Genomic DNA, 60,948 nt, shown 5'->3' with positions numbered 1-60,948 from the left:
TGATCAGTATAGCCCCCAACCCCATTCAATTTGCTTCCAACGCCACTGAATCCACAAGCCTGAAGTGGTCCAACTTCTTATTTTATTCTCGTCTGAACGTTTGGCAAATTAACTTTCACTTATGTGTGCAAATTTGCTCTAGTGTAAATTTGCACAAATAAGCAAAATTTTGTCGTATGAAAGGAGTATTACATCTTTGCTCTAAAAAATAGGTTTTCCGTCATAAATCAACTACACATCGTTCAATGACCATGGGTACATAGGCGATACGCACTGCGCGTGATGCGGGATCTAGTTTGCTCATCACTCATGATTCTGTATCCGGATAGTGAATTTAGGCATGCTACAATATTGTGTATACTTAAATAATGCCAAAAATGATATTGAAGTTATTGCAATACATGTATTATGCTAGTTTTCAGCCCAACTGAAGTGTTAAGAATTCGCAATATCGTACCAAATATATATTCTATTCTATTATCAGTCCTCCCTAGATCTATATATAATTATTTACACCGAGTTTTGTTAGCTCTAGCAAAATTAACGAGCTTTTTTTTTTTCGAACACGGTATATGTAATTCGTTTATAACATTTTTCAAAGGTCTTTTTTTGTATCCCAAATGTCAAGCGCGGATCTAAGGGCGGGTGCGGACCCCCATCTGAAAAAATTAAACTTGTTCAATTCCCACAGTAAAAAGTAAAATTACCGAAAATATGCCTAGAAAACCCCCTGGCACACAATTATTTCTCAGACACCCCCACCGGAAAAACCTTCTTGATCTTGATTTTCTTGATTGTCTACCAGTTAGTTTTTATCTTGAATGCAATAAATAAACTGCATCTTTTAAAAGATAAAATTAAAATTTTCCATACCTTTTTGTATTGATAATCACCGACATGTAAAGTGACATAAAGGGAAAAATATCATGGCTAAATTCCTTAATGGACTATTTGTCACAATACGTGCATGTACCACGAAGGCAAATGACAAATTCTATCTGTGTACATACACAGATTGGTCTACGCGATCTCTACATATCACGTTAACCATAAAATATATACATATAATTTTATTAAAGATATTGACTTGGCTCAAATTAAAACTAAGATGCATTTTTGTATTGCTCATATGTATAGCTACTGCTCAGCGACATTTTTATTGAAATCGGCTCTCAGACTGTTCATAATTGGTCTCTCTCTCTCTCTCTCAATTAAAAGATCTTTATATTTTGGTTGTTTTCTGGTAAGATCAGAATAAACAAACAGAAATCTCATATGAATTGCCAGAGAACATTTAATACTGATGCTGGATGTAAACTTCTGTTACAAAACAAAACAAAATCATAAAATCATTTATAATGATAGAAGCATAAAAAAATTAACAACCATTAAAATATGCATGCCACGATTATTAATATTCACTTCATTATCACTTATAGAATTCAACCAAATATCAACCAGATTGTGGAGTTAGAGAACATCTAAGTGTGTCTCTTTAGATTGCTTAACAAAATAATTATGCATTCAATTGCTGCTTCTTTAACAAAAAGGTATTCATTTGAATATTATATCTCCTTATATTGGATAATTGTCAATAATTTTTGTCTATTTTATTGTCTGGTTTTATATGTTCTTCTTAATTCATACTTCCAAATACTGCAAATTATTTACAAATCTGTATCTAATCAAATGTGTCCAGTTTCTTTCTCTAGTATTTCCTTTCAAACCATTTTCTAGTGGATTCAATTTCACTTCTTTCTTTCTTATTTTCACTTTTTCTATATCCTTATTGTCCATAATTTACAATTTTTCCATCTTTTTTACACTTATCTAATAATAATGATCTAATAATATGATCTAATATTGGTAAACTCGCTAAGTCTGTTTTTCTCTCTGTGGCTCACTGCCGCTTATTTTCGCGCTGCTTTTTCTTCTTGTCCAGTTTTTTTATTGTTCGCTCTAGCCCCTTCTGTTCCTGTTCTATCTGGGTTGCAATGTCTTTTAGAGCTCTATGGTGCTGTTCCTACAATTGAAAAAAGCAAGAATTATAAAATATTTTGAAAAATAATAAATTACTTCATATACTAAAAATGTGAAATCTACTTTTATTTATACATGTATAAATAATCTTGGTTATATATTTATCTAATTATCAAATTCTTATCAAATTTTCATATTCCACGAATTTGTTGTCCTGCTGGTACACCATGAATGGATAAGAAAAACGGTACATTTTGTGTACTGCCAGTACATGTACATATCACATGTATGATGTATCTATCAGAAAAATGAAGGTTACTGTAAAATCATTTGATTTGTGAAGGCAATATTTGTGAATATCCATTTTTAAAAATATTCTTGGGGGAATAGATTTCATAAATCTGCTTGGATATGTTATGAATAACAAGAGGCCCATGGGGCCACATCGCTCACCTGAGCAACAATGGGCGTTCAAAAGATATTGTGCCATATGGTCCCTTGGTAGAAAAACAAAAAATAAATATTTTAAAGTATTCGAATTTTACACTTTTTTTGTATACATGTAATCTTTGACATTGTACCTTCATGAAATACTATTTTTTACCAGAATAAGAAAATTCTACGCAAGATATAAAACTAAACATTTGGTAGAGGTATACTGTTAAGTTGTTAACTTCCAAATCCCTATATTTTCGTTCTGCCCCCCCCCCCCCCCCCCCACTTTGTAAAGCGATCAAAATATATGAGTGCATATAGTTACATTTTTTTCATCAACTACTCAGTACTTACTAGTTATTGTTTTAAAAAAAAATAATAGTTATTGTTTTTTATTTTAAAAACCATACATGTATAGATGTGAAGAAGAAAATTGTACCTCAATGTGCTCAATTTCTCAAATTAAAAACATTCAACAATTTTATTTGTCTTCTCCATTACAATTAAATGACTGTTATTTACTTCGCGTACAAACCAGGATAATTTTCCGCTGTGATATTCTTAGGAATAGCGATAATTACTTTATCCCCGCAACAGAAATGTGTCAGAAATATGGAAACTGTTTTAAAGATGTCGTTTTTATTTACTCGTGTCTGAAAAACTATCAAAATTGATGTAGATTTCACATTATTTATTGTATAAAGAGAGGGAGAGTAGATATATACAGAATACTGTGGAATCATTAAATTTCGTGGGGGCCAATTTTCGTGGATGACTTAAATTTTACAGATTCGTGGGGACGTAATTTCGTGTTTTCATATATATCTACAAAAGGGAATATGACTTTATTACCCTAATTCATCAATTCGTGAAGGATGTTATTTCGTGGATGAGAGGTACCCAAGAATTCCACGAAAAATGAGCCACCACGAAATCTAATGATTTCACAGTATCATTATTTTATTTTGTTTGTACAAGTATTTAACATACTCTAATTCATAGAGATTTTCTAATGTTCAACCAAAATTTCAGCGTCAATTGTAGAATTATAAGCAAGATACAGAGCTCACAGTTCGCCTAGGTTTGATTCATATTTTGTTCACATGAGTTTATTACATTCAGCTTATGATTTTTAACTTGGTATTTCCTATTCAGCATTTAAAATGGAAAAAAAGAATGGCCTAAGATTTTATATTCTTTTATTCACTCAATACCAGTTCACTGGTATTTGAGGTTCAAAATCAGTTTATACAAATGTACACAAACACAGTGAAGGATCACATGTACAGTAGGAGTAATAATGACGAAAAAATGTTAAGTTTACAATACAATAAGATGTTAAAGTTGGTTTCTGAACGAACAGACTTTGAAAATTTTCTCAATAAATATTGACAAATTTTTTACTTTTTTAATCTTTAGTTTTTAAGATCTGTGTACAAACATAGAATTGTGAGCAAATCTCTGTATCTTGCTTATAATTTGAAGCTTAACACTCAAATATGGTTAGTTATTAGAAATTGAAAACAATTAAACACAAGAAACATTCACTATAACAAATAAAGAACACAATTTATTTTTTCGAAATGAATCATATAGATACATGTATATACCTACATATTTCCGTCAGCAATGTCAAACTTTATTTAAATTGAATAAACTCGAGAAAATGCCGAGCATCGCAACAAAACCTATTGCATTAATCTACCATTACGCAAAAGATAATGCCGATCGAATTACCGGTAGAATGAATTGTATTTCATTATTTTTTAATACATCAGATTTTGCTTAATTTGCGCAGGTAAACAGTTAACTGTTTGATTTACCAAAGTCTCTGTTTGATTTGATACGTAAAAATCACGAAATAATACAGACGATTGTTCCCAGGTTACAAGCAGAAATAATGAAAACGAAACGAAAATCGGAACAAGCTAACACCAACGTCATGTGTGAAAACTGTCAACGCATTGAAATATTTAGCCTCAATTTACTTCACAAAATCGGCAACGATATATTTTGCATGTTTCAAAAATTTCCCTTCATACGCGAACTGTTGCACAACAAGCAAATTCATCATAGTCAGATCGACCCTTTTTCTTATAATGTCATGGCTGCTTTAAACAAAGAACCTCGTTTTAGATGTATGGAATACGAGTCTAGGTAAAATGGGTATGCAAACCCGGGCCGTGGCAAAATAAAAGCCAAGGCAGATCGACAATCGTCAATTCCAAATACGCATTATTTTGCAGCAATATTTACAGCGAATACAAATATACTAGTCCATCAAATATCCTGATATTTTAATGAGATTGGCAGATTAATATCTGCCAATCTTTGTTTTGCCCAGACCAAGTCTTGCCTACCCATTTTACCGGATGCCGGATTACCGGATGCCGAGCCCGAAGCTATTAAACTGATTGAAACACCCATTTCCTTTATTGTTATTTTCGTAATAACTCAAATTTGACACAGAATTAGCACTTAATTTTTGCAATTTATATTTTCCTTCCCATAAGGATAATTTATGCTAAACTACGTTGAATTGGAATCAGTAGTTCTTGAGAAGAAGATTTTTAAAAATGCACCCCCCTTTTTCTACAGTTTCAAGGTTTTCTCCGCTTTGAATACAGATCAGACTTTTATTTTTGCAATTTATATTCGCCCTCACATAAGGATGCTTTGTGCCAAATTTGGTTGAAATTGGATAAGCGGTTTTAGAGAAGAAGTTCAAAATGTAAAAAGTTTACAGACGGACAGACAGACAGACGGACAGACGGACAGACGGACGACGGACAAAATGTGATCAGAATAGCTCACTTGAGCTTTCAGCTCAGGTGAGCTAAAAACTGTGTTTTATTATTTGTGCTGGGCATATTAACTGTAGGAGGCACCCATACAATCCACGGAAATTGTTCCCCTTCCCTCCCCATAACCTGAATTCTAATCATACTTACCAAGTCCTCCCTGGCCTGTGTTTGTTCTCGTTCTCGGGCCTCCACTCTCTCTCTAGCTTTAGTCTGCTGCTCCTGTTAATACATGTAAGTGGTAAAATATAAACAACCCTTTACTAAGTACAATTTTTTAGAAAAGAAAAATTCAATAATTCTAAACAAATCTAACAAGGCAGTAACTGAAAAATCAGTATTTCATTGTTTGACATGAATTATGATAAAAAGTCCTAGGAAATCACTACAACAATATTATGTTTGGCAGCTTTCAATCTTGATCTCATTAACTGGTGTTCAGGTGCAGTCTTCTATGCAAAAGCAATTCAAAACATCTCTTTGGTATGTTAAAATAAGTTTCATTGGTAACAACTCTTTGTTTTCTAATATTGATACTAAAGTTGAGACAAGCAATCAAGTTTGTTATTGACTTCCATCATTGCTATTTTAGATCTACATAAACTGATAATCATCAATAGTCCCATGATTTTTAATTAATCTAATAAAATATGCTTTTCATTAGGTTTTTCATTGACATGACTGCATACTGGGATTGTACAAATTATTCACAACTCAAATTCACAAGAATACCTGTCTTCGAAGACATTCTTCATGTGAATAATAGCGTGGACATTTGACCCACTTCCTGGTATGACCAATCTCTCCGCAGTTTCCACACTTGGACTTGGACAGAGCCTCTGACTGAGTCCCCATAACAGGCTTCTCGTCTTCCACCTGGTCCACTGAACTGGATGATGGATACTGGCTGGTTGATGGGTAATGGCTTGATGATGGATACTGGCTAGAGGAAGAGCCAGCGGTGGACGATTTGCTGGGCCAAGGAGATGAGTTCGAAGACGATGGAGCCCAAAACTTTTTATTTCCATCTTCATTACTTTCAGTCTTTACTTCTGTGAGGAATGGAATATTGGTGATAAAAAGAAAGTTTGAATACCCTTGGAATATAAAATGTACATTTACCGCAACTATGCATTATTTCTCTTAAATTCATGTGGATCAATAATTATTTTGATAAAATTTTATAGACCAGTTTCAGTTTTGCCAACATACTCAAGTCAGTGATACTACATAGAAAGTTAATTTCATTGATTAAAGTCTTCTTAGTTAAGCAGTCTGGCCCCGCCATCACCAACTTTCCTCAAGTCAAAACTTTGGTGACAGCAGGGCCAGAGCTCTCCCAACATACAATATACAATATACAATCATTTCATCTTACCAGACATCTGGGGTGATCTGCCAAACGCAGAAGTGTTGCTTTTTAAACTGGCTCCACATTTGTCTCTCAAGAATTTTTCACTCTGTTCTCTCCTTATTTGTTGAAGCTTTAATTGGAGAAACAAAGATTCAATAAACCTTGTACATATATTGTACATGTCAGAATTTGTTAACGTTGTAAATAAATAATTTTTTTGCATAAAACATTTAAAGTTTTGACTAACAATGTTAAGAGACAACTGAGAGATATACGAGAAAAAAAACCATATTCATTTAGTCTTCAATAGATAAGAATGTATTAAATTACACTGTGTATGCCTAGGGACATGTCATACCTTAAAAGGACCAACCATCCTTTCAAATATTAAGAATATACTGATTGTGTTCTATGTCCACACCAACCTGTTCTCATTTGAAAATTTACATCATAGCATATACAGAAAATGAGTAAAACCTGTGATGAGGATTTTTCCCTGGAAAGCTTATCTTCTTTGAATAAATCTTTCCGCCATGACTCATGCCTTGGATTTTTTGCACTTGGAGGGCTATCATTTATGAGAAGACCTTTCCTTTTTGTTGCAGATGAAACTTTTATTCCTGCAAAATATTGCCTCTTTGAAACTTGATATAGTCCATAATTGTAAAAATAATCTACTAGTTTAATTGGCCAAATATAAAAATAAATGTATTGGTTCTCAGACACTGCCACAATACGTAATATTCCTCTGCATCAAATTTAATGCAATACAGGTACATGTATTAAAAAGGGGAATGTTTCAATGAATCAGTGCTACTGGCTATGTTTCCATACTGTAAATTGTTCCAGACTATCAATGCATCATAGCTAAGACAAAGTAAATTCTCACAGACTGACATACCTGTACTACAGGTTATTTTATCTACCGAGGTATACCTTGGGTACTACATGTACCTATTACCAGATACTTTCATCCATAAATTAAAGCTTTAAGTTGTGCTTATCTAAGCCTGACACAATGATACATACTTTTAGATTACATGACCTACTGTGGTTTTATAAATTTCATGGATTTGTTATTCATGAAATTAGATTAAATGTTCATTGAAGTGCAACAATTAATAACATATTGTATTGACAGAATCATTGGCCAATAATTTACCAGTATGTAGTCTTAAAACTCTCATATTTACTAAATCCACAAAAATTGATGCCCAAGAATATTCATGAAACAACAGTATGTTCTGAACCTTTTGATGTGTAGTTGTCCTCGGATTCCAGAAGTTGGCGCGCTAGGTCTTCATCCATCTGAATCTGTCGACTCCTCTCTTCCCTATTCTCCTCCACAAAATCCTCTACACAAAACTCATCTCCAAGTCCTTTCTGATTCTGGATTGCTGTCAGTTTGCCACTGCTGCTTGGATTATTCAACTCCTTGTTCAGTTGTTTAGCAATTTCTTCATCTTGCAATAACAGGTGTTTATTTCCTTTCGGTCCAGGACTGTTTATTTCTTCATGCAAACTTTGAGCAATTACAGCGTCTAAGTCATCAAATTTCTCTGTGTATTCACATGTAGTCTCTAATGGTTTTTTAGGGCTGACAACTTCTTGTTTGATAGATCTTGTCTCAATTTTGGAAAGAGCACTATTTTTAGAAAGTTCATATTCTTCATCAAGTTTTCTCTGTAAACGTCTTGCATATTCTTCATCATCAATCAATTTCTTTTTGTGGATACCTTCACTTGACTCACTTGTTTTATCAATGTGTTCAATTTTTATATTAATGTTTATGCTTGATGTGGATCCCTGACTTAAACTTATTCCTTTAACAATATTTGATGTAGAGTTATCCCCCATTTTGCTAGGTGTTACCACCTTCACTGTTATTTGATCAGTTTTCCTGGGAGAATTTTGCATCCAGCTGTACTGAGGCAATTCTTCCTGGCTATCTTCTAACGTTTGGCTGTCCATGACAATTTCATTTGTTATGGAACTAGCTATTTTTTCTTGTTTAATTTTAACAGGCTTATATACCAGATCCTCTCTAGGTTGTGATGAACACAAAGTGGTAGATTTTGTACTTACTGACGGGGTTTTATCTGATAAAACAGTATCTGGACTACTGGGAGACAAAGGTGGAAGAACTAGATTGTCACAGTACTCATCTTCATAGTCATCAGAGCAAGCATTGCTGTATGGGCCGAGATTGGTATTCTCTTTGTCTAACTGATCTTTGATGTCATCCTTTAAACTTTTCTTCTTGAGAAATGACTGTGTAAGTTTGGGAGTTTTTGATGCAGACTTCTGACTGCTGGTTGGAGAGGGTGGGATAATATCGGAATCTTCATTTCCAACATTCACAGATTCAACAGCCTCTGTATTTATGCCTGTATTTGCAACACTGACTTTATCATTCCTATTTGCAGGACTGATCTGGAAAGGTTCAGGTTCAAGTGTTGAGTCATAGGACTGTAAAGAAGTGGAAATGATATCTGCCTCCAAAACAGTTTCAGGTACAACCATACAAGCTCCGTCCTTTATACCAGTCTTTTGTACAACATTAACTTCACTCTGAGAGTCTGGTACCAAACAATCCGCAGTTTCAAACTCAGTTTCCTTCAATTCACCAGGATCACTTTGTATGACAGCTTGACCCATATCCTCTTCTTGTGAATCATTTAAAACGATACAGTCTGATGGTTTGTTCCCCAAATTCTTTCCATCTTTTTGAAGATTTATTTCATTAGTAGATCTTTTTGATTCCAAATGATCATCAAGAAGATCTTGCGAGTCCTTTATCTCAATCACATCCTCTGCCCTAGTTAGTACACCTACAACTTTCTCACTCGGTATGGCACTGTTATCATATGATTGTAAGCTTAGTTGTAAAGCTAATTCCAGTTCTTTGTCACTTTCATCAATGTCTCTTGAGACAGGACTTCCTAGAGATTTTTTAATGGACGGATTATTCACACTTTCATTTGACTGTTTAGCAGATGACTTTCTCTTTATCAAATGCTGATCTTCTTGTAGACTTAATTCAAGGGCACGCTTTAGATCTTCATCATCACTGTTTCCTAGAGTCTGTTTGCTTTCACTTATATTTACATTGGTTTCTCTGTCTTTGCTCTTGGGAATTTCAGATGCCTCTTTATCCAAACTTGATAAAGGTGGCTTTTTCATTTTCAATTGTTTAAAATGATCACAATCAGTATTTTTATTAGGATTATTTTCTTTTACTGTGGCTGTTTTCTTGCTCAACTCCAAAACATACTGAAATTCCTCCTGACTGTCCATATTTAAGTTTGGCTCAAGGGGAATCAAAGTGTTCTCTGTGCCTACAGAATCAGAAGCACTAACATCTACAGAATTATCCGCTTCTCCATTAAACACCGGCACATCCTCAGGCTCCTTGCTTTTTGATGGATCCTGAAGACTTAGCTTTATGGCAAGCTCCAGCTCTTCCTCCTCTTTGGATTTTGTTGCTGTTGAGGACTTTTTTCCTGGTGAGAGAAAGATCCATGTCTATATTTCTTACAAATCAAAGTACATGTATTAAAAATTTTAATTTGTGTCTGATCTACCATCATGATGTATTACTTCCCAAATATAAAGAAAAAAAAAATCATTTTTTACAAATGTAGATTCAAACATTAATTCCACTTTGAAAGTCATAGACATAAAAAATTTCACTAAATGGACATGTAAATGTGTAAAAACTGCCTACAGATAACATGTGATATTTTCATACCTGACATGTGTCTCCCTCTGACCCCTCGTTTAGAACCTGAGGGTGGTGATCTGCTGCTTGTTGACTGTGGTGTAGTTGGTGGTGATTTCTCTGGGGAAAGTAATGCTCTGTTTTCTTGTTCAGCCACCTCTCGACTACTCAAAGCAAGAGCCTATAGAAATGTGTAAAAAAAAAAAATCAGTGTTTCTATTAATTAACATGGAAATAACTTTTTCAGCTTACTACAAAACTGCACTGAAAATTTTTTTTGCAAACAAATGGTATGTTCATGTACAATTAATAAAATAATCTATCTCCCTATTTCAGATTTTTCTTTTTTAAGGAGAATAAATTATCTCGGCTGTTTTGTATTTTTTACACCTCCAAATAAGGAAGAGTTTGATGCACCTAACAGCAAGTAGAAATGACAAGAAATGAAACTAATTATTTTACTGAAGGCACTGGATTTTTAATGTACCAAAGTCCATATGATTATTTTGTAAATTTAGTACATTTGAAGATGATACTGGCTAATTGAACATCTTATTAAAAAATATCATTTGGGCATAGATGTATGAACAAGTATATACAGGTATGATAATCATAATTTATTTATATAAACACCAATGCACTGCATATCCTAGATGAAAATTCAAAAAGACGCTCCCCAAAACAGCAGATTTGTAAATATAGCTACATGTTTCATGTAACATTCTGGCTCATGTAACAATCATTCTTCCTTAAAAAAAACATACCTGCTGTATCATAAAGTTTTCAGTCTGGGAATCTGAAGCGAACACAAGGTCGGATTTAACTGGATCACTCCTGCGTTCTGATGTAGAGGGATTCCTTGTAGTATGTTCAGGAGCTGCAGCTGGAGAACAAGGGGAACATCAAACAGAACTATTTTAACATCAAACTCACAAGTACATGTATTTATCATTATTTTGGAAGATTGTAATGCAATTCATTTTATTAAGAAACAAACTTGTGCAGTCAGTACGTATACAAGTAGTGATGTAGAATGCAAGCATTCAAAGCTTTTATAATTTTGCGCTAATCATGATGTAAAATATGTAAACTGACCACCCCCTAGTATATATCCTTTGGTTTTCTCGATGTTTTCCAATCCCCTGGTCCTTGGGTTAGGAGGGTTCTGTCCCTGCCTCCTCCTGTTTTCTGCCTGACCCCCAGACCTCCAGTCTACCTCACCCTGGATTCTTTGTCTGTCCTCTGCCTTCTCAGTTCTTACAATGTACACTCCCAACATAAACTGAATAACAAACAAAATGATACATGTATTATGAATGTAAAAAATTCAAAATGACATTACCAGTAAGTACATAAGTAAGTATACTTTTATGGGAGTATATGTACATACACCAAATGTTTATCTACAAAGGTCTAAAGTAATACAGAGCATGTGCATTACTATTACACATGCTTTCTTAAGTTACACAGAGCATGATATACAGAACTGTCCAAAAGAATTATACATCCACATGACATCTTTTGGATAAGTGCCATTTTGTTTCTTTATGTGACCTTGACCTTGGTCAAGGATCTCAGATCAGGGGCACGACACACCATTAGGTCACAGAAACCTTTGTGCCAAACATGAGTCTGATGTTATTCTCAGAAAAGCTATGAGCCCCAATTGAGAGCTGGGTATGAATAGACGGATGGAGAGATGGACAGACAGACAGACATGGTGATTCAGATATAATGTACATGAATAACAACCCATCTTTAAAGAAAACAAAACCCATTATGCAAAACCAACTTTTTTCATCATTCAATATTGCAGAGTGAGGGTGCTTGTTCTCTCTCTCTCTCTCCTTTCTCTCTCTCTCATTGGAAGATACCATCAATAAACTTTCATTTTTGGTAGACCGTGTGTTTCTACAAGTCACTGTAGCATAGGATGATGAGTTTAATCATTTGTAGAAAATATTTACTGGTATACATATTTCTTTTATAACCAATTACAGGGATGTTAAAGATGTTATAACAGAGATACTCAGAAACAGTTTTGTGTATAACAAGGGCACCGCTAAGGGGAGCATCCCCTCGCGACATGAGTTATTGTGTGTAGGGATGCATTATTTAGCAATAAATAGTTATGATAATGAGAAAACCACATTCTACTAACCCTCCATTACTGCAAAAACTACATTTTCTTTACCTGTACTAGATCTAAATCCAAAAAATATCAAGTTGTTGATTTGAACTGCTTACTTTCACTTTGGTTTCAAAGAAGTGAAGCGGAAGATTGATAACTCTTACTCAGAAATTTCGATTGATAACTCGTATTCAAAATTGATTATGACATTGATTTAATGAAATAATAATTTGTAATAGTATTAATGGTTTGGAAAGGCACATGCATTTTTTATTTGTTATTTTACAGAAGTGTGCAATCTATGATAAATATTTTTTAGTTTTGAACGAATTTTGTCATAATGTGTGCCCCCCTCCTTTACAATGGTGTAATTTTATCTAAGTTTTTGCATAAAAATTTGACCAATTAATATGACATTGCATTTGTTTTAATCTTTTACAATGATGCATATTTGTGCAAAGGTTGAGGAAATTCTATTGGAAGGTTTTTTATTAATTTACTAGAAAATTGAAATGGAGTGCACACACACACATACATAGTTACATACATACATACACACATACATACGAACACACACACGCACGGTAGCGATGCTATATCCCCTTCGCAACAAGTTGCGCAAGGGGATAAAAATCCATTCATTATATAATTATTGATCATCGTAAGATGGATTTCTTTTATCATACAAGGCAACTATAATACAGAATGTGTGAATTTTAAGATTTGTAGATTTACAAAAGTCATGCAGTTATCAAAATGCACCTGAAATAAACAACATCCTCTTTTAATGCTTCAATGTCAACAAAATACGGTGATTAAACTGTATTTTTCAAATAAGGTGTTTTAATAGTTTTGAGTTACAATAAAGGGGAATTTAAATCTTTTTCTTTGTATGAGATGCGAGGAAAACATTACAAAAGTTGTATATGACAAGTTGTATAGCCAGGTCAACCAGCCTTAAGAGGCAGATTCTCCCACTTATTTTGAAAGATTAATAGGTATGCAATTTGAAGAAAAAATTTTTTTGTCAAACACACACCAAAACTTGCCTTGTTTGTTTCTCACTAAACTACTCCCTTGATAAGACAAGCTTGTTGACACAATACTAGATCTCTGAATTTTATAAATAACTTCCTCATGTTCTACATGTCAACTGTACTATTCAATCACTGATAATGCACACTCTTGAAACCCAAGACTTACTGTAATCTGCTCTTTTACAGTTTACAGCTAGTCAACGTAACAATGACAAAATCAACCTCAAAACAGAATTCCAGAAATGCTTGACATACTGACACTGGTACATGTACCTTTTTTTCAAGAAATGAATCTACTCTTTACTCTAAAATTCATTAATATATATTTAAATGGTTCTCTGATTGAGGATATTAAACAACTTAAGAGTTTTTGCTTTAATATTTGGACTAAATCGGAATCCTTAATTAAATCTAGGGAGAGTGCCTCATACCCTAAACATCAGTCTTTGCAAGTGAAATCAATTTTGTAACTCAACTGTCTTACTTTCATAATGCAATGACAAACAAGAGGCCCATGGGGCACATCGCTCACCTGAGCAACAATGGGCGTTCAAAAGATATTGTGCCATATGGTCCCTCGGTAGAATAACAAAAAATAAATATTGTAAAGTATTCGAATTTTACACTTATTTCTGCATACACGTAATCTTTGACATTGTACCTTCATGAATACTATTTTTTACCAGAATAAGGAAATCCTACACAAGATATAAAAGTAAACATTTGGTAGGGGTACACTGTCAAGTTGTTAACTTCCAATTCCCTATATTTTTGTTCTGCCCCCCCCCCCTTTGTAAAGCGATTAAAATATATGAGAGCATATAGGTACATTTTTTTCATCAACTACTTACAAGTTATTGTATTTTTTAAAAAAAAAATATAATAGTTATTGTATTTTATTTAAAGAATCCTACATGTATAGATGTGAAGAAGAAAATTGTACCTCAATGTGCTCAATTCCTCAAATTAAAAACATTCAAAAATTTAATTTGTCTTCTCCATTACAATTAAATGACTGTTATTTACCTCACGTACAAACCAGGATAATTTTCCCCTGTGACATTTTCTTAGGAATAGCGATAATTACTTTATCCCCGCAACAGAAATGTGTCAGAACTATGGAAACTGTTTTAAAGATGTCGTTTTTATTTACTCGTGTCTGAAAAACTATCAAAATTGATGTAGATTTCACATTATTTATTGTATAAAGTGGGGGCCCCAGAGAGTAGGTATATACAGAATATCATTCTTTTATTTTGTTTGTACAAGTATTTAACATACTCTAATTCAAATAGAATTTCTAATGTTCAACCAAAATTTCAGCGTCAATCGTAGAATTATAAGCAAGATACATGCAGAGCTCACAGTTCGCCTAGGTTTGAGTCATATTTTGTTCACATGAGTTTATTACATTCAGCTTAAGATTTTTAACTTGGTATTTCCTATTCAGCATTTAAAATGGAAAAAAAGAATGGCCTAAGATTTTCAATTCTTTTATTCACTCAAGACCATGCAATTCACTGGTATTTGAGGTTCAAAATCAGTTTATACAAATGTACACAAACACAGTCAAGGATCACATGTACAGTAGGAGTAATAATGACGAAAAAAGGTTAAGTTTACAATACAATAAGTTATTAAAGTTGGTTTCTGGAAGAACAGACTTTGAAAATTTTCTTAATAAATATTGACAAATATTTTACTTTTTTAATCTTTAGTTTTTAAGATCTGTGTACAAACATAGAATTATGAGCAAATCTCTGTATCTTGCTTATAATTCGAAGCTTAACACTCAAATATGGTTAGTAAATAGAAATTGTAAACAATTAAACACAAGAAACATGCACTATAACAAATAAAGAGCACAATTTATTTTTTCGAAATGAATCATATATATACATGTATATACCTACATATTTCCGTCAGTGATATCAAACCCTATTTAAACTGAATAAACCTGCGAAAATGCAGAGCATCTCAACAAAACCTATTGCAATAATCTACCATTACGCAAAAGATAATGCCGAATTACCGATAGAATGAATTGTATTTCAGTACTTTTTTGATACATCACATTTTGCTTAATTTGCACAGGTAAACAGTTAACTGTTTGATTTACCGAAGTCTATGTTTGATTTGATACGTAAAAATCACGAAATACAGATGATAGTTCCCAGGTTACAAAGCATAAATAATGAAAACGAAACGAAAATTAGAACAAGCTCACACTAACGTCATGTGTGAAAACTGTCAACGCATTGAAATATTTAGCCTCAATTTACTTCACAAAATCGGCACCAATATATTTTGCATGTTTCAAAAATTTCCCTTCATACGCGAACGGTTGCACAAGAAGCAAATTCATCATAGTCAGATCGGCCCTTTTTCGTATAATGTCATGGCTGCTTTAAACAAAGAGCCTCGAATACAAGTCTTGGTAAAAATGGGTATGCAAACCCGGGCCGTGGCAAAATAAAAGCCAGGGCAGATCGGCAATCGTCAATTCCAAATACGCATTATTTTGCAGCAATATTTACAGTGAATACAAATATACTGGTCCATCAAATATCCTGAAATTTTAATGAGATTGGCAGATTAATAACTGCCAATCTTTTGTTTTGCCAAGGCCAAGTCTTGCCTACCCATTTTACCGGATGCCGAACCCGAAGCTATTAAACTGATTGAAACACGCCTTTCCTTTATTATTATTTTCGTAATAACTCAGATTTGAAACAGAATTAGCCCTTAATTTTTGCAATTTATATTTTCCTACCCATAAGGATAATTTATGCTAAACTATGTTGAATTAAACTCAGTAGTTCATGAGAAGAAGATTTTTAAAAATGCACCCCCCTTTTTCTACAGTTTCAAGGTTTTCTCTGCTTTGAATACAGATCGGACTTTTATTTCTGTAATTTATATTTGCCCTCCCATAAGGATGCTTTGTGCCAAATTTGGTTGAAATTGGATAAGCGGTTTTAGAGAAGAAGTTCAAAATGTAAAAAGTTTACAGACGGACCGATAGACGGACGACAGACAAAAGGTGATCAGAAAAGCTCACTTGAGCTTTCAGCTCAGGTGAGCTAAAAATATGAGAAGGAGGTGCTGAAATTTACAATTTGCACTGCCTTCCATATGCAGATGCAATATACCAAATTATTAACGATAAGTAAGTACTGTAAAAGTGGTTATTTACGCGTGGGGGAAATTTACACCAGTTATGCGGTAAGCTGAAAACCGCGTAAATTACCCCAATGCGTATGGTAAAATATTAAACACTTTAGAGTGGTAATCACGTATCTGCATATTTAATACCCATATATATTGTTTGACAATAGAAAATGCGTACTTAATAAATAACAGCATAAATAACCACTTTTACAGTATTATCTGAGAGAAGGTTCAAATGGTTGGTTATAATTAAACAATGATTGGATCATCAAAACAGATACCAATTATTTACAAAATGACTCAGTATAAAAGAATACAGATAATATAGTAGTACCCTGTACATTTATTTCAAAGTATGTCAGCTCAATTATTACCGGGTACTTTTAAAATAGAATGTTGCATTGTCAAACATGTCAGTCATTGAAACCTCACCTGAATCTTGAGCTGCCACCATGACATGACATCGTAATGCAGCATGTTATGTAACTGTGCATTGAGGGTTGCATTTACAATACCTTCAATAGATTAAAAATTTCAATTGTATATAATCATTGCACCAGAAATTTTTTCTACCCAAATGATGTGTTTAATAGTATACATGTACATACCAGATATTCTGTTAGGATTTCCACAGGCTTCATTAATGCATCTGTTTAGCATTGTTTGTCTGCCCTGTGTGTAAAATTGTTTGGTTTTAAAAGACAATTTGGAGATTACCAGAGGCCACTATAACAACCTTAATTAAGAATGCACAAAATTGTGTTACCTTATTGTATGCCTCCAGATCATGAATGTTGAGAACATGTCTCTCTGCAGCTCCCAGATCTTTCTTGAATGAGTCGATCAGTGAAATTTCATTGATACTGTCCCTGGTCAATTTTGAAACAAGAAATTTAATTCCAGAACAATGTACAACAAAATCTAATCATATCTTCCTGTGCAAGAACTACAACTGTAAATGCTTTTAAAAGTGAACAAGTTAATGGTTCAAATATGTTACCTGAACATGTTCATATTTCCATTTTGATGAATAATAATCTCCTTTACCTGAAGATTCCGTCAATGAACTGCTCTGCCTCCCAGGTCTTCCAGTCTGTCTGTCTGAAGTCTGTCCTTGTCAGTGTGGGGCACCTGCTCTGTCCACTGGTCCGCTTCATGAACTCAGCATAGGTCATTCCCTGTCCACTCAGCTGACCTAAAAACATTACTGTGTCATTACATTCAGACTTGTACATGCAAGTACATAAATCAATCTTTATAGTTATTCTAAATCAATATTTGCATGTAAATTGAAGAATTTGTTGTAAAAATAACTTTCCTTTCCTTTTTACATGTACAAATCTCAATAAATTTTTAAACCAAAATTTGTATATAAATTCAAGCTGCAATTTCTCTTTACCTTCCCTTTGTGCCTCAGAAGCTAAAGCAGTTGCCCATAACAGCCATATTGCCGACTTATACCAAGAGGCTGTATAATTAACATAGAATCCATTGTCCAAGAAGATTTTCTCCAATAAATCCTTAAAATAAATTAATAAGATTGAAAATCATGCCTAACAATTTCTTTGCAAATGTATATGATGCAATCTGAATTCTCTTTCCCTACATACAGAGACCTGTAACATAGACAACTTACAGCAACAAATTAATTATTTCTGATGGACAAACAAATCATAATGATATATCAAAACTTGTACCTTAAGGTTCTTCTGCTGTTCAGCTGATGGTTTGTACCTCCCAGTGTTGATAGAACCCTCCATAAGGTAAAAGCACTGATCAATCCCACTGTGCTATATGAATACAAAATATCACTGTCAGCTCAAAAATAGTTATCAATTATCATTTATATGTACATACATGTACATGTACATTGTTCATGCCATTTATTGTATATTAACTATCATACAGGACTCTCAATTTTCTATACATGTAATGACATAAAATTGCATCTACAATTGGAATCTTCTATAATATAGCTTCAATGGTAGCAATCATACCTGCATATGGTTAACTTGCTTCTGAAATCTTTTTGTCCTGACACTGTCCTTAAAATCTTCCCAACTCTTTCTCTCAACAAGAAAGGGTAACACCTACAATACAAAGAACAAACATGTAAAATGGGAACATGTACCAAGACACATAATCTCACTCCAAACTCTGCTTCATTTGATTGTTGAATTAAAATATGCAGTGTAAGACTTGAGATCCAAGAATAACTCCAGATACGTTTTAAAATATGTATTAAATGAAAAGAATGATGAAAACACAGTATGACAAAGATGGTATATCCGACAGACGGACACACTTGGCTCCAACGACTAACCTTTCTCACACGCGGACTCACACGCGGCTTTTCTCAGCAGTTCCAAGAACCAGTCAAAAACTCACACGTGACCTCTGGTCACACTAAATACCCGATAACACAAATACACACTTACACTTCCTCCCCCCTTAAGAAGCGTTTACAATAAATCAATTAAAAAGTTAATAAAATGCAAATTGTAAGTTAACAGTTAATTCAAACGGAATCATCAGGAACAATTAAGTCCTTGCTAACGATAATTGTCTGTCTATTGACACGGTCATTTGAATGGATGCGCAGGAAATCACCATACACTTTGGTCACGCGAAAACCAGTCTGGAAATGGGTTTTCCGGAATTTTGGGCCACTTAAAGTCTTGAGTGCTACTCGGTCACCAACACTAAACTCTCGAGAAGGTTGAGTCGCTGTATCTTGTTGACGCGATTCTTTTGCCTTCATATGGTTGTCATGACAAAAGTCCCAAATTTCGCGCATACTTTCTTCCTCCTCACGCTGAATCACATTCTCCTCTGGATCCAGAAAAAGCTGTGACACAGAACTCTGACGACCATATAGTGCATAAAATGGTGGAATCCTTGTTGTTCTGTTTGGTACGGAATTATGAGCGAGAACAATTTCCGGAAGTACAGAATCCCAATCGTCTTCTGAGGTAGCTGCTTTCTGTAGCGAACTTTTCAGGGTTCTATGTGAGCGCTCCACAGGGTTAGCTTGTGGACGGACAATAGGTGTAAAACTTTGCTTCACACTCCATCGTTCACAAAACGATGCAAAGTCTTTTGCTGTAAAGACGGATCCGTTGTCTGAATGTAACACACGAGGTGGTCCTAGAATGGAGAACAATCTGTCTAAAATGGTGATAGTGGTATACACAGTCGCAGCACGCAACGGCCACGCAATAACGAAACGGGTAAGGTCATCCATCAATGTGAAAATGTATTCAAATGCAGACTTTGATCTAGGGAGCGGACCAACAAAATCACAATGAAGAATTTCCCATGGGGTGGATGCTGTGACAGTCACACCTAAGGGACTCTTTGGAACACAATGGGGTCCTTCTACACAGGTTTTGCACTGTGCAATGTAGTCTTGAACTTCTGATAGGGTAATCTTATCGTTGACGAGTTTGGTTAGTTCCCAAGTTCTCTGAGCACCAAAATGTCCTACGGAATGACATTTCTCGATAATGTCCACTTTAGCTCGCATCTGACGGGTCACTGCCATAACAGGTAACTCAATCTCATCGTCTTCTATAGGGGCACGACTTAACGCGTCACTAACCGCATTGTCACATCCTTTCACATGTTCCATATCAAACTGATATTCGCTCAATTCGAGTGCCCAATGCGAACATTTTGGTTTTGATGAAGTCATAATAAAAGTCAAAGGTTTGTGATCCGTTCTGAGAAGAAACTTCCGGCCATACACATAATCTCGAAACTTTCGAATTGCCCATATGATAGCTAAAGCTTCACGATGAATGGTAGAGTAGTTGCGTTCTGTCTTGGTAAGTTTTTTCGAGGCATATGTGATTGCATGTTCGAGTCCATGATCATCAGCTTGCAATAATACACCAGCCAGTCCAGTATCACTAGCATCAGTCTGCACAATGAGTATGTTAGCTGTGTCACTAAAATCAGGGTGTTTCAGAACAGGTGATGACATCAAACACTGACGTAATACTTGAAAAGCAGATTCGGTAGACGAATTCCAAATGTATCGCTTCGATTCAACGAGTTTGCTCAATGGTAAGGCAATATCTGAGTAGTTTGGTATGAAACACATAAAATATGTACAAAGTCCTAGAAAGGATCGGACCTCTTCCCATGTCCTTGGTATGGGGTAATCTCTGTTTGCTGTCAGGCCTTTATCTATCGGCTGAATACCCTTTTCAGATAACTTGAATCCCAAATAATTGACACTTTCCATAAAGAAATGACACTTCTCCGTTCGTAGTGTAAGTCCTGCACTTTTGAAACAGCCAAACACTTTTTCTAGGGTCTGTAAATGTTCCTCTAATGTGGAGGTGTGAATGAGACAATCATCAAGATAGATAAGTACATGCTCAAATCCTAAGCTGCCTATAACATGGTGCATTACTCTCTGAAATGCAAGCGGTGCAACTTTCAAACCAAAACACAGTCTCTGAAACTGATACACACCAGAAGATGTCTGAAATCCAGTAAGACGACGACTGTCCTCCGTCAAAGGAATCTGTTTGAAAGCGGAACACATGTCAATTACACTGAAGAACTTGGAGTTTTTCAGGTGCATCATCGCCTCCTGTGGGGTCATCAAAGGGAAAGTTTCATCCTGAAGTTCAGTGTTAAGAGAACGAAAATCGAGGCAAAATCGTTGAGTTCCATCGCGTTTCCGTGCTAGAACAATAGGCGACAAAATGTCAGTTTTGCTGTGTTCAATCACTCCCGACTGTAACATTGACTGTACTTGACTTTCAATTTCAGCGGACATTTTAGGGTTGAACCTGTATCTACGAGATCTCACTTTAGACAGATCAGCATTTTTTGTCAGTTTCAGTTCATAGGGATATTGACGAGCACATCCTAGTCCAGTAAACACATCCTCTTTGTATCTTGACAACAAATTCAATAACTTGGACTTGGGCTCTTCATCTAACTGACCAATGTTCCATGAAGGTTTGACAGAATTTTCACACGACACATGATTAACATTACACTTTGTCTGATCAATGTTACTATCAGCTAAGGTACTCATGTGATCTTTCACTTCTGTAGCCAATCCAACTGTCTGGGCCTTGTAAACAGACTTACTGTAGGTATCTGGGTTCATCACAATAATCCTTGGGTTTTCTGTGGACGACACTGTGCGACCAAGCAGTAATCCAGATTTCTCTTCAAACTCACTCAAACGTTCAATGAGGACAGACGAACTAGACGAACAATCGACTGCCACACGCAACACACGCTGTGATAATGGTGGAATGACTGAGTTTTCCATCAGACGGACATTCATAACTGACTCTGAGTTCTGTTCAATCACTGATCCGAACTCCACTGAATTCTCTTGAGGCTTAAGTGTGACTTGGTCAAAATTACACATAACGTCCCAACCGATAAGAAATGTATCATTGTCCACATCAAGCACATGTAAGGAACAAGGTACTACGTTGTCATCAAAACAAATGTAGGTTTTCACAACACCACTAGTCTTTAACGGTAATGATGACGGACCAGTTAAAACTGCAGTAGTATCGGTCAAGTCAAAGCCATGTGGAAATGCCTCACAAAGCATCGTGTATGAAATACACGAGACGGATGCTCCTGAATCAATGACTGCATTAGTGACGAGTTGTCCAATCTTCACGGACTTTGTTGGATACGCATCATTCGAAGACGAATCATGAACTTCATTGACTTTTCCATTTCTCTGTGGACCACGGTAATCTTTGTTTGGACAGTTCTTGGCCAAATGTCCTCGACGTGAACAAGAATAACACTTAGCACATTTCACCCAGTCGTCTGGTTTTCTCTTGTCTTGCTTGTCCTGTTGATCCCTCTGTCGTTTGTGACACTTCTTAGCAAAATGTCCAACTCTGTGACAATAATTACATCTCAGATGAAACACATTCGAAGAGGGTTTAGAACTATGAGTGTCCGTATCTGCTAGCCGTCTAGCTACATCAATCAGATTGTCAAACTTGGGCATCTTAGGCTCCTGACAAATCACAAGCTGTAGCTGGTCCTTCAGCTTTGGGTTGTAAATACCTTCAACAAATCGATGTGCACAAAGTTCGGACCGGTTTCCCTTAGCGAAATTCGGGTAGGCCTCTTCACATTTACGGTATATTCTATGTCCATAATCATCAATAGACTCACCGGGTTTCTGTGTAATCTTGTGGAAATCCGATGCAGCTGTCTGCCGCTTCTCGTCCGTGCGATCTATTTCCTTGATCAGCGCTGCCTTCAACAAGTCGTATGACTTCTTATTGTCATTATGAATATCACGGAATACTTTCGTGCACCATCCGGTTGGTAAAATAAGTGCCAACTGCTTCAAATTCTTGTTAGCGTCCCAATCAAATCCCCAAGACTTGATTTCGAAAACATCGTCAATGTACTGGGCGAAAGTCATAGACTTCGGGTCGAACATCGGCATCTTCTGTTCACTGGACGCCGCCATCGCTGTCGTACTCCAAACGTTTCACGCACGTAAGTTCCAAGCTCCACGCTGCCACCAAATGTAAGACTTGAGATCCAAGAATAACTCCAGATACGTTTTAAAATATGTATTAAATGAAAAGAATGATGAAAACACAGTATGACAAAGATGGTATATCCAACAGACGGACACACTTGGCTCCAACGACTAACCTTTCTCACACGCGGACTCACACGCGGCTTTTCTCAGCAGTTCCAAGAACCAGTCAAAAACTCACACGTGACCTCTGGTCACACTAAATACCCGATAACACAAATACACACTTACAGCAGTCTCAGAGTATAATTCTTTGTAAAGCTAGTTACATCTTATTTATGTTCACATGTTTTCAATGTAGGTGTACCTTCTCTTGGGTAGGCTGTTGCAGGGTGTACCTGAGGGTGGGGCTAGCCATTGGTGGGGTCAGGATCCATAGATAGTCCCCAGCCCCCAACTGACGAAACTGAACATCGACCCCTCTCTCTGTAGCTATCTGGTGAAATCTGTCCTTGTCTCTCTCCTGTTCATCAATGATGAGGCACACTTTCCTTGTCCCACAAACAGTGCTGCAATTGTCCATTTAACAGCAAACATCTAATTTATGCCTTATTTTGAATTCAACATGTTCATTAGATCAGGGCAATCAATCAATATGGGACTAACATACTTAATAGACTGTGGAATGTGAGGCACATTGTTCAGCTTCAGAAACCTCTGCACACTCTGCTGGAACTCGTACAACTGGCCGGCCAGCTCCTCCCCCTGCTCTGTCAAAGCGTACCTGGAAATACACATTTTACCTAGTTCAACAAAGACATTTTGTTTTACAGTTATGCTGTATTAAAGCTTATGGCAACACACATTCACATATATATTATACACTGTAGTATTATAGAAGATGTTTTTCTCCCAAAACAGACATAGACAAATTTTGGCTGTATCCCACTTACGTAGGGTTTCTGGAATCTTCTCTCTGTACGAGGCCTTTGGCCATCAGAATCTTCTCCATACAGTCAAAGCCACCACAATACTGGCCTGTACAATTATTTATAGAATATTACTATAAGTAACATCTTCAATTCTTTTAGTGAGCAAAATTATAGAAAATGAATATTGTAACATTTTTAAAATACTGTTCATACATTATGAGTAAATAATTCTATGGACTTTTATATCAAGTAACCTGCAGCTGTTAATATAGACTTAAAATTATGTTTAAAGAAAATATGTACAAAAATGATAGGAAAAGTCAGCAAATATATTTGATAGGTTTTTACAATTAACATGTATTTCTGTTAATTTTAAGGCATCTTAAATAAAAAGGAAAATAGTTTGTAGTAGTTCCTACATAGCACTGTTGACAGATGACCATGTGAGCCTCACCTGTCTGTTTATCTTGCAGGTCTGTGTCAGTCAGAGGCTGGGCACGGAGTTTGATCTGGTCCTCAGTCATACTTAAGACTGGTCTCCTCTCTGTCAGGCCACTACAAAGAGGCGTGGATACAGATACATTATAATGTTACACATGTATTACAATAACAAGCACTTTCTTTCAATTTGTTGTTCAAAGTTATATGAAATAAATGAAATTGGGTGCTTATGTTTACCTGTATAACCCAAGCAAAATTGAGAATGGAGCTTTGAATGCCTGAAATGTCAATCGATAGGTTTATAAACAGGTCATTTTCTATGACAGCTAAAACATGAACTACACGTAAAACCTTCAATACTTTTTCCTAATTTTGAAAGACAGACTTACATGAGGAACATAAGGTTTGGACACTTTTGGAGCACTGGTTACATCTTCAACAGAAAGAAATACAAAATGATGTAAGAAAAGAGTTTCTCATCAAGTTCTTCGTTAAAATTTCTGTTAAGGTTTATACCTTGCACATTATGCCTTCTCCTCGCAGCCCCAGCATGGATCAGCTGAGAGCATGGCATACACAGATTGAGTCCTTGTCCCCCCTGGGCATTCTGACAATCCCCACAATACAGTTCTGCCAGTGTACTCTCACAGTCATCACATGTAACCTGAAACATTGTTAAACATGTTTAAATAAAAGAATAAGTGAACAAACCATTACCGTTACTTGACAATGCAACACATAATAAATGATTAAACACCAAGTAATTCGATAAAAGGGCATAATTCCAGAAAAATCATAACAACAAACATTCCTGCAAAAACACACATCTTAACAGCAACATTATTCTTAATTCAGAAGGGGCGAAATTTCCAGGAAAGTAAGGGAATCGGAATTTCCTGCTTATAACCACATCTACACTTTGTGTCCTAAACACCCAAAGTGTTTCTTGACATTCCCTGCAGCTGTATAAGAGAAGCTGCGGTAGCAAAAAACTAGATTTGTTGCATGGGATATAATACATGTAAGTGGTGATCTAGTGGATTCTTATTTTGCTCCAGTCTAAAACCACTCATAAACCCAAATTCCCTTCATGCCATAAAATCTTGTTAAAAACTACATACTGTCGATCCCACTTCAAAAAATAACTGGAAGATACAGTCACACCTGCTGTACGGCCACCTTTAATCAGTGGCCACTCGCCATGAGCAGCCAGTTTCAATCACGCCCGTTTAGTTTTTCACTATATTTTAACTGATTTAAGCGGCCACCTGACTAACGCGGCCAGCAGCCAGTGTTTTAAGGTCCCGTGGTTTTAACAGGCCTGTTTTCAACAGCCATTTTGTCTGTTTCGTCACATGACTTCTGATTATGGCATGTGTATCGAAAGAAGCCAAACTTCGGCAGCTGATAATGAGTGAATTACAAATAATTGAGTTTGTAATTTGAAGTGTGCTGAGATTTAATGAGATGAATGATAATAACACCTGTTTTGTGATGTTTATATATCTTATATACCGGTACTTCATTACAAAGTTATCAAATGGCCATGGAGTCTTTCACTTAACAGCTTGACATGTACAGCAATTTGCCGATAATATGCACCTTTTTTCTAGAGAATTAATGGGGTGCTTATTATACATGTATATCCCAATGGAATTTTGACACCTTTTTAAAGAGGAAAAACATTGACCATCGTAGTTCGGTATAATGCCTTTGTACGGAAATGCTACTTCTGTTTGTTTATCAATGGAAAATTATAATTTAGGCGTATTTAGCAGAAAATGTTTTGCTATCAATCCCTTGATAGATAAATTGAATTTAAATGGCCATTTAAAATTAGTATAAACTGTTTATTCAGCAATCCAAGCTGTGCATTCACCTTCTCTGTGTTCGCCACCATTATAGATGCTATTAATAAATCTGTGCAATAGAGCCAAAATGTGAAACCTGGAATAAGAGGCCACCTGTCTTCAGCGGCCAGTTTGTCATTGTGCCACAAGTGACCTCTTAAAACAGGTGCGACTGTTATGATAATGAAAAGAATGCTGAACATGAGTTTTCCTGCAAAAGTGTTTATGTTTGACTCATTTAAACATAAATGATAAGGCCTAAAAAAAAAAGTTGTGTGTTTCGGGTAACCCGACCTAACCTACAAAAATGGCCCGATCCTACCATTTTTAGATGCCTGATTTTATCCGACTGTGAATTTTATCTTATTTCCAATAAAAAATACGTTTTTAAATATGAAACAAACAAACATTCTTAGGATTCAGGCAAAAAAAATAGATAAAAAAAAAAAAAATCCCCACCTACCTAAACTAATTTTTTCATCAGTGTTACCCTAAACACACTATTTTTTTTTTTAGGCCTAAGTAAACTGAGTTTGTGATAAAGATGTTAAATATATCATTTCATACTAACTTTTCCCCTGTTGGCTACACCAGTATTCCTGGTTTGTTTTGCTCTGTCCTCAGCTCTATCAACACTCTTTCCTTTCCGTCTTCTCCCCATCTCTCTTGGCTGGTCTTCTTCATTATCATTATCATCTGCACAAATCATAAAATACACAGTAAGTTTCTATCTTTTGCAATGCAAAGATCAATTTTAGTACCAGTATTAATCCCAAGAAATTTTCACCAAGACTTTTTAAAAGTAAGTTTTGTATGTACTGTATAACATCTTCAAATTCAACTGTTTAGTATTTCATTAATAAATTCAATTGTTACAAAAATGTAACCAAATACACAAGTCTCCATCCCTACATCCAATCATAAACAGCTCTGTGTCTTTTAACATCATAAATAGCTCATCGCAAAGTATTTGGTAAATGAATTAAAATTTGATGTTCCATTTCATACAAAAAAAAAAAAAAGAAATCATTGAATGAACCTAAGTTTCTGAATCCAAGTTTCACTGCATATCTGTTAATGAAGGCCCCTAGAGGGTCACTACTGCGGCCAACATCCAGCTCTTGGTAATCTGTGAACATCTCTCCCAAATGGCGCTGAGTATAATAGGGGTTCATTGCAGCTCCTTTCTTTTTTAGATTGTTAATATATGCCACAAAATCATCTAAGGTTGGAAAATGGGGTGGCTGGCTCTTGAATTCACTATAATAAATGTACAGGTATATAATTCATATGATGCATGAAATTAACATATCAAAAATTTGCACAAATTAAAACAAAACATAATAAATGTTAATCTAGAAATATTTAAGACAAAAAAATTGGGGAAGAAAGTGTTCAGAGACCATAAATTGTTTTCTTCTGAATCAAATGCATTTTTTATCAATCATTCATTTGTCATACTACAAATAATATGTGTCACTGAATAAATCTACATTGTAGCATACTTTTTGCTGTTAAACAGAACAGAGAGAAGTGTCCTTTTCCGTGCCAATGACTTGTTTGTCCAGTTTTGAATATCCGGGTTATCAGGGTTTTTCCTCTTTTCCTCCTCTGCCTCACAGTGTTTGATGAAGAGACAAACAGCCCAGAATGGATTTGATGTAGTCTCAAGAATTGTTCCATCTTCCAAATTGTAATGTGCAACTGACCTTTAAAATTGGTTTGCAATTCATAACGTGCGAATACCCATTATTGCCGAAAAATACACAAGTTTTCTCTATTACTCTCTTCATGTAAGCTGTCATGTAAAAATTTGTAGGCAAATCTCTGCACCGTTCATTTATTTAATTTGAGGAATAATTTTTATTTTATTTTATTCTCATCAATATCGAATTCCTTCTGGTTAAAATTAAATCTTGTCCATGACCTTCTATTTACAGGAAGTTTGAGTACCCATTATTGCGGCTCATATCTTTTCGTTATTTTTCAGAAATTATTCAGTAAAAAGGTCAAAATAATAAAAGAATCTAGCAATATAAGATTAAATGTAAGAATGTAACATAAAAAATTATATCATCAACGCAATTCAATCATATTATAAGCAATATTCTTTTCGATGTCCCTGCGGCCATATGCACACAAAAGGAGGAACATGTGCTTCACATGTTTCAGGACAAATGATTAAAAATTAAAGAATTGCATGGTTTATTTATTAAAAGCTTTTAAAAAATAATTTTTAGTGTGTCCAGTAAAAGAAATCATGTGTGTGAAATTTAATAGCAACGCCTCTGATTTACACCGCAGGTGCGTGTGGATAAATCTTTGATCCGCCTCAGATTGCAAACAAAATGGCATCTTAAAAGCAAGCAGACATTTGGTTCTCTGTCTTAAATATTGTGAAGTAGAAATGGTACATGTATCTTGCTTATTTTTGTCAAATATCATAACACGGAGGTAAATATTCTTTGAAAATTGGGCCTAAACAAAAAATGCCCTGCCATCAAAGTGGATTACAAGTCAAACATTCAGTGACATGTGTCATCGCACGGATACAACAATTGAGGTAAGTTTTCATAGGCTTATCTTTTTTAAGGTGAGTTCCGAGATGTTTGAAGTAAATTTTCTTCATTCCCAACTCTTATAGTGTCTCAAAAATTCTAGCATTCATTTATTTTGGATTGAAGCTAAAAACAACGAATAGATAGCAGAAATCTTGCTGTTTTTATAACAATCGTCAATAATGGGTACTTGGCTACTCACATGTTATGGAGATATATTATTACTTGTAAAAGTTGAAATTCAGTTTAATTTTTAAGTGCGAATTCACGAAATTTATGACTGAAAACTTTACTGTCAGACTGGTATATAAGCTGTGTTTAGCTAAAGCTAGGTTTACGCTATGGTCAGTTTAAAAGTACACATATACAAAAAATGTTAGTAGACACTGAACAGGGTGTGTTACCTATCATCCGCCAGTCTCTCGTTATTCAAGTATAAGTCATCAATTTTCACATTATTTCCCGACTGTCGTCTGGCCTCCTAAAACATGAAAGTGACATGTGCTTCTTGTTTGTAAACAATTCAACTTCCGGTGTAAAACTTGCAGACTTTTTTGCAACTGCATACAAACCTCTTTGATATCACCGATCTTGGTTCCTGCAAAGTTTTCGACACGGACATTGATAAAATTATATAGCTTCGAAGCGGGATTATATCGCTGTTTGTTGCGAACATAAATTGTTACGCTGCGCTTTCTTCTGTTCATCTTCGTCCATCTCTCGCATCCCCGGATTCAACTAATGACGTAAAAGCGCGCTTTCATTTGATTGGCCAGTACCAAATACCGTAAATCATCTAGAAATAACTTTTAAGTAGTGCGCGGATCAGGAGGGATGGGCTCATGGGGTCATGAATTAGGCTATATTTACACACAAAAAAAACTGTTTCGAAAATGGGCATCACCGGACACAATTTTCATTCGGATCCCCTGAAAAAAATCTTAATCGGCGGCATACGTGTACATATATCACGTACACATGTACATGGCTAGTTAACGTTATATACGTCCGCTTTTATTTGAACCACTTGATATCTGCTGTCCTGGTTTCATTTTCTTGCCTCAACTTTAACGTTACCCTTATAGATTTCTCAAAATTTTAAAAATAGCTTCAAATTAAATTTAAATGAAAAAGTGTTTGGTTAACTAAAAATACTTATAATTCTTTAACTTTAGTATATATTTGGGGTATTTTGAAAAAGAATTATTTGATACATTTCATCAATTGTAACTCCCAGTGTACTCTTGGAAAACAAAATTTGATTGGTTTTAATTATAGTAGATATGCATACTTGAACAAAAGGTGGGGGGGGGGGTAAAATTCAATGTTTTTTTTTTTAAATAAAGTTTATCAATAAAAAATTTTAATGTAAAATAATGCGTTTCCGTTTAATCCAATATGACCTTTCATAACTCGGCTTGTTGCTATATTTAACCATGTTGATCGGGGAAGTTTCGCCGGCGTACGGCACGGTACGCCGATTTCGCCGTTTTATAAAGACCGGCGTGGAGTTCGCCGTTGATTTTTTTTTTTTGGGGGGGGGGGGGGGGTTGGGAGGGGGGATTGATAAAGTATATCGGAAAACTTATGGTAAGTGATGTAATGATATGAAAAATGTAGATATATGTTAATAATTCGGTATGTTTAATAACTGAATGCAATTATAATCATCACAACGTCATGATATAACGTTTAATTCATGATCTATACTACCGTGATGTTAAGTTTAAAGTAGACACGGGCTGCCGCGGATCAAATGCATCTGGCAGATAAAATTACTTGGAATTTTGTATTAAAAAAAACTGCTGAAAGAATCTGTATATCGTGGTACTTTTAATAAAATTACATTAATTGCTACGGATTTATAAATTATCTGTTTTTTATTTCAATTTATGTATAAGAGTACTAGCAATGCCGATAAAGAAAACTTTGTGAAATTTGGACTTAAATTGTTACACCCTTTACCATGGTTATACCAATGGTTGTGACAATGAACATTCTCCATTTTTGTTTTTACGCCTGTATACTTCAGCTGCCATTTCGCCGTTTTACGCCAGCCATATAACATGCAGCATCTTCGCTAGCCAAGGGGAGCAAAGTGGACCGAAAACCCTTGGCTGGCGAAGATGTATAACAGGCGCATTCCGATATGGGACAAATTAGTCCGCCGTTTGTGTAGCCCGTTGTGTTATAGGATATCGATTTTTTCGAGGCGGACCAAAGACCAGGTACTTTTCATGTCGATTGCATTGCAAAATTCCCGTCGATCGACTTAAATTTCCTATTTTTGGTTTGTAATGAAACCTGAAGCGGCAGAGTGGGCATTTTAAAACCGAAAATCTAGACTTTATTCCTTCTAGTGGATGAGCATAGTCTACAGGCGTGAGCATCGTTTAACTTTTTAAAAGTGGAGGGAGAGGGGGGGGGGGGCAGACTCATCAAAAAATGATGACAAGCGAAAAAAAAAGAAGAAGGATATTTACAACTTTTCAAAAATCGTGAAAATCAAAATCCTAATCCGTGATTTGGGGGGGGGGGGGGGCAGAGCGTACTGAACTGTATATATAACTTCTAATTGTTCACATGCTCACCAACATGTGGGTGGGGGGGGGGGGGGGGGCTCCACGTTTGTTCACTTTTTTATATAGTCAATATAAGAAAAAGGTTTGCTGCGAGGAAAAAGTAGGGGGGGGGGGGGTACAGGCCCCCTGCCCCCCCCCCTTCCCCAGATGCCACGTGCCATTTAGATTCTAATCCTGATTTGCAAAAATATGGGGCGGGTTGGCGGATTTTATTTATAAATATAAAAAATTTGAAAATATTTGAAAACTGCCAAATTAAGAAAGGGAGGTGTTTTTAAAAATAACAAAAAGTTCCTTTTGCATAACTGCAGGCATATTAACCCTCTACGTTAGCACAAAGTTCTATATCTATGTCTATTAAATATACTCTTTTTTTTCATTCTAGCAGATGAAAGTAGTTTAGGCACAAAAATATAATTATTGATAATCGAAATATTAAGCAAAATGTGGTGGAAGCTTAACTGGGACATAGTATACTTATGTATATCATGTGTGTCAGATATGAAAACCCTTTAGCGTGTTTAATTAAAACCGTTAGCAGGTTCCGTTATTTGAATATTTACGGTATTTTCTTGGTATTGTGGCCGCGACAACCCAGGTTCAGCGGAGTGAAAAATAGAAAGGATTTGATTGGTTAATAGCATTTGAGCGGTATATGCGAAAAAAAATTGCGCCAAACAGCACACACTCAACAACACGTCGGAACCAAAGATGTTAGGATTCGGTGATTTCGACACTGGTAAACCATCACGATTTTGATTTTCACTACACTTTTGTAAACTGCACGTTTCGTATTTCTACATCAGTGGCTACTGTATAATATTTTCTATGTTGAATTGTTGATGTTTTGTAGAAAATGTTGATCCTCAAGTTAGAACTCCGAAAAAGAAGAGGAGTAAAAGAATACCGACTGTAAGCATGCATGGGTCATTAAAATGTCGATATATTGGTACTAAAATCTTAAAATCTTGCACTGTAATTTTAACAGTTATAATCAGATGAGATTATAACTGTAGTACAGCCTACATGTAGCTGTGTAAAACATGCAGTTACATTAATCTCAGCGAGATTCGTCGAGACTGAAAATTTTGGACGGACGTCTCTTCCCGTCAAAATTGTTCAGTCTCGACAAACCTCGCTGAGATTACAGTTACATAGGATATAGTTTATTCCAGTGCCACTTAAAAATTGGGATATAAATTTGATAGCCCATAACTTGATCGATTTAACATACTCATGCAGCTTGAAGCTATTTCAAGTAAATATGTACCTACATTGTAGTTTGAAAGAAATCTTAATTAAGCTTGATAAAAATTATAAAGCCATGCATGTACATATAGCTATTAATCAAGATATGGTACACACAAGAGCTATGTACATAATTATATACAGTATTGTGTTGTAACTTGTGAGAAATATGAATAACTGGCTACAGGTGTTTGGTTTTTGATCCTGGCCGAGCCCCCTGGATCTCTAGCCAGGTGTGTTTAACCAATAACCAACTAAGCTATCTGGATCCTGCAGTCAAACTGGTCTGAATGTCACCTCCCTCTCCCCCTCCCCCCCCCCCCCCCCCCCCCCCAAAAAAAAAAAACAAACCTTAAATCCTAAATGATCTTTGCCCTGTGGGAACACCATGCAGGCCGGGCTACTTATAGGTACCGGTATACTTTCCTATGGCAGGTCTTGGGAGTTAACCTGTCAGTTCCAAGGTTGGTTACAGCACCAATGTAACCAGTTTATATATACCTATTTTTATTTTATTCTTATGTACAGGCTTTTTTAGTACTATGATAACATACCATGGTATTTTTAATTTTTGATGATATATTCGGACACTGTTAAGGATATTTAATACTTTTTTTAATTTTAATATTTAGATTGTTGTTGAGGGAAACATTGGAAGTGGAAAATCAACGTTTTTACAGTATTTCCAAAACTTTTCAAACGTAATTGAGGTGAGATATTTGTTTTGAATTAATTTTTGTCCAATAAATAATATAAACATAATATATATGTTAATAAAGTCCAAAAAAAATGTTACATAATATTCAGTAATTATATAACATAGATCTGCAATAGGTTTTAAAGTTGTGAAGGGTGTAGAGAGTTGTATACAGTGTATATAGTCGAATATTTACTAGTGGCCTGTCTTAGTACCAGTACAATGAATATTTATAAAAACCATTTCTTTTTATAAATGCATATGTGTTGGACATATTGTACAGATGGTTCCTGAACCAGTGCACAAATGGAAAGATGTTGATGGATACAATACATTGGTAAGTTTTTGTACATTTCCAAGTTAGAGTTTTAAGGTAATCAAGTGCAAAAAATATGTGATATGAAATTCTATATTTTACATTATTTATGCCATTCAAGCACATTACTGATGCATTTTTTTTTCATTAGGATATGATGTATAAAGATGCCTCTAGATGGAGCCTGGCCTTCCAGTCTTATGTACAGCTAACCATGGCAGAGGGCCATAAGCACAAGGTCAGCACTGGAATTGGAAATATTAATATCCTTTTATATATGCATTGTATGAAATAAATTACATGTACAAAAGCATGAAATGTTGATAAGATCTTTTTAGCTCACCTGAGCTGAAAGCTCAAGTGAGCTATTCTGATCACATTTTGTCTGTCGTCCGTCTGTCCGTCTGTCTGTCTGTCCGTCTGTCCGTAAACTTTTCACATTTTCAACATCTTCTCAAGAACTACTTGGCCAATTTCAACCAAACTTGGCACAAATCATCCTTAGGCAAAGGGGATTCAAAGTTGTGAAAATTAAGGGCCACACTCATTTTCAAGGGGAGATAATTAGAAATTAATGAAAAATTTCGAGAAATTTTCAAAAATCTTCTTCTCAAGAACCAGAAAGCCAAGAAAGCTGAAACTTGTGTGGAAGCATCCTCAGGTAGTGTAGATTCAAAGTTGTGAAATTCATGACCCCCGGGGGTAGGATGGGGCCACAATGGGGGGTCAAAGTTTTACATAGGAATATATAGAGTAAATCTTTAAAAATCTTCTTCTCAGAAACTAATCAGCCAGGAAAGCTGAAACTTGTGTGAAAGCATCCTCAGGTAGTGCAGATTCAAAGTTGTAAAATTCATGACCCCCAGGGGTAGGGTGGGGCCACAATGGGGGGTCAAAGTTTTACATAGGAATATAAAGAGTAAATCTTTAAAATTCTTCTTCTCAGAAACTAATCAGCCAGGAAAGCTGAAACTTTTGTGGAAGCATCCTCAGGTAGTGTAGATTCAACGTTGTGAAAATCATGACCCCCAGGGGTAGGGCGGGGCCACAATGGGGGGTCAAAGTTTTACATAGGAATATATAGAGTAAATCTTTAAAAATCTTCTTCTCAGAAACTAATCAGCCAGGAAAGCTGAAACTTGTGTGGAAGCATCCTCAGGTAGTGTAGATTCAAAGTTGTGAAATTCATGACCCCTGGATGTGAATGGGGCCACAATGGGGGGGTCGAAGTTTTACATAGGAATATATAGAGTAAATCTTAAAAAATCTTCTTCTCAGAAACTAATCAGCCAGGAAAGCTGAGACTTGCGTGGAAGCATTCTCAGGTAGTGTAGATTCAAAGTTGTGAAAATCATGACCCCCGGGGGTAGGGTGGGGCAACAATGGGGGTCGATGTTTTACATAGGAATATATAGAGTTAATCTTTGAAAATCTTCTTCTCAAAAACTAATCAACCAGGAAAGCTGAAACTTGTGTGGAAGTATCCTCAGGTAGTGTAGATTCAAAGTTGTTAAAAATCATGACCCCCAGGGGTAGGGTGGGGCCACAATGGGGGGTCGAATTTTTACATAGGAGTTTATATATAGAGTGAATCTTTAAAATCTTCTTCTCATAAACTAATCAGCCAGGAAAGCTGAAACTTATGTGGAAGCATCCTCAGGTAGTGCAGATTCAAAGTTGTGAAAAGCATGATCCCTGAGGGTAGGGTGGGGCACAATGGAGGGTCGAAGTTTTACATAGGAATATATAGAGTAAATCTTTAAAATTCTTCTTCTTAGAAACTAATCAGCCAGGCAAGCTGAAACTTGTGTGGAAGCATCCTCAGGCAGTGTAGATTCAAAGTTGTGAAAATCATGATCCCTGGGGTAGGGTGAGGCCACATTCGGGGGGGGGGGGGGGGGGGGGGGTGTTGTAAGTTTTACATAGAAATATATAGAGTAAATCTTTTGAAATCTTCTTCTCAGAAACTAATCAGCCAGGAAAACTTGTGTGGAAGCATCCTCAGGTAGTGTAGATTCAAAGATGTGAAATTCATGACCCCCGGGGGTAAGGTGGTGGCACAATGGGGGGGGGGGGGTCGAAGTTTTACATAGGAATATATAGAGTAAATCTTTGAAAATCTTCTTCTCAGAAACTAATCAGCCAGGAAAGCTGAAACTCATGTGGAAGCATCCTCAGGCAGTGTAAATTCAAAGTTATGAAATTCATGATCCCTTGGGGTAGGGTGTGGCACAATGGGGGGTCGAAGTTTTACATAGGAATATATAGAGTAAATATTTAAAAATCTTCTTCTTAGAAACTAATCAGCCAGGAAAGCTGAAACTTGTGTTGAAGTATCCTCAGGTAGTGTAGATTCAAAGTTGTGAAAATCATGATCGCTTGGGGTAGGGTGGGGCACAATGGGGGGGGGGGGGGTGTTAAAGTTTTACATAGGAATATATAGAGTAAATCTTTAAAAATCTTCTTCTCAGAAACTAATCAGCCAGGAAAGCTGAGACTTGCGTGGAAGCATTCTTAGGTAGTGTAGATTCAAAGTTGTGAAAATCATGATCCCTGGGGGTAGGGTGGGGCAGAATGGGGGGTCGAAGTTTTACATAGGAATATATAGAGTAAATATTTAAAAATCTTCTTCTTAGAAACTAATCAGCTAGGAAAGCTGAAACTTGTGTTGAAGTATCCTCAGGTAGTGTAGATTTAAAGTTGTGAAAAGCATGATCCCTGAGGGTAGGGTGGGGCACAATGGAGGGTCGAAGTTTTACATAGAAATATATAGAGTAAATCTTTAAAATTCTTCTTCTTAGAAACTAATCAGCTAGGAAAGCTGAAACTTGTGTTGAAGTATCCTCAGGTAGTGTAGATTTAAAGTTGTGAAAATCATGATCCCTGGTGGTAGGGTGAGGCCACATTGGGGGGGGGGTGTTAAAGTTTTACATAGAAATATATAGAGTAAATCTTTTAAAATCTTCTTCTCAGAAACTAATCAGCCAGGAAAGCTGAAACTTTTGTGGAAGCATCCTCAGGTAGTGTAGATTCAAAGTTGTGAAAATCATGATCCCTGGGGGTAGGGTGGGGCACAATGGGGGGGTCGAAGTTTTACATAGGAATATATAGAGTAAATCTTTAAAAATCTTCTTCTTAGAAACTAATCAGCCAGGAAAGCTGAAACTTGTGTGGAAGTATCTTCAGGTAGTGTAGATTCAAAGTTGTGAAAACATGATCCCTGTGGGTAGGGTGAGGCCACATTGGGGGAGGGGTGTTAAAGTTTTACAAAGGAATATATAGAGTAAATCTTTAAAAATCTTCTTCTCAGAAACTAATCAGCCAGATGATTCTTTATAATTGTTAAGACTTTGGCTCCAGGACAATTCTTCGGCCTCACAAGAAGGTTCAGAGTTTGATATAGCTTAATATCCCATATATTAACAATTGTAAAGGATCTTTTTGAGGACTGCAATACTCAACATGTGATATGACTATAAAATCATCCTGTTAGAAAAGGGACTAATGATTATAAACATAAGAATATCCAGGGGGAAAAATGGATTTTATTTTTACAGGATCTACATGTATTATTGTACATTGTCCAGATTGTTTGTATTATGACTTCATTAAGCTGACTTTATAATACCCATTGTTCCTCAGGTGAGCGATGTGGCCCATGGGCCTCTTGTTGTTAGCTAGCACAGCAAACTTAACATCAGTACAACCTGTACACTAATTTTATATGTAAATGTGTACCTACTGGTTCTTCCTATACTGACATACTTAAAGTGATTTTTTTTGTGTCTGACAGGCAAAAAACGCCAAACTCAAAATGATGGAAAGATCAATCTTCAGTGCAAGAAACTGTTTTGTTGAGAACCTGTACCAGAGGTATATTTCAGAATAATCAAAGATTTGTGAAATTATGACATTTTGTTGGAACCAATATTCCTTTCAAATCATAATGGAGCCAATTTTAAATGTTGCTATCATAGTAAAAAAAAAAAACAACCCAAAAAACCCTGTAACTATAATGATTCCTGAGTATGAAAATGCTAATACATTTACATATACAAAGTTCAGTTAAGATGCACATAATTAGTATCCATGAAACTGAATTCACAAACATTGAGCCATCACAAAGATCAAATATTGACTCGACGGTATTTAGATTTTATTATAAAAGTGTGTTATAGATGACCTGGTTGGGTGATTTATAATGTCTCCTTAAAGAAGTTCAAGCTGATATTATTTTGACTTGAAAATGTACAAAAGGATCTCAATAATGCAAATAAGTCAATTTCTCTTTTTAGAAATATTGTTTTTGATTTTTATAAAGAACGAGTATCTGTATTTGTTGCAGTAAGCTGATGCCGGAAGTAGACTATGCAGTGTTATCAGAGTTCTATGATTTCATTTTGCAACAAGAAAACACGAAGATTGATATCATTGGTAAAGTTTTCTTTTACATGCATAATCGTATTTCTTTTGTAAAATTATTTCTTGCTATCCTTTTAACTGTTAACTTGAATATTTCTTCTTCTTTTTTCAATTTAACTGAAACATTAAGTTATTTTTTTTCACATATATGAAATGGAAAAAGTATGAATCAGTTACCAGAGATTAAGATTATTGCATTTGTTTCCTACCTGTACATTTACAGTGTATTTGAGAGCTGATCCTTTGACATGTCAACAAAGAATAAAGAAAAGAGATCGTATGGAAGAAAAATCTGTTCCCATTGTAAGTTCATGTACATATAGTGGATGAAGTCCTTATAAAAATATTAGAACCATTTTAACAAGACTTTGGACTTTCAGTAGGAACGTAGCTATCTTTTTCTTGCGTCAAAACAAGTTTAAAATGACGTGATTTCAAGCGAAATATGCACCAATTGCATGGTCTTAGCTCAAAAGCCAGACAAATCTTGTTGATTTCAAAGAGCCATGACTGAGTGGCTAACAATGAAATGGACAGGCCTACGTCACATTGCTGTTTAACACAACTACCCAAAGTCCAAGCTCTTGTTAATGGTTCTATTGCTGAAATCTTCACTTTATGAACTTTTTTTTTTAATTTTTGACAGGAAATACATTTATACAAGTGTATTAATAGTGCAATATGTATTTTAAAGGATCTAATTCAAAAAACATTGTAAATGAATCAATAAAGCGCACATTAAATAAAGAAATACAATTTACATATAAATGTGTTCTTATTAAATGATTTGCCTGTGAAAACATGTTTTTTTTTTATATGTGTGTTTGTAGGCACATATACAATAAGAAGTACTATATGAACATTGCAAACAGACGCTGTACAGTATTAATTGTCAGTCTTGTCTTATAGGAGTACCTTCAATCACTTCATGATCTCCATGAAAACTGGCTGACACACCAGACCAAATTCAAAACTCCAGCTCCTGTTTATGTAAGTCAATAAAAAATCTATTTAAACCCAGAACTTTCACACAAATAAGAAAATACATGTGCAAATGTCTGTTATTACTTTCCAAGTCAACAAACCAGTAAAGTGACAAACTTTTTGTGGTATATCTTTTCAGCAATGTATGTTGTATACATATCTTATACATGTATTATCACTCCGTCATTGATCCAGTAAATAGTATTGTTCAAAATGTCTTTAAAATTATAAGCCTGGAAAAGTTGTAATAATTCCTTGCAACAAGAAAATTCTTAAAGTGTTATTTACTGTACATGTAGTTATTAATCCTATGACTTTGTTTTCTTTTAAACAGGTGATTGATGCCAATGAAGACATTTCTAAACTCTCTGTAAAGTTTGATGAGTTCAGGGACTTCATTTTTTCTAAGTACTCTGTAGTGTGATGCCAGGGTAGCCATCCACTCTCAGGACTACAGACTAGTATTATACATTAGTGATCCCCATAACATTCACTCGCTTCTTGCAGTGTTGATGTGAAGTCAAAAAGCAACTGAAAATATGATCTATCTATTCCAATGCTATTTCTAACAGCTGAAATAGTCTTTCATTGTATGTACATGTATTTAATACATGTACATATGTGTTCATAAAAAAATATAAAATTGATCGTTTTACAATTAATGATCATGAATAGTACCATTACATTTATACATGTATGTTGCTGTACATGATTTTATTGATTACACTGTGGACTTGTACTTGATATTTTTTTAATCGTGTTTGTATATCAATAGTTTTATTTATTTTAATTCATAAGATTTTATGTACACTTTTTTTAAGATAGTGCCTAGATATTTAAATCTATGTGTGATTTCTATAAATAAAATCTGACATAATGTATACTATCATAAAATTTGTCTCAAAACCAGAGGAAAATTAACATTGTGAAACTTTCAAAGGCAGTCCATTTCAAATCAGATGACAGGACATGCTATTAATGGTGTCAATAAGGCCTATGGAAATGTCATGTTGTAAATTTTGAATTTACCGGGTGGCAGAAAATACAAATTTTACAACATGACATGTTGTAAATTTTGTATATACTGCCACCCTGTAAATTCAGAATTTACAACATGACAGAAACATGAGATTTGTAGTGCACAGATCATGAATCTGCCAAGTTTTTTGCAACTAATATACATGTGCAGATATTGTGAATCTGCTTCAATAGCTACTAGTGTATAAGCAAGTCTTTCCCAACCACCGTTCATTTTACATGGAGAAACTAATTTTAATTGTTTTGTTTTGGTATATGTCTGTTTACCCTCCAGACAAGGCTGTCTTCCTTTATTTCAGTTCTTCATCTGAGATGTTAAATACTTTATTGTTGCTATAGGAAATTCAGACAAAGTACTCATTAAACATCACTGACGTGATCCTCAGTGTTAGGAATCTATCTATCAATCAAGACATTTTGCCAATAAACTAAAAAATGCATGCACCAGAGTAACTGCCTACACATTTGGTATTTCAACATAAGAGATATGATGTCCGTAAACTATAATTGAATTTTACCTGATAAGTAATTATTGTAAAATTAATTAAAAACCTTTCAGTTTGATGACCCAACCGGATACGTTTTGGCGGATCCAAGTCAGTGCGTGGGAATTTGCATCAGTAAAAAGTGAATTTTCGCGATATAACGCTAAACCTTCTCGAATAAACGCGAAAATTTCGCAAATAAACACGAAACTTAATTACAAATATTGTCATTTCATACAAGAACTCCTATGAAGAACAATGACAGAAAAACAAACATATTTAATTATAGATAAAACAAAAAATCTTATTATATAAAGATGTAAATGAATCAGATTAATCTTCATACAAATTGATATAAATTCAAACGTAGGAAATCTTTAAAATCTTAGTACTGATTTTCAAAGGACAATGCATTGCACTTCTCACATTCTCATGAGCACTGCATTATAGAAGATGAGGCATCATCTTTGTATTTTAACAATTTTAATTCAAATTAAAAGTTTTATTAAATATGATTGTAGAATTGAAAGGATATCATTGATTAAAACGTTATAATATATATTATATCGCTGCGACATAGATTATAACGTATAGTTCAATATCGGAAAAATAAGTCAAGGTGTGAATTGAAACACAAAATTAACTTCAATCTATACATTTCTTAAGCTAAATTTCGTCCTTTAAATTTATCACATATATCATTTGAAAATCAGTACTAAGATTAATTTGAAGGATTTCCGACGGTTGAATTTACATGTATATACAATGTATTAATTTCATAAGAAAAATAATGAATGCCTGTTCGAACACAGGGTCCGCGAATAAATGCAAAATGATGTTCTACTATCTACTACATCTACTATTTTTGCATTTAAGACGCATCACACACCCGGGAAAAGTTCTGCATAGAAACCAATTTAATATTCTGAATTGTTGAAATATCTCGATTTCTAGAATGTGCTCGACTTGACAATGACTGAAAAAAAATCATCGACTTCTTATTTTACAGCTCAGGCACGTAGCATCAGGGGGGGCCAGGGGGGCACGAGGCACTTTTTCTCGCAGCAACAAATTTTTTAAAATTGACATATAAAAAATTGAATTACCATGGAGTTGCCCCCCCCCCACTTTTTTGGGAGTATGCAAAAAATTAAAAATTGATATGTACATAAGGAAATGAGGAGTGAAATTGAAGTTATATACTACCCCCCCCCCCCCCCCCCCCGGATTAGGATTTTGAAGATTTTGAAGATTTTGGAAAAGTTGAAATTTTCCCTTTTTTTTTTTTTTGCTCGTCAAGATTTTTTGGATGAGTCTGGCCCCCCACTTTCAAAAACGATGCTACGTGCCTGCAGCTACTCATGAAAATAAAAGTCCCTGCGATATCGAACTCGGGACCTGTGGGCACCTTATGTCGGGAGTTATTGTCATAAGAAGCTCACGGTCTTAACGCCGGATTTTACACGGAATTGGTTTTCTCTTTTACAAACCCGATGAGTTCCGAGAGAAACAATGGCGGATGGTATATTGTGCATTTGAGCAAGATGAATCTTCTCTAAGTGTGTCACTTTATCTCTATATTTACAGGTATATCTGCTTAATGATGACAATTTAAAGATTTACCGCATAGTTGCGTAAATGGTTTGTCTCAGATTTATGGGTAATAAAACCAGATTTTGCAGAGCTTTGTTGTAAGGTGCATAATAAATTAACCCAGTTTATTTTTTAGTGTAGTTGGACTGTCTATTAAATACAATTATAGTTGTCAATTGTATATAGTTCAAAAGTATGTCACACTTTTAAATTTTTATTTGGGCTTAAAGAAAGATACTGAAACTTGAGTGTTTGACATCTGAACAACCGGATAATATTGTGTAAAGCAGGTGTATAGAGACATTGAATGGGATATTTCATGACATAAGAGTTAGACAATAATTTTGTTATTTTGCTGTTAAAGCTGTACTCATTTAATATAACTGTGTGTGATTGTTGTGAGTTTCCTATGTTTTGTGATTAAAAAGTCTCATTTAAACAATAAAATGCTTTCTTTGGCGATTCATTCGGGATATGAAGGTAGCGACATTGCAGGAAAAATACATAACCCGCGTTAGCGGGTTATTTTAATTTTTCCTGCAATGATCGCTACCTTCATAACCCGCATGAATCATCAAAGAAAGCTTTTTATTGTTTATATTAACATCTTTCTTTAACTAATTAATAAACTGATTATGAAAAGTTCGTAAAATTCACTAAATTACTGTTAATGTACAAAAGTACGTTAGCTAAAAGAAACAGCCAAATCGTCTCCTGTGAGGCTTTGAGTCTGGCATCGTCATGATTATTTCGTGCAGTCTGGGATTTTACTAAGGTCGCTGTAGGTTCAGACCAAACGATAAACAGGGCGTGTCAATTTCAGTCCTGTCACTTTTAGCCGCTGTAGATTTCGACCAATCGATAAATAGGGCGTGTAGATTTCAGTCTGTTTGTTTCTATAGAGCTATGAATTAGCTATAAGTTTCCGTAAGAAATAGAGGAAATTATGCTTGGTAGATGTAAATATATATATATAAGTGCCAGATTTTGGGTTGATCTATGACATCTGCTTCATGATATTAGGAGTTGTTCCTCTACTGAGTATCTCTATAATATTTTTTTGTTGTTTTGTAAACATTAATTGAGTGAATTTGAACTTAATAACTCTAATGTCTCTGTAGGTATTAGACATGGCAGACCAATCCCAGCAGGCAGGTGCACAGAATCAGCAATCTAGTGCAACCCCACCTCAGCCCGTACAGCAGCAAGGTAGGAACTCTTGATTTGTGCAATATTTTCAGAAAAGGAGGAGTTATTACTTGTGTAAAAATAGATTTGATGACTTTGATAGACAATGTATGTTTATTTCATTAAATTCTGACACATTGATATATGTTATATATTTCTTTTAAAAAAGTTGTAAATATTTTTGTCATGCATGACATTTCTTATATCTATATGATAGGAAGCAACCAACAGCAAACAAACACACAACAACAACAACAAACAGTGGCACCAATTCAACAGCAACCAGCACAGCAACAGCACACAGCCCAGCAACAGCAGGTGCAGCCACAGCAAGCAACACTACAGCAAGTTCAACAACAGCAGGCCGCTCACTCAGCTTTACAGCAACAGCACCAGCAACAACACCAGCAATCAGCGGTTACAAATGCGATCAACATCACGCCACAGAATGCTGCTGCCATATTTTCTGCTAACAATTCCATGATGACAGTCTCCAACCCAATGGTTGCAAATGCCATGACAGCTAATGCTCTGGCGGGGAATGCAATGGCAGGGGCTACACTACAGGGTGGGATACCATCCCAGGGCATTAATGCCAATGCCATGACTGTCAATGCTGCTAACTTGAGAAGTGCCATACCACAGGTGCAAGTCATCCCTCAAATGCAGGGCACACCTTACATGCAATACCCCTTCAACCAACAGCAAATCATGCTACAGAATGCTGCTGCAATGCAGGGTAACTTGAATTATTACAGTATGTGGCTTACAGAATTTTTTATTGCTCTAATCAATTTTATATTATCATAATCATAGTAAATTTTAACAATTTGTCACAGTTCATGCTAAAGAAAAGCATAATAGTGAGCTATAACTTGTCAATTATTTGATTTTAGTATCAAACATGCATTGCTTCTAAACTTGGAAGTTTTATTAAACAAGTTTTTACTGACTGAATTTTGGAATTATTCACATTCTCAAAAAGAAAATGAAAACTATGAAGAAAATCTATAATATTTTATCAAAGCTTTGACTTGTTAAAGTCATCATTGTCTTATTATTACAGCAGCCATGCAAGCAAATGCAATGAATATGAACATCAGTCCGCAGTTAAACATGGCAAATATGAACATGGCTGCCATGATGCAGCAACAGAGAATGGGGGTCAATGCTGGGCTTATGTCACCAGGTCCAGCCACAGGCTCTCAGGTAAGGCCTCTTTCTTACTGATTTAATGCATGTACAGGTAGTCTTTAGGACTGTTCAATTATGCTAGTGAGATCTATGATGATAGTGTTTGATAATAAGTGCAAGTTTTTAGTGATGCTTGTGCGTAATTTGTCTCAATACATGTTGTGAAATCATGATTTTTTCAGATTTTAGGGTTTTTTTCTTCCAGAATTCAGGAATAACATTTACCCCATTGCAAGCCCAGGTTTCTGCAACTGTCACTTCTACAACCAATGCGAAAGCTCTGTCTGTCAGTAAAGGGCAGACAACTCCCAGCACTCCCACACAGCAGGCCTCTGCTACAGCTCTTATTGGAGGCAAGCCAATCATGCCCACTCAGCCCAACATTGCAGCACAGCCACTTGTTCTTAGTAAGAGTCTATTAAAATTGATTCTTAAACATTTTTCATGATCAAAATTACTTAATTGCACTCTTTAATATGATGTTTTTTCTATGTATTTTGTAGGTGTTTTGCCAAATCAATTGACAAGTTCTGGAGGATTTGTCGGTGTAAGTATTTGGACAGTAGGTCTTGTGGATTGTTCATTTTTGTCACATAAATGTGTCTGTTTGGTTGTCATTTTAGTCCAAAGGACAGTCTATCGCTCTGAGTCAAGGTACCCCAGCACAACTCATCAGTACACAGGCTCCTATACGATTCAGCCAGCCACAGCTTGTGTCCAGTACAGGTGTGTTCTAAATTATTTTACCTGTACACATCTAAATATATTTACATTTTCAGCTGTCTTTTTCTGTGATAACAATACGAGTCAATTTTGAAGCCTATAGCCCAATAACTTCATAAAAGATGAGCGACACAAAATGGGCGTGTCTTATAGCATAACTGAAAAATGGCATTGGCTGCACTGCGTAGTAATATATAGCATTTGCTTCATGAAACAATATTGGTTTTAAAATGTTGTTTTAAAGTGTACGAATTGGAAATAATGTAAATATAAGTAATCAGAAGTCATTCTTTGAATATTATGAGGTGATAATTTCAGTCAGAGCGTGTCAAATCTATCATTAAGCCTTTTGGGCTTTATTTGATTTGACCACTCCCGACCAAAATTATTACCTCATAATAATCAAAGAATGATTCCTAATTCCTTAAAAACTGTTGTTGTCAATAGATGATTTCTACCTTTTTATCCAATATTCAAAGAGATATTTGAAAACTGAATGGTCGATACACTGTATTTATATGCTAATTTGCATGATACTTAACTTCTAGGCCAGATAAACATCCAGTCTCAGCCCATTATGACAAACCAGTCCATTCTACAAGCCATGGCTACACAACTTCAGCATGGGGCCATTCCATTGGGCCATCAGCCTTTACAGCTATCAGCATCTGGCCAATCACCAACCATTTTACCTGGACAACCGGTTTATATCAGGACGACCCAGATTCAGGGACAACAAGGTAGGAAGCCTGAAAAGTTTTCTGTTGCTTCCAGCGCTCTGTTCATTTACTTGCTTATTAACATACAGAATATGATCCAGATATTTTTGTTTTCTTCATATCTATCAATGTAAAATTGATGTAAATGTAATATTTTATGAAAGATTCATGTGTTGCATCAAAACCATATTTCCTGCATTTTTGGATATCTAATGAGCTGTAAATTTTAACAACAGCAATCAATGAATCTGCAATGTTTTTTTTATAGTAAAGCATCATTTTTTTTTTTTAATTCAAAGAACAATTATAGCAAGTCAAATGTAACAGGCTTGTCAGAGCTTAACTGCAGGTCTGTAGCTCCCAGTAGGAAAAAATATTGATGGATGACCTGGGCGCTACAGTTCTGTAAGTGTTAAAAAAATGCAATTTACAGCACACAAAAAATTGTGATACTTTTGGACTGATTAACCTTATATCCACACATATTCTGTTGGAAAAAATTGTTCTATTAAATTCTCTTCAGGGAATTTACTACTGATATATTCACTTCACTTGCCTCAGACTTTCTCTTAAACATGCTAACTGACCTCGGAAATTGAAGTATGTTCAATTCTCATACTTATGAAGAGTCGCCATTTTTACATGTAAACAAACTACACCACTGCACTTCACAGAGGTGGTGATGGTGTTTAAAAGAATATTAGAGGGAAGTAAAGTGACAGTATTTGTGGTAAAATGTACGAGACATTTTTTTCATATATGTAAAAGAACGTGTTTGATTATAGGATTTATCAGTCCAAAACTAGCGCAATTTTTTTGTGCACCATAAATTGCAACTTTTTAACACAAACAGGACTTTAGCGCCCAGGTCATCCATAAAAAATTTTTCAGACCGGGAGCTACAGACCTGCACCCAGTCAAAACTTACAAGGGCCAAACTCTTTTCCTAGGACTCTTTTATCTCCCAAATCGTAGTCATGCTCAAAACATTTCATCACTAGACTTAAAATGTTTTACATCATTAAATCATTTAATGGCAAGTGCTAAACTAAAACTGTTGTAATCCAAATTTGAAAGAAAATTTTGAATTGAAAAATACAACAAATAAGAAACATGTAAATCCCTATTTCATAATATATACAAATATAACTTTTAAGGGAAAGAGCACAATTTAGATTCTTATGAGTAAGGGAAAAAATCTTAAACTAAGAGAGAAAAGTTTGGCCAATTCTGTCAGTAGATGTTGTGTGATGTTTGATGGGCATGCTTGAGTGAGTGTACCTGTACTCCCCTTGGTGTTGTGATGTGTCAGTAGTACAAGTCAGTCTGGTTTTAAAAGAGAGTTTGATTGAAGGTGTACTGGCAGCCCAGGGGGTACAGATTGTGGGGACCCCTGTTAAAAACTCCTCGCAAAATAATGTTGCAGGGGTCCAGATCAACAAACAGACCAATCAGGGTCAGTCTGTTTACCCAATCAAAGCGGTCACTGCCCGAGTCAATCCCACCACTGTCAGCAAGCCTAAGACTGCAGCGGTGTCAGGTGCACCTAAAAACCCAAAAGGACGACCTAGAACTGTCAACAGGATTGTAGGTAAGGTACCCTTTTTTTCTTTTTGTTAATACTGTGGAATCATTAGATTTCGTGGTGGCTCAATTTTCGTGGAATTCGTGGTTACCTCTCATCCACGAATTAACATTCTCCTTGAATTAATGAATTAGGGCTTTAAAGTCATATTCCCTTTTGTATGTATAAGAAAATACACGAAATTACCTCCCCACGAACCTGTAAAATTTAAGCAATCCATGAAAAATTGGCCCCCATGAATTTTAATGATTCCACAGTAATTTGTATTAAAATTAATGTTTGTATATTTTCCCTATGATTTTTTTACAGATACATGCTTTGATTGAAGGTTTAGGGTTTTAGTATTTCAAACATGTACTGAGATTTTTTTCATGTTAATGCATTTATCTCAGGTGCCATGACAGCTTCAGCTTCAACCAATACTGTAGCTTCAGCACTATCCCAGTCTAAAGCAGCCAGTCAGTCAAAACCTGCCACCCCTACACCAAATTCATTGACTGTTCCCAGTCAGAACCAAAGCAAGTCTGACAGTGAAATGGAATCTACCAAAAAAACTGCTGTTGGAGAAAAAACAGAGAAGATCAGTCCGGTCAAAGCAATTAAGGTATATTATAATGAGAAAAATTCAAAGGAGAAATATTGAAAAAATATTGTATACAATGTTTCAAGACACATGGTAAATGAAATCTCTGAGTTAATCAATGTTTTATCTTTTACAGCAAGAAAAGGCCTCAGGTGGTGTTACAGCTAAGTTGTCTGCCACTGAAAAGATGGATGTTGCAGAGCTGAAGATAGAGAATGGAAAACAAGAGACTCCCTCAGTGGTAGAGAAACAGAAAGCCATTGTAAAGCCTCACATCCTGACCCATGTCATAGAGGGCTTTGTCATACAGGAGGGGCCAGAACCCTTCCCTGTAAGTGGTGGAGATAAAATAATATGTTTATAAATGTGTATGTGGTCTACATTTCGATCTTTGTAGTATACGCAGATACCCTTGTGCTGTATGTTTTACTTGTTTAATAGTACTAATGAAATTCACATTGATCAAATTTTATTCTTTGAGAATTTGAAAAGGTATGGAATTATATCTATCTAGGTATTTATTATAGACATACACACACACACTTACATATTATTCAATGAATTTTAACTCCTAGGTTCTTACGCAATAGAATAATGGTAATCTATTAATTAATCATAATTGCATAGGTACCTGTAAATGAAATTTTACATTAACATATTTGTCTGAAACCATGAATGTCTAGACATTTTTATAATTTAAAAAAGTTAATTTTTGAAATGGTGATTGTTTTAACTTTCTGAAAAGGTCCAAAGATCTTCACTGCTGACAGAGTTTATCCCACCAAAGGCCAGTCAGGGACTAGATAGAGTGGATGAAGACTCGGACATGGAGAGTGCTGGTCCCTCAGAGGTTGTGCCAAAGAAGGAAGTCACAGGTATTATTTTGCAATGTTCTCTCTGTGACTTACCCTTTCTATATACCTTTTGTTGCACACAACAAGTGTTTACTTTTAAAAGTTTGGATTACTGGGTAATTTACTAATTGTAATTTTAAATACCCAGGAATGTTTTAAATAATTTGCCCTTATTTTTTTGCTTAGAACCGGAGTTTTTCTCTAAATGTGAATTCTGTGGAACAGAGGAGCAGGCTTCTAGATTCAAGAGATCAAAGAGATTCTGTACCATGGCATGTGCTAAGCGGTACAACAGAGCACACAGAACCTCCGTGTTCAAAACCAGAGGAAAACATAGTAAGATCAAAATATCTATAGTGCTTTACTTTGTAAATGTTCCATGTACAAAAATTTTCAAATGTGAGGCAGTTCTGTATGTGAGTGAATTCTTCTCTTCAATGTAGTGGGCATTGGAAGAGGAATGATAATGAAGAAAGGCTCGCCTATCAACTTGAAGAAAGGCCTTAAAGGTCCAGGAAGAGGAGGAAAGCTGCCTTATGGTGAAAACCGAGTCAGTAAAATTAGGAAATAATATTGAAAGCACACCATTTTTTGTAATAACTATTACCTTAGTTCATTTTTTACATGGGGGGAAAGGTTCTAGAAATATTAAAAAATAGCTAAATTGTTGACTTTTATTTTTGTTTGACCTGGTTTCAATGAGATAGATCATTTTTGTTACATAAAATGCTAAAACCAAATTGGTAGTTAGGTAAATTTATGGGCCAAATGGATTCCATTATTAATTAAATTTTCACACATTGAGCCACCAACAACAATGATGATTACTCAGTAAAGTACATAATTAGATGCACCTGATTTGTAGGAATTTTCTGGAGGTGATAATGAGGACACTGAGCCGATGGAGGAGGGAGAACCTCACAGTACCTCCAACACCTCAACCTCCAATGATAGCTCTTCTGCCCCTGAGTCTCCGGCCACTCTCGGGGATCCAGCTGATAATGCTATGGAGTCTGACACCCCCATCACCCACCCTGGAAAGTGGACGGTAAGACTCAATAGTCCAATTTTACTGCACTCAATGAAGTCTGATCCTCAGCAAAATTTGATACCTCTAAAATATCTGGAAATTATTGTTAATATGATAGAATTGACTTTATTTTTTGAAAATTTATAATAATTTATTGTCTTTATATAAAGTTGGATAAATATGAATGTTTTTGACTTTGCTAGAGATACTGTGGAAACATTAAAATTTTTGAGAGCCAATTTTAGTTAATTGGGTTTGTTTTGCTTATTTGTGGTGATGTAATTTCGTGGATGCCGCTTTTTAAGTTTCGGTAAGAAAGATAACTCTTTCAAATATTTTTTTGTCAAGGATGTAAATTTATCGAGGAGGGGCAACTACAAATACCACGAAAATTAAGCCACAATAAATTCTAATGATTTCACAGTATTTGAATAAAAATGCGCTCTTGTTTGCATAACAAAAGAGTTCACAAATCTACATTTTTAGTAAACTTTTCAAAGCATATCCACTGGACAAACATGCTACATGTATTACTTTCTGTAATGCCTGTATGTGTTTGTTAATAATTTACCAGATTTCAATTTATATGTTTAATGAATGAAGAGAAGACACCATCTTAAGGATGATAATAATTCTTTAAGCTGAGGATTTGAAAACTCTGTGAAATTTGTAAATGTAGTTTCCTGTACATGTGTACATTTATTTGTGTTGTTAAATGCAGGTTACAGAGGTATATGAATTCATCAAGTCTATGCCAGGCTGTTCCCCCTATGCCGATGAGTTCAAGTCACAGGAGATTGATGGACAAGCTCTGATGCTGCTGAAAGAGGACCACTTAATGACCACCATGAACATGAAACTCGGGCCTGCTCTCAAAATCTGTGCAAAAATTAACGCTTTCAGGGGGGATCTTAGTTAGAGGTGCAGCGTAAAAAATTGTTTGGACATTTGTATGGACTTTTTAAAATCAAAGAAAGGTTTTATTTATAGTCAGATTTTTTAATACCATGACATCAGATCTTAACTGGGTTTTTTATCTTCAAGACAAATCCACCTAAACACCTGTTATCTTTTGGTTGCTGATTGTGTATAACTTTTGTCTGAAAGCATGTTATTGTTTTTATCATTGACAAATGTGTGATGTTTCTTTGTGTGTATACTACATGCCAATATTTACTACATGCCAATATTTACTACATGCCAGTATTTACATGTACTGTGAATACCGGTACATGACCTACGTTTATTCATTTACTGGTATTTACCATGTAAACGACTTTAATCATGAACAGTTAATCAGTAAACAATATGAAAATGTTAGCTTTTAATGATCTCAATCTGACATATCTTAGAGTCAATCATATTAAAACTGGGCATGTGTTTCTAGAACTCAACTAATGTTTATGCTTGTAGTCAAATTGGTGCAGACTAATATTTGAAATGTTTTACGAAGTAAATGTACAATTTATAAATAGATTTTTTAAGGATGCTGCCTGGATTGCCATTTCTTTATAAACACACATACAAAGATTAAGATTTTTTTATGGTGCTTTTTTATATTTTAGCTTTATAGGTCACAATTTAATTATGTTATCATGTGATGAACTCTTTTGTTTCAGAAGGTTTTTAAAAGTTTTTTGAACTTTGAGTCTGTGTTGTTATGGTATTTAAATATTGTGGTTTAAACATTTTTGTAAAGAACTTAAATGCTGTATTTAAAACACCAGAATGGAAACTACATGTTTTGAATTTTCTCCCAACTCTTCACTTGGTTCATTCTATATCCAAATTAAAGGATTAAACAAATTATAGATTTTAGACTTTTCTTTTCCCTTGTATACCTCATATAAAGATGCATGTAATTAAGAATTAAAAAGTCTGTTAATCTCCATCACTGCAAGCCAAGGTCAATCAGTATGATCCTCTACCATTGGACTGTGGGTAGGATAGAGCTATGCAGTCTCCAGACCATAGCTTGAGATGAAAGTATATCTCTTCAAAAATCTATGATTCTCAGCAACTAATGGTATGGTACATGGATTGACCAAAAGTGGCTTGATGAAGACTGAATGTGAAAAAGATGGGCGGATAAGGCATGTAAAATACCCATGCATAGACGGATAAGATAATTTTAAATTAAAATATCAACAAATCTGATGAATTTTTAAAACATCATTCACAACAATGTATATTTTATGTAACATTGATTTGTATCCCTTAAATATGTTCAATACTTGAAGTATGTTTATTTAAATTGGTGAATGCGTATTAAAACCCCCCAATAATTTCATTTTAGCTCACCTGATCTGAAAACTTCAGTGAGCCTTTCTGATCACATTTTGTCTGTCGTCTGTCTGTCCGTCTGTCCGTAAACTTTTTACATTTTCAACATCTCCTCAAGAACTAAGTACTGAGCCAATGTCAACCAAACTTGGCACAAAGCACTCGTAGGCAAACGGGATTCAAAGCTGTTAAAATTAAGGACCACACTTTTTTTCAAGGGAAGATAATTAAGAATTGTTGAATTTTTTTGAGAAATTTTCAAAAATCTTTTTTTTCAAGAACCATTCAGCCAGGAAGCTGAAACTTGTGTGGAAGCATCCTCAGGTAGTTAAGATTCAAAGTTGTGAAAATCATGACCCCCAGGGATAGGGCGGGACCACAATTGGGGGTGGGGGGTAAAATTTTTACATAGGAATATGTACGAAAGTAAATCTTGTTCACAGAAACTAATCTGCCAGAAAAAGCTGAAACTTTTGTGGAAGCATCCTCAGGTAGTGTAGATTCAGAGTTGTGAAAATCGTGTTCCCTGGGGGTAGATGGGGACACAATGGGGGTCGATGTTTGACATTATTGAGTAAATCTTTAAAAATCTTCCTCTAAGGAACTAATCAGCCAGATCATTCTTTATAATTGTTTAGACTTTGGCCCATGGACGATTCTTAGGCCCCACAAGGGGTTCAGAGTTTGATGTAGGTTTTCAGTCCATATATAAACAATTATTTAGGATCTTTTTGAGAATGCAATACTCAACATTTGATATGACTATAAAATCATCCTTTTATAAAAGGGACTAATGATTATAAACATAAGAATATCCAGGGGGAAAATTAGATTTTATTTATACAGGATCTACATGTATTATTATACATTGGCCAGATAGTTCGTATTATGACTCTATTAAGCTGATTTTATCATACCTTGTGTTCCTCAGGTGAGCGATGTGGCCCATGGGCCTCTTGTGAAGAACTTCGATGCCCTTTCTTTTATAGAGTGGATCTGTGCTCTATATCTTTGTCATGGTCTAAATAATGTTTAATGGAAAACAAACCGATTTCAATCAACAAAAATGTGGAGAGATGACCAACTATACATCAATCATATAATTTTGTTTCTTAACAATTAAACGATTTAGACAAATAATACAAGTCCGAACATTCGTGGCCACAGTCATATATTTATTACATTGAATCAGCTCACTCTGTTGTGATTAAGCACCATGCATTAGGTAAATTTATAGAACTAGGCTTGTGGGTTCGATACCCCAAAACTTCAGGCAATTATTTTTATTTATCGTTTGTTGAAATATTCAAACTTGAATATAGTAAGAAATTGTGCTTTTGCAAACTTGTATTTTAACATTATCAAATAGATTTAATTGAAAAAAAAAATCATTTTGTATTTTACAACTTAACCTAATAGGCATTTACGCGCTATCTTATTCGATACATATACATGTATAAGGAACGTGACTGTCATTGGTTAAAACCAGAGGTCATAACATGATCCGATCCAAGGACGGCTGTTGGAGATCGAAGTCAAAATTGGTCCACCAACGGTATTTATTCATGTCTCATATACATACCATGCCCCTCCTACAATGCCACAATAGGCAACAGGAATAGCTATGAAAAACCCATGAAATTGTTTTAAAGTAAGAGAAAAATCCAAATACCTCGAAGAATATTTTATTAATCGCACATGTATAGAGACAAAAACGCAGAGGGCATATATTAAATCTAATAAATATGGAATGCTGCTCTTGAATCTCACTATAAATATTCAAAGCATTTCTTCTTGAAATATGGTTCCAATGGTGAAGGGCGGATTTAATTTCATGATCCACTCGTCTTTAAGCGATGAAATCATATTTAAGGTGAGATACAGAATATTGCTGCATTCTTTTTTAATAAACCATTTGTCTTTGATAAAGTATCATGTCAACACAAGCTTTATGTTTATTGCCAGTTTTTTGCTAAAACAATAGTCAATGCTAAAAAAAAACTAACTTCCCACATATGCAAATCTTCTAACCACATGATTGGTTTTTTTTTGCAAATTGTCCAGGAATCCCTTTTTAATGGATGACCTTCTTATCATATCTGCACTCGATGATACTCAAACACACCAAGAGGGCAATAGTTTGTGTTTCACATTCAAAAGTATAATGGAATCGAAAACGAGTGTATTACGTGTAAAAATATTAAATCATATGCACAGTAAAAATATCTCGTTAACTGTTTGCATGCAACTCACTGGAACCAAAAGTTGCTCGTTCCATCACAATTAAAAGCGACTCTCGTTCCTGAAAAAAGAACATAAAAAGAAAATTACTTGATTTCTCACCACCATTTTGAATTCAAATCATGGTATTTGATTGGATGTTTTAAATGATCACGTGGTTACTTACTTTTGTCAAGGATCAACCATATTTCTAGAACGTCCACACAAGTTTACAATCCAGGCAGGGCAACATTTGATTGCAATGTTTAGAAAGCAGTACCCCATGGCGTATCCATCCCTGGGACAAGACTCCATGCACGGGCAAAAGAACGTGAAAGGACACATGGCCATCTGTCGCGGGTTTTGACCTGTAGAGAGAACCAACCAACTTGAGTGAACGTTGTTTCTAGTAATTCTTAGGAACTACCTATCTCTTAGAGTTTTGATGATTGAATTTTATACTTCAAAGCTTACCCGACGTCATTACGATAAAATCGTTGAGACTGAAAGATAATTATTTGCCCCAATGCGAATTATGAAAGTCTTTCTTTATATTTAACATTTGATGCTAAATTGTTTACATGTTCTTGATTCAACAGAGAAACAGTCCTGTTCTTTGTAATAGCAGGGACATTTCCTTTATATCATGCCAAAAGCGTTGCGAAGCACTACAGGTTTTCGGACTCGCACAGATTAGAAGATCGACCAAACACAATCATTTTTCATAATTAGATTGGAAGTAATTCTTAGTACAATGTAATTCAATTATGTGTATCAGTACTTCACACAAAACAATAGATGTACTCAAAAACTGTGTAAACTATGTTCAATGAAAAGACAAACGTATGCAAATCGCGGTATCTATATTTGCTAGTTTGAAAAAATATATATATTATATATTTAAATGATTCTTAAGAAAATGGTATAAATCAAATAAAACGTTTATCCTACCATTGGAAAAATATTGGATTCCAGACAGCATAAGCGAAGCATAGAGACAGAATACAATGTGGAGTTTCATATCCGATGTGTAGTCTTTTCCTCGTGTTGTTCCGTGGCTCTTTTGGTTCTGTCCAGAAGAAGGCCTAACTGTCATGACTCAGCCAAAGCCTGTAAAGCCTTGGACATTCTACGTAGTCAGTGGTACCAGCCGGTCAGCACGGGATGTGGTCAAATGAACGTTTTATGTAACCATGTCTGAGTGCAGATTTATGGAGGATATTGTCAGTAAATATTATTTTTGTCCTGTAACAAATCTCTGATATTCTTTGCGGACAACTCTAACCAAATTGTGTCCACCAGACTAAGCCAAAATTTTGTAAAAAAAAATAAGAAGAAGAACACTTTTGAAAATATATACGGTATATAGCTGTTGGTTAGTTGTAATTGGGCTCAAGAAGAGAACAAAAACTGATAATTTTAGTCATAATATCAATAACATAATCTATAGACGGTTTCCAGGATCAAAGTCAATGCGTTTAGTAAAATTAAATTGTGTACATATGTCAAATAAATGCAACTAGGGTGAAAGAAAAAAAATGTGACTGTCATGGTTATAAGTACAGATTGAATATGAATATTGAATGTTTTGTATGTTGAATTCCGTTATGTGCATTGTCCGAAACTAAAAGTAAACACTCGCTCGTAGCACTGGTCGTGGCAAATTCTCTTCAATTTCCTCGGTTTCATGAATAAGTTCATGTCTTATTCCGATTTAGTCCTTTACACCTTTGTGATGGAAAACTCACCAATTGCATGAATATTGAAACGGGTTCACAAGCTCAAGCATTTTTTATACCTTCAACTTATTTGATACCTCCAAAAACTAAAGAATTAATTCGCCTTATTATTGGTAGATTAGAATTCATGGATACAGTATGACACTAAGTAATTTTCAGCTGTAGTAATTAGAGACTGACCATGGGTTCCTAGGATAACACACTTGTTTTCGCAGCAGTTGTATTTGAATTTTTATTGTACAACTTACTTTTAATATGGAATCAATATCATGCGCTGTCCAAAAATATGACATCTTTACTGGTATCCTTAAAAGTGTTTCCCCCAATATTTCTTACCTGTTTTGAATTTGGCAAATCGGTTGCCCTCTGCCCAATCAAAATGAAAATATCTCTATTATGGTAAATCCATTTTATTCTTGAGTATCTTTGTTCGCAATGACTAGAAAGTTTGGTATCTGAAAGGCCATATGGCGAAGAGAGAGAGAGAGAGAGAGAGAGAGAGAGAGAGAGAGAGATTGTCGACGCGTTTATGCCTTTTCGCCATCTTTTATTTGCTCAATCACCCTGTACAGAAATGCCGTTGCATCTTTTTCCAGTACATCAATAGAGATAGGTTCTTATTTTAAAGGTACCACCGTTTATTCACGTTTGCATGGCAGTCTGCATGAAAGTTTTACTTTGTATGTATATAATCATAATGATTTAACGAAATTCGATCTATGAGCTGAATTTTGTCAAACAACGAGCTTCTGAACGGATTTAAGGTGGCTCTTTACACCCACAGTTTATTCCAATTTTCAATAGAAGACCACAACATATATACCTATCAAATATTAAAGTGATGATAGGGATACTCTAGGTATTTTAAAAGAATTTTTAAATGTTTTTTCGTGTTTTTGTAAAATTATTTTTTAAAAGATAGCTATTAACAAATTAAGAGAAATTTTTTTGTCATATGATGGATATTTCCTTCGGACACATAAAAAAAAATAAAACACTTCTTAACATTAAAAAATGTTATTATTGCAATTTTTTTAGTATTTCCCCAAAACATAATTTTTCATATTTTTTTACTCTGTTGACAAATCATCTGAAAAAGTTGCTTGATGTTATAAGAATATGTATTTTGATAACTGTGACATAAAAAATTGAATGAAAATCATTGCAAATAAACACAAAAAATATTTTAAATTTTATTTGGTATGGAAGTTCCTCAGGTAAGGGTTATCGTTCCTAAGTTCCAAGGCCCAAACATCTTGGGGACTTTTCATTTCTAAGTTGAAGAAAATTTCCTAAATATAATGTTGGAATGATAAATACATACGTATTTCATTATATAGACATGTAAAAGTGAATATATTCGCTTTAATAAAAAAAACTAAGTCAACTCAATAAAGGGGAAAATTGACTAGGCTAATAGGATTTATGTATCCCAACATGGCATTAGAGAAATTCAAAGCAACCCTCCCATCCCCGTAAGGTGGTAAGGAACATCTTTCGATATTAATGTGCATTAAAGTATATCATAATTGAAACAATTTCACTGGTTTAGCATTTTCTTTCACAATATTCAACCAAAAAATACGTTTTAGAAAATTTTGGAAAGTTAAAAAATTTATGGTTCTCAACGGGAATCGAACTCATGACCTACAAGTTTGTAGTGAACCCACTAACCCTCTGCGCTACGGCGTAACATATAGATGATGGCAAAGAAACTATATAAAAAATTATATTTGATTTTATTGTTTATTTAGATAAATAATACCACACAACGTGAAGGTGTCACATACCATATTACTTGTAAGTAATGAATTTTCCAATTATCAAATCAAATCTATTCATTTAACAAATTTTTCAATAGAGTGGTCCCCATACAATTCGCCTCAGTTTAAATCAGCCAGTTCCGGAATTGCATGCTTCCAGATTTACTTGTTTGCGTACTGCGTCATCAAAAAGTGGTGTATAGAGCCACCTTAAAGCTTAAATCTTTTTTTTAAGATTGTCAAAGAGCGGTTGGTTAAACTCATATTGCATATGATAATTAGTAAGACCTTGCGTTATTATTCATGAAGATTTAGATTGTTTTTATTTAAAATTCTACATTTCAAAGAGTCTGTAAAAAGATGCCCTTGTTTGTTTCTCAAATAGCCACAATTGTTATTTGTGCAAATATATATTTAGAGTTTTCAATTTTTAAGGACAATTAGTGCGAAAAAATAAAAATCCGATAAGCCCATTAAAACTTCTTAACTTGTTTGGTTTCAAGCAATTTACGTGAAGAAATGAGTATCATAAATTATGACTAAGTCCACGTTTGTATAATAAAAAAAAAGAAAAACAAGAGGTCACAATACAAAAGTGTCCTTTGTACAAAACTGCACCCCGTGTGAATGTTGAGCGCCTTGGCATTCGTGACATTTCCGCTCTAATTTAACAGGTAAGGGATAACTTTCCCTAAATATATCGTAATTAATATCGGTGACAAATGCTTAATAGCTCCAGGTATGCCATTAATTTTCATCATGGACATCTTTGCACCTTACAAGCAATAAACACAAATGAAATAATCTTTTCTTTCCAAGGATTAGCTGCGTAATTCAGGAAAAAAACTTTAACTAAATGAATGTCTCTTATTAAGAAATGGAAATCAGTCATACACCTTTATAACTATTTTATAATACAGTGGCCAGAGGCTTTGGAACATTATAAAATGAATTCATTGTTTAGCATTATTGAGTATTTAAGATTTACGTAAATTTCTTCAATTAGTCTATCGGTTCCAATATAGAAGAGAATAAATCTTCATGTGCGGATCCAGAATATTTTTGGGAGGGGTGGTGGGTCTGAGGGATAATGTTTTCCGGGGGGGGGGGGCGAGGCTCATTTATCAGGAATTTCACAACGTGAATTTCAAAAGATGGTTCCGGATAATCAACAACTGTGTGTGTCTGTGTGTGTGTCTGTTGTGTGTGTCTGTGTGGTGGGGGGGGGGGGGGGTGTAAATGGGTCCGTACCCCCAATCCACTCTAGATCCGCGCTTGTACTGAACGAGGAAATAATATTGAGCGTTGTAAAACAACATTTAAAGGTCCTAATTAATTTGTTTGAAATGCGCAAATGGAAATCAATTTTTATTAACATCTACATCCTCTTTGCGTTCATATAGCTTCTAGTAATTTATTTTTTCTGAAATGCTCGCTTTCATACTCGCATGAACCACAAGAAATAGAATTATAACGCTTATAATACATCGGACTATTTCATTACAAAATAGAGACGGTAGAATTGATTTGTTGGACAAAACAAAAATAAATCAGTGTCTTTAAAAAATACAAGATTTTAATTACTTGTAGTTTTCAATGCGCGAAGTTATGAGACATACACGTTTCTAATAATGGAAAAAACTTGTACTATCCCTTTTGACATCTAATTCATGAAACTTTTTTCAGCAAGTACCAGATAAATAAATAAGTTAATTAGATCTAGAAGTGATGAATTGTCGTTGTGCTATTAAGTGTTTGTTCTGTTTGTGGATGTTTCACACATAACGTCACACAATATTGTCCTTGTCATGTAATGAACATTGACGAATTGACAATGCATACGCTAAATATAACAACTCATAAACATAACAAATAAAACACCAGCTGATTAGCATTATGGTTACAACAGCATGTTAACAACTAAAAAACGAATCTAAATTTATGTATTGTTTGATAGAGCGTGTATCCAACTTTACCTTAAAAAATGTACGATTACAGAAATTCTCAAATATGATACAAAGAAATTCTCCGAAATAATGACCACGAACCTATAAAAATAAATCATACAATTACAGTGGTGAAATAATCAGTTTATAACCCCCACGAAGACGGACGTCTTCCCATATACTGGTCATCTATCGGTCCGGCCCGGACGAGACCATAAATAGCCCCTGATTATGGCACGTGTGGTGTTGTACTTTTCAATATTATGCATTTTTGGATGTTTACACAATGTTAGTGGTAAGTTCATAGGTCGATATTTTTTTACCACAATGGTAAAACACAATGTGCAGAATACCGTGAATATTATTATTCTACACATATATTTGCATACATAAAAATGGCAAACAAAATGTGACGCTTGCTAAGATTAATAGAAAAAGGCTAAATTATTCCTAAAGAGGCACGTGCAATAAGCGTAAGAAATATTTATACAATTTATGATATAAGTTATTTCAAATCATTATTTATGAATCCTCTGTCGGTCTTAGGTTGTGGGGTTTTTAAGGACCGGAAGGTTTATATTTTATTTTGTTAGAGAATGTTTGTTTTCCTCTAGGTAACAGCCACCTCCTCTGTATATGATTGTTTTTAATCATGTAATACATTTTTTAAAATATTTTATTGGTCATTTTTATTATCTCTTATCTACATTTCCTAACTTTTCCGGAAAAGCCTTGTTTTAATCATTCATAAATATAGGAATATCCAATCCAACAAAATAGTGACTTGCGTACAGATCTTACCATTACTCGTACATGAATTTTATAAAAGGTTCGATATTTATCGCGAAA

The 60,948-nt window shown here is 35.0% G+C and overlaps 2 protein-coding genes and 2 long non-coding RNA genes across 10 annotated transcripts in view; 2 read left to right on the top strand and 2 right to left on the bottom strand.

The window, feature by feature from the left end:
- Nucleotides 1-1,276: 1,276 nt before the first annotated feature.
- On the bottom strand, nt 1,277-29,640 carry LOC128188106 (uncharacterized). 2 transcript variants are annotated; one of them, XM_052858940.1, is made up of 28 exons: nt 29,480-29,640; nt 29,312-29,388; nt 27,855-28,058; nt 27,389-27,609; nt 26,921-27,045; nt 25,016-25,163; nt 24,889-24,932; nt 24,737-24,777; nt 24,513-24,613; nt 24,080-24,164; nt 23,797-23,910; nt 23,494-23,695; nt 18,628-18,720; nt 18,328-18,420; nt 18,030-18,150; nt 17,678-17,825; nt 17,397-17,499; nt 17,239-17,302; nt 17,063-17,145; nt 11,387-11,573; nt 11,056-11,174; nt 10,322-10,472; nt 7,821-10,073; nt 7,048-7,190; nt 6,595-6,700; nt 5,949-6,268; nt 5,367-5,438; nt 1,277-2,023 (listed from the first exon to the last, which is right to left on the bottom strand). In XM_052858940.1, the coding sequence occupies exons 1-28, from the start codon at nt 29,612-29,614 to the stop codon at nt 1,901-1,903; spliced, it is 5,676 nt and encodes a 1,891-aa protein (XP_052714900.1). In that variant the 5' UTR covers nt 29,615-29,640; the 3' UTR covers nt 1,277-1,900. The 2 variants fall into 2 exon arrangements, with proteins under 2 accessions (XP_052714900.1, XP_052714901.1); XM_052858941.1 differs by having other exon boundaries at nt 11,056-11,168.
- A 2,454-nt stretch (nt 29,641-32,094) lies between these two features.
- LOC128188448 (polyhomeotic-like protein 2) lies at nt 32,095-51,955 on the top strand. 6 transcript variants are annotated; one of them, XM_052859510.1, is made up of 24 exons: nt 32,095-32,228; nt 32,343-32,401; nt 33,370-33,447; nt 33,718-33,771; nt 33,902-33,988; nt 37,544-37,623; nt 38,096-38,184; nt 38,396-38,475; nt 39,082-39,162; nt 43,394-43,481; nt 43,678-44,199; nt 44,530-44,669; nt 44,860-45,061; nt 45,158-45,201; nt 45,278-45,380; nt 45,926-46,117; nt 47,451-47,687; nt 48,074-48,285; nt 48,401-48,595; nt 49,010-49,139; nt 49,305-49,454; nt 49,562-49,668; nt 49,984-50,166; nt 50,870-51,955. In XM_052859510.1, exons 1-24 carry the CDS (start codon nt 32,201-32,203, stop codon nt 51,065-51,067), a joined length of 3,339 nt encoding a protein of 1,112 aa, XP_052715470.1. In that variant the 5' UTR covers nt 32,095-32,200; the 3' UTR covers nt 51,068-51,955. The 6 variants fall into 6 exon arrangements, with proteins under 6 accessions (XP_052715470.1, XP_052715469.1, XP_052715468.1 ...); XM_052859509.1 differs by lacking the exons at nt 32,095-32,228; nt 32,343-32,401; nt 33,370-33,447; ... (4 more) ...; nt 38,396-38,475; nt 39,082-39,162 and adding an exon at nt 42,174-42,266; XM_052859508.1 differs by lacking the exons at nt 32,095-32,228; nt 32,343-32,401; nt 33,370-33,447; ... (4 more) ...; nt 38,396-38,475; nt 39,082-39,162 and adding an exon at nt 42,174-42,266 and having other exon boundaries at nt 44,527-44,669.
- A 2,151-nt stretch (nt 51,956-54,106) lies between these two features.
- Nucleotides 54,107-55,795, bottom strand: LOC128189817 (uncharacterized). The gene is made up of 3 exons (XR_008244280.1): nt 55,603-55,795; nt 54,839-55,019; nt 54,107-54,733 (listed from the first exon to the last, which is right to left on the bottom strand). It is a non-coding gene; the product is annotated as an uncharacterized LOC128189817 (long non-coding RNA).
- A 4,392-nt stretch (nt 55,796-60,187) lies between these two features.
- The window catches only part of LOC128189887 (uncharacterized), a 3,083-nt gene continuing 2,322 nt past the window's right edge, over nt 60,188-60,948 (top strand). Inside the window, exon 1 of the long non-coding RNA XR_008244287.1 lies at nt 60,188-60,394. This is a non-coding gene — a long non-coding RNA (uncharacterized LOC128189887). The remainder of the gene's footprint in view (nt 60,395-60,948) is intronic.

Source organism: Crassostrea angulata, chromosome 6 (genome assembly GCF_025612915.1).
Source record: "Crassostrea angulata isolate pt1a10 chromosome 6, ASM2561291v2, whole genome shotgun sequence".
Taxonomy (NCBI): Eukaryota; Metazoa; Mollusca; class Bivalvia; order Ostreida; family Ostreidae; genus Magallana; species Magallana angulata.
The sequence above is the reverse complement of the archived record's forward strand: the minus strand, read 5'-3'. Positions and strand labels throughout refer to the sequence as shown.

Excerpts from the sequence above, each read along its gene's own strand:
- LOC128188106 (XM_052858940.1), bottom strand. The coding sequence starts at position 29,614 with ATGAACAGAAGAAAGCGCAGCGTAACAATTTATGTTCGCAACAAACAG. Across the intron at positions 17,500-17,677 it reads TTCATTGACGGAATCTTCAG|GGACAGTATCAATGAAATTT; the intron begins GTAAAGGAGATT and ends AAAATTGACCAG. Across the intron at positions 6,269-6,594 it reads CAGATCACCCCAGATGTCTG|AAGTAAAGACTGAAAGTAAT; the intron begins GTAAGATGAAAT and ends CATTCCTCACAG.
- LOC128188448 (XM_052859510.1), top strand. The coding sequence starts at position 32,201 with ATGTTAGGATTCGGTGATTTCGACACTG. Across the intron at positions 44,670-44,859 it reads GTCCAGCCACAGGCTCTCAG|AATTCAGGAATAACATTTAC; the intron begins GTAAGGCCTCTT and ends TTTTTCTTCCAG. Across the intron at positions 47,688-48,073 it reads AACTGTCAACAGGATTGTAG|GTGCCATGACAGCTTCAGCT; the intron begins GTAAGGTACCCT and ends CATTTATCTCAG.